The sequence below is a fragment of the Ictidomys tridecemlineatus genome, chromosome 12 (genome assembly GCF_052094955.1).
Source record: "Ictidomys tridecemlineatus isolate mIctTri1 chromosome 12, mIctTri1.hap1, whole genome shotgun sequence".
In the NCBI taxonomy this organism is placed as follows: Eukaryota; Metazoa; Chordata; class Mammalia; order Rodentia; family Sciuridae; genus Ictidomys; species Ictidomys tridecemlineatus.
Genome location: NC_135488.1, coordinates 34,292,896 through 34,362,001, shown reverse-complemented (window position 1 = coordinate 34,362,001; position 69,106 = coordinate 34,292,896). Strand labels below are relative to the sequence as shown.

The following is a 69,106-nucleotide window of genomic DNA, read 5'->3' as shown; positions in this document are numbered from 1 at the left end:
TAAAATATGTTTACAAGTGTTTTATGTTGGTATCCCATTGTGTGTTATTCCCCCCACCCCAATTCTAGAGATTGAACCCAGGGCTTTGTGCATTGCTAGGCACGCACTCTGCCACCAAACCACATCCCCAGCCCTTTTAACTTTTTATTTTGAGAAGGGTCTCGCTAAGTTGCCCAGGCTGGCCTTGACTTTGCCTTCTTCCTGCTTCAGTCTCCTGAGTCACATGGATTACAGGCGTGTGCCCCTACACACACCCCAGTTCATAGCTTTTGAAAGTTAATCCCACTGAAAGAGTCTTTCATATGTAGGTTGTTTCCTATAAGATGATTCAAAAGTGTGGCCTCAGCCTCCCTTTTCCTTAAACTTCTTCCTAGGAAGGAAAGGGGACAACTGTCATTTAAGCAGTTTAGTTAATAGTTTCATAATTCCTGGCCTTTAAAATAGGCTGAAAAAATGGGAGATTTTCCTGAAGTTTATAATGAATAGGTGTTTCCAAATTCTGTATTCTTGTTTAAGCCTGATCCTTAACATAGCAGTCCAGTCCTGCGAAGTTTTTTCCTTACGTTGCATTTCATCATTTCTAAGATATTTTAGTACCTTTGATACTGGAATTTGTCTTATAATCAGTGTTAAACTATTTCAAAGTTTAATCCATAGTGTTTTCTTTCCTGTGTACATTTATTAAGATGGGGTACATTGAGTTGTGTAGTTGTAAATTCCTTTAAAGATTATCTTAGTTAACTCTCCTAATAACCCAATGAAATAGGAAGAGAAAGTCTTATTTCCATTGTGTTCCCGAAATGCTTCAGAGGGAGGGTTTGTTTGGGAAGTTTGCTTTTGTGCCTACAGACTGGAGGAGGTGCTGGGTCCTGCACCAAGCCTTGTGTGGCTGAGCCAGCAGGTCCTCGTCCTCTACCTCAGAGTTTTCTTCAGCTGTCCTATTGATGAAGCATTTTGTCTTTTAGGTCAGAAATGTTTTCAATATGACAGCCAAAGAGGGAAGGAAGAGATCAGTCCGTGTCCTGGTGGCTGTGGGGAATGGGCAGGGAGCTGCAGGTGAGTGGGGTGACGCTGAACACAAAGAGGCCTGGCTGCCCGGCTGGAAGCCAGGGCCCTGCTGCCAGTCTCACTTTTTCTACTAATAGAGCCGCCTAGAGGTCTGGGCTCACAAACCTGGTGGTAAACCACGAAGCTTCTCAGAGAAAGAAAGAAAAGCTCTTAAGGCCTACATCTGAGGACTGGGTATTTTAAAGGGCTTAAGACACTATTGTATGGTGCATAATAGTGAAAACTTAGAACAAGTTCAATCGGGCCTGGTTACAGGATAGCTGTCCAATATAATATTCTTTTTTTTAATATTTATTTTTAGTTATAGGTGGACACAAGATCTTTATTTTTTATGTGGTGCTAGGGATCAAACCCAGTGCCTCACGCATGCCAGGCGAGTGCTCTCCCTCTGAGCCACAACCACAGGCCTCCAAAGTAATATTCTATAGCCATTAAAGAATTGTGAAAAATTACTTACACAATAAGTAATTTTGGTTAAAAATTTGTCATGTAATCATGATTTTTTTTTAAAGTCATTTATATGCAAGGAAAAAAACTAGAAGACTGTACACTGACTGATAAGTGTTCACTTGGGTTAGCAGGTTTGTCAGTCATTTAAATTTTCTTCTTTAGACTTTTAAAGTTTCCCTACTGAACATCTTGTTTTTGAAATGTGTTCACATAGAACTGAAAAACTGTTTGTTGCTTCCTTTTGAAAATTTCAAAGCAAAAGCAAAAGACATGATAGTGCTTTGCTGTAAGAGACCATGGTTAGCAGTTAGTGTTGTCTCTTTTCAAAAATATCTTTTCTGAAATTTTGTGTCCATGTTACCTCCCTTTACCTTTTTATCAAAAGCTTAGCAGAGATCTTATTATAGCCATGAATTTGCACCTTGCTCTTCTTGCTTGGTTTTGCCCTGAGAGGTCTTCTGTTAGCATAAGCAGATTTCTGGTATTGGTTTCATAGTGTTCCAGTGTGTGCATAGACATGATTTTTGACCCAATCCCTATTGTTTCCAAATTTGTATCATTTATTACAAACAACAACAATAACATTGACCTTTTTGTACATGGAGCTTGTTGAACTTTTGGAAATATAGAAATAGGAGAAATGTCTTGAAATTGCTGCCGCACTGGGTGTAAATGTCAAGTATTGCCAGATCTCCTCCTCAAAGGTTGCATCAGTTTATGTCCCTCTGTACCACCCATCCTTGCCCTGAGTAGTATCAGACTTTACTGATTGTCAGTATGATCCCTGAAACGTCTCTCCCAGTTTACACCTGTACTTTCTAAGTTAGGAGAGTGCCGACGCCATTTTGCGTGTTCATTGGCCGTTGCGCTTTCCCTTTGGACATCTGTCAGTCCAGGTGCTTTGCCTATTGTTTTAATTGGGTGGTTTTCTTGTCTTTATTGATTGGGATTAGCTTCTTGTAAGTTAAGGACATGAGCCTTTTTTGTCTTATCATCTTTTGACTTAGTTTTGAATTTTTTTCCACATCGAAGCTTTAAAATCCACAGAAGTTTTAAACCTTAACATAGCAAATTTATCAGTCCTAGGTCACTTCTGGTTTGTGTTTTGCTTAGAAAGTCTCCTTTTGAAGATTATAAGTAAGTGCACTCATATTTCCCTCTAGGACTTCCATGGTTTACTTTGTTCTGTTTAAACTAGGAACTGGAATTGAAGCCCTTTTCATCCCAGGCCTCAGATGTCTTGCCTATTTTATTTTCCTGTGTGTAATTTTAAAACAAAGTACTTTTTTCAAATTAAATAATAAATGGTGGCAGCAAATAATGGAAGCATTTCTGCAACTTGTGATAGACCTCATTTCCTAGGGTAAAGCATTTACAAATTGGAAACTATTAGGTTTATTTTTCTGGTTAATTAAAATTGAAATTCTACTGAAATCATAGTTTTACTCTATAACAATGTATTTTTCCCCTATCCCTTCTTGTCATTTTAATCTCTTTGCACAAGTGCCCCAAAACATTTGCCTTTTATAAATATAGAGCATACTTAATTTTAAAAATTGAGTATATTTCATTTTATTAGAGATTTATAAAAGGTAATGTTATGTATCTCAATGTCAAGTCTGTCCAATGCCTCAGAACAGATGAGCACATCTCTGGCTTTCTTCATGGCTGGTTGTGCAGAGCAGGTGTTCTGTGGGCAGTTGAAAGAAGGGCGTGAAATGCTGTAGAGCCCAAACTGGGAGCTGGGGAGAGGCACAGGCTGGGTCAGAGTAGCTTTCCTTTTCATAAGTTTTGCTTTTTCTTTTGAAGGTTTTGCCATTGGGAAGGCCACTGAGCGGGTGGATGCTTTCAGGAAAGTACGTGCATGTTTTTCTTTGTTAACATTTAGTAGAAGATGAAAAGCTCTGTGTTCACATGGGGGCACTGCAGGCACACAGTCACGTATCACGAAGGAATCGTCAGTGTATGTGTGATAATGATATTGTAGCTAAGTCCTTATGTTTTAAGGTGCATAGGTGGAATTTTTTATAATAAAATACTTTATAAAATAGTTTTGAAACCCAGCGAGAGATTTAGGAGAATTTGTTCCTTCCTTTCTTCAGGCAAAGAACAAAGCCATCCACTATTTGCATTACATAGAGCGGTATGAAGACCATACAAGTGAGTGTGGGTCTTTTCTTGTAAGATTTGCAGAATGCCACTGTGTCCTGGTGTGTCTGTGACATGCCCAATGGGTGTCTTTGTGTTGCTCTGACTGCATTCTTACAAATGTGCAAAATGAGGAAACAGCCTGGCCTCGGGGGGTGGCAGGAGAATGAGTGGGGTCAGCGTCTGTGTGTCCTGTGGGCTGGCTTCTTAGGGCAGCACCCAGTGCTCTGTGGCTTTTGCAGACATTAAAGCCACATGCCTGACCCTCCTGTGTCTGCTTTACCCCCCAGTATTCCATGACATCTCCTTGAGATATAAGAGGACACACACATCAAGATGAAGAAATAGCCCAGAGGTAACTGGAAAGCTCTGACTCTCTGTTGAACATAAAGCAGAGAAAGCACCACAGTCCCACCCTCCCCCCTGGGGTTGTTCGCCTCTCCTTGAACTCATCCTGAGAGTGACAGATGGAAGTCCTGAATTAGGCTGAGGAAGGCCAGGCTCCTGGGGAAGAAGCCAAGGTCGGGCTGCACAGGCCCAGGCCTGTTCCTGGAGTGGCTGAGGCATGCAGAGCAGGTGGTGGTGGTCCGGTTGGATGAGTGGGCACGTGGTTCCTCCTGGAGCCTTCACCCAGCTGGACGGTGTGTTTTCCTGCCAGTCACGTGCTGTTCCTCTACAAGTGTCGTGGTGTTAGGCTTGTTATTTGGTGCTGGGGATTAAAGCAGAGCCCCACACCTGTGAAGCACGCGCTGTCACGGAGCTCCCCCAGCCCCTCACCATTGAGTACTGTTGAACTTCTATGATCTCTATTCATTGAGGCACTGGGTGAGCAGAAATGGCCTTTCTTGTCTTGTGGACAGGCCACAGGCAGTGTTGGTTATGGGGACAGTCACACCCAGTGCACTCTTGGTGCAGAATTCTTAAACATTTGGATTTGCATTTTGCTTGCAGTTCTGTAGTAAGAACCTGTTTCATTTGACTGTAGTTTTTTAAATCTCAGGAGTTCAGGTCAGGAGCTGGGCGCAGTGGTGCACACCTGTAATCCCAGTGACACTCAGAAGGCTGAGATAGGAGGATTGCAAGTTCCAGGCCAGCCTCAGCAACTTAGTGAGGCCCTAAGCAACTGAGCTACTGCCTTGTGCCTTCCTCAGTGCTGTCAAGAGGAGGAGGAGGGCCACCTTCATCAGGGTGGCCAGAGGTGGCCTCTGAGCAGGGGCAGTGTGAGTGAGATCCTGAAGGAAGAGGAGCAGAGGGGCAGGTCTGGGAGAACGTTCCAGGCTGGTGCGTGCCCCAGGTAGTGTGCCCTCCTGCACAGGCCATGTGAGGACAGTGCAGTAAGTGGGGTCGGGCACGGGGTGTGTGTGTGTGTGTGTGTGTGTGTGTGATAATGATATTGTGGGGGGAAGATCCTGCAGATGTCTTTGTTTAATTCAGAGAGCAATGGCCAGTGAGAGGTTGTGCCCCGGAGCCTTGATTTGCTGAGGATCAAACCCAGTGCCTCACACATGCCGGGCAAGCGCTCTGCTCTATAGCCCCAGCCCTGGCTTGTGTTTTTGATGCTCTTCTGGAGGAGGGATTGCCGGTGGCCAAGAGCAGGGCACGTGGCTAGAGGGGAGGAGACCACCCCAGCACTGAAGGCCATCAGGGAGGTGAGAAAGCACTCCAGGAGCCACCAATTCAGGAGACGCTGCCACTTAGGCCAGAAGGTGTTCCCAGGAGAGGGAAGTGGTGTCGCTGCCAGGGCAGCTGAGTGGTCTAGGAGGGTGAGGACAGGCGTCTCCCTTGATGGTAACCAGGCATGGACACGGGAGCTGGCCTGGGCAGAGGGCCAAGAGTTTTCAGGCACTAAAGTTTTAATGTAAGTAACATCGTGGTTTCCCCCCCCACTACGTTTAAGGTAGATATTCTGTTTAATTTTTGTACATACCATTGAATAAATGTCGTCCTAGAAGTCACACTAGCTGGGGGTGGTGAAGCCAAAATGTCATTCCCTAAACCCAGAGCCACACGAAAGACAGCATGCTGGCAGGTGCTCAGTCCATTTCCTGTCTCCTAGGATACGGCCTGCGCTGCCACAGGGCCATCATTACCATCTGCCGGCTCATTGGCATCAAGGACATGTATGCCGAGGTCTCTGGGTCCGTCAACATGCTCAACCTCACCCGGGGCCTCTTCCATGGGCTCTCCCGCCAGGTAACCTTCCCTGGGGTTTGAGCAGGTCTGGCTATGCTGCAGACCAAGGTGCTGAGGGTCTCCTAGGGGCTCCCACGGCCACCTGCTGCAGTGACCCCAGGGCTCTGCTGCCCAACCAGAGCTAATCTTGTTTCTCAACATCACCTCACCGAGTCGTTTTGAACCAAATCTCAGGTCCCATTTTATTTCATTCGTAAATATTTCAGTGTATTTCTAAAGGATCAGAATCAGAAACCTGAGAAGTGGTTTCTGATTCTGATCCTTTAGAGGATCTAAAGGATCCGTTTACTTCTATGGTAGAGCGCTTGCTAGGAACACTTAAGGCCCAGGTTTGATCCCCAGCACTGGGGAAAAAAAAATGTCATGGTACCCTTACCATTCCTAAATATCATGACTCAGTATTATCAAGTATCGAATCTGTTCATTCAAATCTATCCATTCGTCTGATTTAAAAACTTTTTTTTTTACACAGTTTTTGATTCAATCCCATTGATTTGATTCAATCCAGTTGAGAAGATGTCAGCACTTCTAAAGTTTCTCCTGTGTCTTTTAAGTCTCTCTTGGTCTGTCCCTCTCTCTTCCCCCCTTGCTGCTGTTATGTTGAAGAAGTCAGGTGTTTTGTCCCATAGTGTTTCCAGGGTTGAGCACCCGTGGAGTCCTTGATGTCCTTTCCCCCCTGGACCTCCTGTGATTTGGTTGTTAGATCTCAGGGCTCCACCAGGTTCAGGCTTGGTGCTTGGCCCGGCAAGCACGTGCTTAGGGAGTTTGGAAGGCGAGGCCTGGCGTACCCCAGTTTGGGGTGGGAAGGTGGGCTGAGGCATCCCCCTGTGACAGCCACTGTGGTTTAACCACCCAGAATCAGCTGGCACTGCTCTTTCCCCCAAGCTCTCTGGTGGGTTCTGCACTCCCACCCCCACCCCACCCCTGTGGTGGTGCCTCTCACTCCTATAGCCACAGGGACCCTCGGAGACCTAACTGCTGTTCTCACTTTGGTCTTGCCCAGGAAACCCACCAACAGCTGGCCGACAAGAAAGGTCTCCATGTGGTGGAATTCCGGGAGGAATGTGGCCCCCTGCCCATCCTGGTCGCCTCCCCCCGGGGGGCCTTGAGGAAGGATCCTGAGCCAGAAGAGGAGGTTCCCGACATCAGGCTGGACTGGGAAGAGGTGAAGGCTGCACAGGGAATGAAGCGCTCTATTTGGTCAGGTCTCAAGAGGGCCTCCACCTGACCTTCCTGCCACCTGGCTCCCCTACTGCAACACCGTGCCTGCTGCCCTAGGCGCCTGGGACTCCCCCGTCACATCTTGCTGTGTCACCTCTTTTTTCTTTTTTGAGGTAATTTCAACCTTCTTTATTTACAAATAAATAATTCTAGTTTTGATTTATTGATCACGTGATCTGTGCCAGGCAGTGTGACAGGGACATTATGTACTGACCTCAGTTCAAGACTACTTTAAATACTCCATGAAACCAGCAAAAGCAAATGGAGCAGGGAGACAGGAAAAGACCCACCCAGGGGTAATGTGCACAGGGACATGAAGGGCTGTGGTGGCTGTGCCCGACGCCCGCTCGGGCTGACCCATCCCTGGGAGGTGACCTCCTGCCCTGTCCCTCACAGCTGCACCCACCTCCAGCAGGGCCCAGGCTGCCCTGGTGGCAGGAAGTGCCTCATTGTTCCAACTTGAACATCAAGTGCCAGCAGCAGGAACCTCTTGTCACACGCTTGACACCTCTTGTGTGGTGTCTGGAGAAATGTCTCTTCACCTCTTTTTGCCCATTTGAAAAATTGAGTTATTTGTGTTTTTATCATTGAGTTGTAAAGATGCTTTAGTATTGTGGACACAGGCCCCTGTAAGGGGTGTGACCCACCATGTTCCTCCTCCGTGGGCAGATCATCATTTCCTGTTTCTTTGAATACTTTCTCTGCCCCCATCCTCCCCCAATCCTCTGCCTACCCAGGTAGGCCCTTGTCACAGTCCCCCAGTTTATTGCCTTTAAGACAATAGAGTAGTTAAAGCACAATTAATGCCAACATTTTTTTTACACATGTAGATGTGCAATGTATGATAACAACACAGAGACCAGGCAGGAGTCCTGGAAATATGCTGTCACCTGGTTCTCTCAAGGGGTCATTTGAAGGTGGACTGGTTAAGGTAAAGATGTGCACTTAAACCCTATTGTAAAGGAGTCACTAGCGTGACACAGAGCTGTAGCTATTAAGCCAGCAAAGAGAATGAGGTGCAATCTTAAAAATAACTCATTGTGCTGTTGCAGTGGCACACACCTGTAATCCTAGCTGCTCAGGAGGCTGTGCAGGAGTTTCCCAAGTTCAAGTGCAGCCTCAGCAACTTAGCAGGACCCTGTCTCAGAAAGGGCTGGGCAAACATACAATGCTCTTGATTTGTTGATTATACATATCCTTTGATTAAAGTCCAAACATAACGAGTCTTTAGAGACATTTTGTATCAGAAAAAAATAAACTTTTCTTTTGCAAGTTGCTAGATAATGTAGAAATTTGGTACAAAAAAAACAAAATGCAAAAAAATGTGTATGTATTTATAGTGAATAGGATTGCCTGAGGCGCGTAATACTTGTTTATTTAATGTGTGCCCTTGCAGACAATTTTACATGTTTGTATGACAGGACATACATGTATGTGTGAGTGTGTGTGTGTGTGTGTGTGTGTGAGAGAGAGAGAGAGAGAGAGTGTGTGAGAGTGTGTGTGTGTGTGTGAGTGAGAGAGAGAGAGAGAGAGGGGGAGAGAGAGAGAGAGAGAGAGAGAGAGAGAGAGAGAGAGAGAGAGAGAGAGTATGTGTGTGTCTTTTATATACAAAAGAGGCTGAAATATCTATCCAGGCAGAATATGTGATCAGACCCAAGCCTGTGCAGGGAGTTGGGTGACCATTAACTTATGCTGATCTGATGGGTCACAAGTCCCAATGTGTATCACCCACACTTCAGTCAGCAACAGCAGCCAATCTCCCAACTGTAGCAGCATTAGTTAGTTTCCCTGCACACTCTGTGTTCCTGACATCACAGTGCTGTAAGTTGGTGGCCCTCGTTAAGCAAAGTCATATTTGCAAAATAGCATTATTTGTTTTTAAAGCTTTTAAAGACATGGTTTTCTTGGGGGGAAAAAAAAAGGCTTGGGACCCAGCTCAGTGGTGGATTGCTTGCATCGATGTGGGAAGCTATGGGTTCCATCCCCCGCACCACAGAACAAACTCAAAAAACCCTCAATCCAAGAGAAGGCAGAAAAAGAGGAGAAGGGGAACAAGGAACAGGCGGCCCCAAAGAGAAGCCTGGGAAGTTCAAAGCAGCCGTTCCTAGACCGCACTAAGTGCAAGCCCTCTGAACACCTGTGCACATCCTGTCAGCGCACTGTGCTGTGTTCTGTTGAGCTTAACTTTGTCCTCCTGGTGTTCCCCTTCAGGGTCTGTCCACTTCTGGCAGCAGGCTGGTCCCGTCTCCACCTCTCCCCGCAGTTCTCAAGTATTTTAATGTTCTGCCGTACAGTGCGTGCTCCCTGAGTATGGTACATCTTGGAGAACTGTCCCATCATCATTCAGGTGGTGTCCCTCTATATGATTGGCAGTTTTCCTTGCACGTAGTTAATATAGTCTGAGCTTCATACAGTGACTACTGCTTTCCTTCACTAGAGTTGGCCCCGTGTTTCCCTCTTCAACACTTCACTCTTAATCTACGGTGGTCCCCTCGTACCCACGGTTCAGCTCGCCAAGGTTTCAGGTACTTGTGGTCAACTGCAGTCCCAAACTGTTAAGTGGAAAATTCCAGAAATAAAAAAATTTCCTAAGTTTTAAATTATATTTCATTGTGTGTAATGCTATGAAGTCTCGCACTGTCCCCCTGAGGTATGAATTGTCCCTTTGTCCAGTGTGTCAACACTGTATACGCTCCCTGCCTGTTACTCACTCTTGGTAGCCATCTTGGTTATCAGATGGACTGTTGCAGTATTACTGCTGACACTCACATACCCCTGATTTTACTTAAAGCTTAAGGGGAGCGATGGTGGGAAGTTTATTGAATTATGTTAAAATTATTCTATTTTACTATTAGTTACCATTGTCAATCTCCTCCTGTGCCTAATTTATAACAGTCATAAGAATGTAGATATAGGGGGAAACAGTGTATATAGGGCTCAGTGCCATCTGCAGCTCAGGCATCCACTGGGAGTCTCGGGATGTATCCCTGGGTGGGGGTACTACTGTATATTTTAAGTGGACTTCTAGACACCAAAGGGTTGGAACCTGTTTTTTGAACCCCTCTGATAATCTCTGATAATTGGTACGTTTAGGCCCCTGACATATAATGTGATTATTGATCCAGTTGAAATAGCATCTGCTGTGCTTGGTACCGTTCTGTGTAATTGCCCTGGTTCTTTGTGCCTGTTTTTGTCTGTCTCTTCTTTTCCTGCCTTTTGATTCCATCTACTCACATTTCTCAGCACACCTGTTATACTTCTTTTTAAAAACCTTTTTTAGTGGTTGTAGTGTATACTGATAACTAACCCAGGTCCACTTTCGGATGACACTGCCGGGTCAAGACTGGTGTCAGTACCTCACAGCAACAAAGCATTCCTGGTGCTTCTGCCACCCCGCGTCACACTGTCATCTCACATGTACATATACAGTTCTCATCGAGGACATTTGTTAATTTTGTTCTGAACAAACTTATCCAAGAAAACTTAAGTTGTTATTCTTTTCTATGTAAGTCTCTTTCTGGCCGGGATCATGGTCCTTTTCTTTTAAAGGACTTCTTTTATCATTTCTTGCCAGGCAGCTTCCTGGTGACACAGTCCCTCCGTGGTGTGTCTGAGAGTCTCTATTTCTCTTCACTCTGAGGCTGAGTTTTCAGGACATGGCTGTAGGTTGGGGGGCTTTCACCTCAACACTTCTAAGTGTTTTGCTCCACGCTCTTCCTTGAATACTTTCTGAGCAGTTGGATATATTGTGTCTCTGTTCCCAGAGGCAGGGCTTCTTCCACTGGCCCCTTTAGGGTGTGTGTGTTTGATGGTGGTTCTGTTTTGGTGTTGGCTTGGCTTTCTCTTGGTGCTGCAGTTTGGATTCCTGGAGGCTGAGGCTGGGTGGAGTTGTTTTGTTGTTCCTTCTGCTTGAAGTTCTCTGAGCCACTTTGATTTGGTACTAATTTGGGAAGTTCTCCTCTTCCGTGGATTCCCATCTTGTCTACATGACACCTCTTATCTTCCCACAGTTCTTAGATGTTGGTTCTTTCTCTCCCTGTCTCCCTCCCCCTCAGCCTCTCGCCCTCTCCCTCTGCTCCTTTCCCTCTCCATCTCCCCCTCTCCCCCTCTACCTCTCCCTTCTCCTCCCCCACTCCTCTGCTTGTCTCCCTTTCTCTCTCTGTCTCCCTCTCCCTTGTTGCCCCCTCCTTGTCTCTCTCTCTTTCCCTCTCCCTCTCCATCTCCCTCTCCCTGTCTCCCTCATCTCCCTCTCCCTCTCCCTCTCCCTCTTCTCCCTCTCCCTCTCCCTATCTTGCTTTGCTTTCGTGTTTTGGAAGCTGAGACATTCTTTGCTCAGTGGAGTCCAGTATGTTAATGAGCTCATCAAAGCTCTTCCTCATTTGTGTCCCACCATTTTGTGTCTCCATCTCTTTCTGCCTTGTCCCCTCTGCTGGTGCCTGTTCTCTGTCTTTCCATGAGAGCCCTTGGCAGGTTAGTCGTGGTTGTTTGAGGGGTTCCTGGTCTGAGTGTCCCAGCATCCCTCCTGGTGGGAGTCTAGTGTCCGTGCTTGCTCCTCTCTCAGGCCTTTGCCTTTTAGTCTGCCTTGTAACTCTAGCACTGGGGAAGGGAGCTCGTGGAAATAGGCCTTGAGGAGTGTCCAGGAGTGGGAGGCAAGCTTTCTGTGGCCCCTCCAGCGGGTCCCTGTCTCCTGAGCCTGCATCCTGGGCTGGGAATGTCCCTAGTGCTTCTCCCTGTTGCCCTCTTAGGTGGAACAGCAGGACTCAGGGTGCTGGAGCTGGTTGCCTGCCTTCCCCCAGGTGACACAGGCTCTGGTGATTCCCAGTTGTTCAGACTCTGATAAAGCAGTTTCTCTAGAGGGCAGCCTTGTTAGGAACAGAATGCTCTGGCATATGTCAGAAAGGTCCAGAAACATGAGGAACCTGGAGACAGTCTCAGTGGGAACACTGAACTCCTGCAGCTGAAACCCACAAAGGTGGAGGGCCCCTGTGATCTGGCGGTGGTTCTGAGTTTTTCTTTTTTTTTTTTCTGTTTCTTTCTTTTTTCTTTTCTTTTTTTTTGGTACTGGGGGTTAAACTCAGGACATCACTCTGCAGAACAAGCTCTGCCCACTGGGTTCCCTCCCTGGAGTTTTCAATATTCAACTTGCCTACTGAGCCTCCAGAAATCCATCAATTACAACCTGCCTTTGCCAAGACTAGTATACACATTTTCATAGCAGCTTTGTTTATAGACAAGAACTGGAAACAGTGTAGATGTCTATCAGCAGGTGAGTGGATGCAGACTCCCCAGGCCCACCTTATGAGACAGTTGATCACTCAAAAATAGGAAAGGGTGAGCTATTGGCACTTAACCTTGATGATGCTCAAAATAATTATGTTGAAAGAAGCCAGATTTAAAAAAAAAAATAAAACATGCTGTATGATTCCGTTTATTGAAACTTCTAGAAAGTATATAGTAACAAAAAGCAGATCAGGGGTCACCTGGAGATGTGAGGGGGGATGGTGGAGGTGTGAAGGGATTGCAGAGAGGCAGGAGGAAACTTTTAGGGTGATAGACATGTTGTTTACATTGATTGTGGTGCCCTCACAGCTGATGCATAGTATTGGAACTCAGCAGAGTGTGCTTGAAATGTGCAGGTTGCTGCCCTTCATTGAAACTGTTTTTTGAAATTAGCTACAACCAACAGGGGACAGAGAAGCCCCCAAGTGGTCTCTTCCTTTACTGAAGACTATGATGTAGAAATTGATTGCAGAAGAAATCTCTTTCCTGTCCATGCAATGTTTTGAGCTTATCAGTGCTTAACTCCTGCGTGGCTAAATCGATCCTGCTTCAAATGCTGGGCGAGATCTTCAGGGGTGTAAGTACCACGTAGGCAACATGATGCCAAAGCGAGGTCTGTGCCCCCAGATGCAGGTCCCTTCCCTCATGCATCAATCCTTTGGGGATTCCAAGGCCTTTGGAAAGAAAGTTGAGGGGTCCTGGGAGCAAAGAGGGTTGGGGATGTGCCAAGGGATGAGTAGGAGGTGCGCACTGGGAGGAGGACACTCCACACGGGCCTCCACTGTGCACCCAGTGTTCCACGAGGCTGGTTCAGAGCCAGGGCTGCAGGCCAGGCACATCTGGGAACATTGCAGGTTCAGGGGACTCTGCCGAGCCTAGAGAAGGGGATACTGGTGCTGAGCAGCATATATCAGGGAAATCGGTCGCTCCCACCTGACTGATCCCTTTCCAGGGCAGTCTTGGGGCCCTGCTGCAGGGACACCCAGTGAGGATGCTCGAGGAAACCTTTCTGTCCAGGAACGCGGTGGGGCTGGTGAGGGCTGGGGTCCTAGGGCGAGCTGGCTGCAGCTTTTTACCTGAAGTCCCCCTGTCCCGCCCCTTGATGATCCTCCTGGAGTCGGGCCCCAAGTGACTTCTCCCTTGGAAGCCTTTGGGAGGCACCGAGGAACTGTCTGGGGCCCTGTCCCTGAGGGCCACAGGGCTTTCAGTGTTTGCTGACTTGAGTCTTGGGGAGTTTGTAAGGAGGACTCCAGCCCTCCACCTCTACCCGCAGACATCCAATGGATGGCTAAAGGCAGAATTAGAAGGGCAGCATCTCTGCCTCAATATATGGCCCATCCATCCCCTTTGCCTGAGTCACCTTGGATTTGTTACTGGACCCTGCTGGCTTCATCAGTGCCCACCAGCACAAGGAACAGGAAAAAAAAAAAAAAAAGAAAGAAAAAGGAAAAAATCAAGAACTTTGATCAAACTGGGGAGAAGCAGCCAGAAGGCTTGGAAGAAGCCCCTGACCCACAGAAGTGGTTACAGTTTATAGAAACAAAACCGAAGTGATCTACATTCGTGAATTTCCTTGGCCTGAAGAAAAGCAAAAATGGGAAAAACACAGAAAATGCCTAGGCAGATGGCCTGTGCCCAGGCCTGAGGAAGGGCAGGACCCATCTTAGCTTTCCTGGCTCCTGAGGTGGGAGTAGGGTTGCAGCCCGTCTCTATTTTCAGCAGAAGAAAGTTGCTCTTAATTCAGAATCCAGACCCCCACCCCCATGCAGTCTGTTTCATGTCCCAGGAACAAGGTCTGATTGATGTGCATCTGAGAGCCAAAGCTGGTGACACAGCTCTCCTGACAAGGCACCACCTGGCCAATCCTGGGAAGATGGACAGACCTCAACTGGTCAGGACCACCTGCTTTGGCAGCTGTGCAAAGCCCAAGCCCTTGCCCTCATTCCCCTCTCTATAAAAGCTCCAAGTCATTGTCACCCCCTGAAAACAGGCTAAGATGTGGGTCCCCTGCCTTCCCCGTGTGGCTGCACTCATAAAAGTTCCTTTCCTGCTGGGCATGGTGGTGCATGCCTGCAATCCCAGAGATTCTCGGGAGGCTGAGGCAGGAGGATCACTTGAGGTCAACCTTGGTGATTTTGTGAGACCCTCAGCAATGTAGCAAGACCCCTTCTCAAAACAAGAATAAAAAGGATTGGGGTGTGCTCAGTGGTAAGGCACCCGGGTTCAATTCCTAGTCCTTTACCTGGAGCTGAAGCTCCCTTCTTCCTTTTCTTTTGCGGGTTAAAGCTTCCCCTGTGCATTCAGTGTCATTGGACTTGGAGTTATCATTGACCCAACTCAGAAGTTCCCATCTCTGGTATCTCCACCTCCTCTTGGTACTGGGGATTGGACCAGGGGCTCTGCCACTGAGCTACATCCTCAGCCCTTTTAATTCTTTATCTTAAGACAGTGCCTCAATAAGTTGCTAAACCTGGCCTCAAACCCACAATCCTCCTGCCTCAGCCTCCTGAGTCACTCTATCACAGGTGGGTGGCACTGTGCTCGGCCTGTGGTTGCATTTGGATGCAGTCCAAGCTGCTGCAGGTTTGAGGAATGTTCTGTGGGCATCTATATAACAGTACCTGGACAGGGGTGCTTTCTGCAGGGGGCGCCAGACCCTCTCGCTGTTTTTTTCTGTGGATGTCTGCCTGGCCTGTAGTGGGTTGGTCACAGGACATTCAGGAGAGATCTAGGGCACTGGGCAGTGCCCTCCATCCAGCAGGTGACCTGGCAGGAAGAGCCCTTGCAGCAGGGAAGTGGGGTGGCACTCTGTAGGTGAAAGCACAGAGCTCTCTGATGACTAGTGACTAACACAATGTGAAGCAGAAACATCCCATGAACTTCATGTTCAAGTACAAAGCTGGCTAGGATGACTGGGTGGCATTGCAATCTCCTGAAGGTCCTTCTTGGATTCATACAAAAAGAGAGAGCGAGGGACTAAGGGGCAGGAAGGAAACACAACTTTTTCAAACACTGAGATCTGGAGTCCAGCTCCTGCCATGTAGTCAGTGAATGAATGGATAATAATTGTTTTTACGGGACCATGTGACCTGGGGCTGCTCGGCTTCCTGTGGGCCCTCAGCATCCCTATGTATAAAGCAGGGGCACAGACCAAGGGTGCTGTCAGCTTTCTGTTGCTGTGACAAAGCATCTGAGAGAATCCCCTTAAAAGGAAACAGGGTTTCTTTTGGCTCACGGCTGCATAGGTCTCAGTCCATGGCACCTTAGCCCTGTTGCTTTGGGCCTGTGACAGCACAGTAGGACATCCTGGCAGCTGGAGCACATGACAGAGGAGGCTGCTCATTTCTGATACTGGGGATATTGGGACCCAGCCCAGTCCTACCCACCCTGGGAAGAGGGTGGGTAGGACTGGGCTGGGTCCCAATATCCCCCTCAAGGTCACACCCCTAATGATCTCATTCCTTCCAGGAGGCCCCACCTACTAAAGTTTCCATTATGTCCCAAGGGCCACAGGCTGGTGACCAAGCCTTTAGCACATGGGCAATGGGGACATTTGACATCCAAACCACAATACCAAGTGATCATTAGCTGGGGGCTAACCCCTGGTCTCCGGGCCAACCCCTCCCCACAGCCCAGGCCTGGGGAGATTGACTGCATTCTGCAGGACATTCACTGCAGGCAGCTGCCTCAGCCAACAGGGAAGTCCTTAGCAGAGGCTCTTTTATTTCACGGGGGGTGGTACCAGTGATTGATCTCAGGGATGCTTGACCACTGAACCCCATCCCCAGCCCAATTTTGAATTTGATTTAGGCTCAGGGTCTCACTGATTTGCTTAGTGCCTTGCCATTGCTAAGGCTGATTTTGAAATTTTTGATCCTCCTGCCTCAGCCTCCCGAGGTGCAGGGATTCCAGGAGTGCACCACTGCGTTGGCCAAGGGGCTCCTTTTTGGCAGTGGGGTTTCCTTGGAGAGAAAGCTGACCCTGTCCTGGGGTCATCCCTGATTTGCCCACACAGCAAAGCTTTGTTACTTTTTCTTTTCTCTGGAGGGCAACTCAATTCATACCTAGTAAACATAGCCCCACAGGTTCTCTGATTAAGAATAGTGCAGAGCTGGGGGGCAGTGGTACATGCTTGTAATCCCAGACACTCTGGAGGCTGAGGCTGGAGGATGGCATGTTTGAAGCCAACCTTAGCCATTTAGTGAGGCTCTGAGCAACTCAGTGAGACTCTGTCTGTAATGAAGTATTTTAAAAAGGGCTGGGGATGTGGCTCAGTGGTAAAGCACCCCTTGGTTCAACCCCTGGTACCAAAAGAGAGAGAGAGAGAGAAGTGAAGAAATAAGGGAAATCAAAACTCAAGCTAAGATCTTAACCCTGCAAACGCAGCTGGTAGAGAAACGTGCTGACTTCAGGGCTATGAGGATTCACCTCACCAAGACTCAGGTAGCAAATGCTCTCCAAACCTGTCACCCTCAGGGCTGGGTGAGCTCTGCGGTAGAGCACTTGCCTAGCATGTGCAAGGCCCTGGGTTCAATGCCCGGTGCGGCAACAAAAAGAATTTCAAAACCCCATGTGATCTTCAGGTCCAGGGAGAGCAGTCAGAGCAGCTGTCTGCCCCTGAGACTGGGCCTGGGAGCATGCCAGGGGGCTCATCAAAGGTCCGGGGAATTGCCACCAGTGCGGCCAAGGTCACTCCTAGATGGCAAAATGAAACCTGTGAGCCACGTTTTCTGTGACTCTCAGGAATCCCTTCCACACCTCTGTCCTTAAAACAGGGAAGAGTAATAATGTCACTCAGTCCCTTTGTAGTGCTGGGACCACAGTGGTCTTTAGAGGAGATCTCATGGCTGCCCTGGGTCACCCCCTGCTTCACATCCCCTTGGTGACCAGTGGTCTCTTCCCACCTGAATGCTGTCCAGACCCGACTCCTGGGGTGCAAGCCTTCCCCTCCACCCTTTACCAGTGCTCACCAGCTGCCCTGGGGCATGGGAGGCTGTGACCCAGGCTTGGGTAGGGCTTCCCCCTTAGCCAGAGCCGTCCTGAGAGCCCCAGGCTGCAGCCCCAGCCTGGAAGTGGCTGCCTGGAACAGAGCAGGAGGTTGCTCCCTGTGGCCCCTCTGGCCCCTCTCTTCCTCCTGTGGAAGGAGCATGTGAGGAATGGCTTGTCCTTAACCCTGTGCAGAAGCTTCCAAAGAAACCGCTTCAAAGCCCTGGAGCAGGGGAGGGTTTTGAAAGGTTTGTGGAGCCATCTGAGAAGAAATGGCAGAACTTCAGAGATGAACAAGAGAGCAGGAGTTCCAAGCCTCTTTCGATGGAGTTTCTAGCAAAACAGGATGTTGGTTGCAGGAGCCAGATGCAAGCCAGGCTCAGATGACCCCATGGAGTACCATCAGGCGACCAATGGCCACTTGAAAACTGTATCGTAAAAGAGCTTCCAGTCCTGAAGCGCAAACTATGCCAGGGGCCTCCAGGCTAAATGACAGAAGCAGGCACACAATGACACATGGCCTGTGACCTCACTCATGGAGAGTATAATACAGATGTACCATAGAAGTAGAAAACATTATTGTGACCAATATTTTCATAATGATGATTGTTAGGATGGCCTTTCATGTTGGTTGTGATAATTGACAGCTGTCATTTTACAAATAATGTTGATCAAACGCTCCCTCTGGGCCATGCTCTAGGCCAGCCACTCTACCTGCCTTGCCTACCTGATCCTCACAGTGTCCCCAAGAAGCCAACACAACAAACCAGAAAGCACAATGTCCCTGCTAGCAAGTGCAGGACCTAAGTCTTGAACCCAGACACAGAGACCAACCAAATTCAATGAAATATTTACTGGAATACTGGTAGAAATCTAGGAGAAGAGGCTGTGGCCTAGAAATGGGGAGGGTTGGCTTCAATCCTCAAAACCCAAAGCTGTCAAGATGGTTCAATTGACCATCCACGTTAGAAACTACTCTCCAACGAAATATGCCCCAAACATTGTCAAAACTGAGGGACCGATTGGGAGGAAATGGCAACCCAGTAGAACAGGAGGCACGAGGAGAAACACAGATGAGCACTATGCACGGGAGGAGGTCACTGGAACACAGCTGGCAAGAAGATGAACACAGGCTCAAATGATGTGTTTTATTTATTTATTTTTTACCCAAATTAAGGATGTTGATAATATGTGCTGGGAGGGGATAGGAAGATAAGCTTTTTTCATACACTTTGGAGGCACATTTAACATTATCCATGAAACTTAAAAAATGCACGAATGCTATGCTCCCTACAACACAGAAATTCAGGTCTTGGGACGTGCCCTGGGAAGCTCCCAGAAGGAAGTTCATTTCAATGCCGTGTTAAATTATAAGACGTGTACAATGCAATGGCCATTGGCAGGAAGTCTGTGGCCACAGTGAATAAGGAGGCACGTGCTGACTGCAAGTTCTTAGGACCTGTGGGTGGAAAGAAGACCCTGGACCACATGTTTCAGCTGTGGGACACAGACACAGCCCTGAACATAGGCTGGTCCAGCGGCACTGTGCATCTCTCCAGATCCACACAGTGTGGAAACCGCAGCCATCACTTGGCTTTAGGGACAGAAGCTGAGGTGATTTTCTTTTCTGAGAGATAGGGGACCACGGGTGACTCCCTAATAGACAGATGACCAGAGCCACCTCTGGGGAGAGTCTGGGCCAGGAGGTGATGGGAGAAGAGGAATTCGATCATCTGTTTCCATTTTTCTGTGATTTGGTTCAAGTGGTAAAGCGGTGCTATTTATTAATTAATGGATCAAATAGGTTCATCATTGTTTTAGAGTACAATTAGGTGCCTTCAAACTTTAGGCTACATGGGCACATTTGAGAACGGTGCCAGCCATTCTCTCATCCTTTGGGTCATTCCCCTCCTATGTCCTGTGAGACATTTTCTATGTGAGGCTTGAAGAAGAAGAAGAAGAGAATATTCTGTAAAGAAAACCTTATGATCTGTGCATTATAAAATTGAATGGGTTCATTCAGAAATCAGAAGTTCTATTGAAAGCTCTTTGCATGAGGCAAATAAAACTTATTTTTAGGCATCCTGGTGAAGACAAGGTTTTATCTTTCTGTCTCATGTCTGTGTTTTTCTTTTTATTTGTTAGAATGAAATCCATAGGTTGGCAGACCATTCTATCAGATGTGTACCTAGATGACATTTCAATTACCCACTTTTACATGGTAGACATTTTGTACATGAACACTGCCTGTCTGCAACTTTTTTTAAAACAGGACTGGGCTCAGGAGCCCAAATACCAATGTTAGCTGGAACATGTTCTCCAGTTTGGCCTATCTGTCAGTATTCCCTGAGGTCATCTGTTCCATGAGCTTCGTTACTCCTGCTCCCTCACCAGCTTTCATAGAAACCACATGCTGTCTATGAGTCAGAGACACCAATCTCACAACATAGCATTCTTTGAGTATCCAAAGTCCCACTTTTCACTTCGCCATGCCTGACATTGTCGGTAATATTTATCGGCAAATGTGAGATTTTCAAAGATCCAATTCTATGTGCTCCTTTCTCAAAGAGCCTTAGGCAGGGCTATAGCATACATAAATATGAAGGAAAGGCCTAGTTTTTAAAATGTCATCCATCGAATAGTTGACACATGTCTGAGATATTTTTTATTTTGGAGGAGGTATTATTTAATAGGGAATTCCAACAGCTACATGATAGTGAAATGAGAAGTCTTGCATCCATTTTATTCTTTGTGATGATTTTGATGAGTAAGGATAAGATACTTCCTTGTTCCAATGAAGATGTTGCCCACTTCTGTGAATGGATGCACCGTGTCACCCACTACTTGCATATCTGCATGTTGTGCTTGACATTACCATCGTACTCGGCAGGTGGCAGAAAGTCAATACTGAAGTTCAGCTCTGGTGTTCTAGCAGCTGTGCTGCAGATCCTTGGTGTGCCACCTTGTGCAATCCATGCTGCTCTGTTCATGTTCCTATTGACGTCCTGGTGATGAGCATCATGGTCTCCTGGTCTTGAGAATGGCCAAGCATTTCTCTGTGAATGTGGAAGGTGGGCATGTGGAAGGCTTCAGGGAGGAGGGATCATTGATCATGTACTCTAATCCATGTGCCTGTTTAATGACCTGTTTTTCTTCTTGGGTTTTAAGGGAGACACTGCCCTCAAACACTTCTGTGCAGCTGGGAATGCAGGCTTCTGCTTCACCTTGAAGGAAGCATTCATGAATCCTTTCCAGAAGACATGAGAAGAGAGAGTGAGCCTCTGGTAACATGCAGGTTCCTTGCATTGCCCATGGGCTAGAGGAGAGAAGAGTTGCTTCATGAGATTTGATCCCCTTTTTCCTGAAAAGTTCCACACGGAGGTGAGTCCCCAGCATGTTTAGACATCATTTCAGACATCTTTGTTGATGGAAATGAATCACACCCCCTGATGATGTGGAAGAGCTGAAGATGGGTTTGCTATGAATTTTCTATTTCATTTCTCAGGGCCTGAGTCAAGCCAGCCATTGTGCTGTCAGCGCATGAGCTGCTGGTCAAATGTGAGGAAGTGGTCTTGCTTTATGAAAACACCATCCTGAGTCAGTGAGCCAGAGGCAGCCTGCAGTCCCTGTTTTCCTGTAAAGGCAGATTGCTGTGGATGGCCTCTGGCCTCATCATGCAGCCCTACTCAGAGTAGGGGATTGAGGGTCCAGGCAGATCCCAGTTCCTTTTGACCTTTATTGCCATTGGGCCACCCCAGGGTCCTTGGACTCTACCTGGTCTTCTGGCCTGGGTCAGGGGATGTGAGGTTTGGAATCCCCCTCTGTGGCAGGATCCCAGGCCCCCCAGCCACTTGAGGGCAGCACATCCTTCCCTAATTGTGTTAGAGGGGGAGGATTCTCCCGCCCATCCTCATCCATGCTCATCCCTCATTTTGTAGCTTCGCACCTTAGGACCTTTATTCATTGACTTACGCTAAGATGAGTCAATCAGCAGTCTCCCAAGGGTTTACATTGTGGTAATTGACACCGAACATCTGTTTTGTAATTAAACCATTTTGGAGGACACAGTTGAGTGGCATTAAGCATGTTCATGTTGGTGTATAGGCGTCACCACCATGCATCTCCAGAACTCACGTGGACGTACTCTTGCCATCAATGCGGAATTCTAGTGCCCTTGAGGCCCAGGAAAAGAACATTGTACTTTATCTTTTTATGAACCTGATAATTGAGAATCTGAGATAAGTGAAATCCTACAAAATTTGCCTTTCTCTGGACACAATCATTTTCAAGGGATGCAGTTCACCCCCACTCGTGGGCATATCAGGTCCACTGCTAACTCTGCGGGTGTTTCAATTGCACTCTCGGTGACGGTGGTGACTGTGTGCACATGAGCTGTGTGTCCAGCTCAGATCCCAGGATCTAGGGTCTTTGGTTCCACGCAGCCTATAGGTTGCCTGTTCCTCCAGGTGTCTGCAGGCCAGTGGCACGAAGGCCCTGGGCCTGGTGGTTTCTTTAGGTGAGTGCAATACGTGTCCACAGTGTGGTGGGACATGATGGACTATAAATAGAAGCAATGCCTGGATACTCCTGGGATCTCAGTAGGCTCAGCCTGTGTGCTGAGAATTGTTGTGACCTCCTAATTAATGGGGCCCCAGAATCCCAGAGAAAAGGGCAAGTCCAGAGCAGTGGAACCTCACTGTCTCTGAGAGAACTTTTGGGGTGGGGGGCCGGGATACATTGATGTGAGGACTCTGATGCAGAGTCACGTGCTTCGAATCCAGGTAGAGGTGCTCAGGAACAGCCTGGGCTGGCACGTGGGTTCCCCACCTGCACACCTGTGGAACATCTCGGGGCTCTGATTAGCACAGCAGCCTGACCACGTGAGGGCATCTGCTGTCTCTGCGTACAGTGAGCTGGGTTTTCTTCACGTCCCTCAACAATTCCACATAACACCAGCTCTGAACCCAGAGTCCTGGGCACTTAGTTGAGGCTCCATCAGCTCCCACCTCTCTCTACCTGACAGAGCCCTCCTGGCTCCCTCTGCACTCATTACATTGAAGATGAAACCCTGGAGGGTGGGACTTCCCGTCATCCAGAAGTTCCCAAACACATTCCACTGTTCCTGGAACTCAAATGGTTGGGGGGTCCACAAGCACCCTGGCATCCATGTGTGGGAACCATGGTAGTATAATCAAGAAACAGGAAGGAGAGGGGTTGGACTGATCAGTACAGATGGCAGGGCCTAGTACAGAGTGGAACGGAGAGTTCTCACCCGGGGTGATTGTTGTGATGTGCACAAATGCTCTGCTGGTGCTGGGGTGCCCGCATGGTTTCTGGGGTCTTGAAAGGCTACAGATGCCCACAGAGTGTTCTCAGATGCACAGTGGGAGGCCCGTTGCAATATGTACATGTGGAAGAAGTAGGAGACCCCCTTAGTGTGGAGGTGCCATCTAGAAGGCAGCCTCACTTCTCTGAAAAAGTTGATTGGAAAAAAAGGGTCCGTACCTGTGCCCAAAGGGCCATATATGCTCCTGGAAGTTGGTGGTGGAAATAGTTCTCCATCCATTAATCACTCCCTCACTCACTAATGTCCTTGTGTCCTTGAGAAAGGCTCTCCCTTTCCTGGTTTTCCTGAATAGAAATCCTCTTGCCTCTTGGGTGAATAGGGTTATGGCTTGTGCAGAGGGTGGTGGTTTACTGAGCATCTTAGAGACTGTCCTTTATGGAGCCTAATGATCCCAACTGGGGAATGAGGCCAGGGTCCTAACTGTGGTTAGTGTGAGGACACCATGGGTTCAGAGAGGGAAAGAAGGACAAGGGAAACTCAGATGTCCCTTCATGGCCCCTGGAGTTAGAGGACTTACCCCTTTGCACCTGGGATCAGGAGACCTCATTTCCTCGAGGACACGCACACTCAGACGTTAATCTTGAGTGTGGGTTCCTTTCTGGGGTCCAGGGCTGTTGTTAGCCACCAGGAATGACAGTGCTCTCCATGCTGAGTGGAGCCAGTTTTTGCCAGGAAAGAGCCCGTGGTCACGCCTTGTGCAAAGCACCCCACGCCAGGGGCTCCCATCCCTACATTCCTGTCCTGAAAGGAAACCACTCAGAGGCAAGGTGGGTCCAACCACCTCCCATGTGTTCACTCATCACTGTGTTCCAGCATCACCCCAGTTCACAGTCCTGATGGGATTGGATGTGGCTCAGAATGTCACCTTCATGAGCTCTACCCTGCCACGGCTGCAGTTCTGCAGTGGGAGAAACTCAAAACCTCAAAACACATGCACATGAAAGAAAAGAGCAAGAGCCAGAGCCCAAACAGGGCCACATGTGGCAAGGACAGCTGGAGTGCCTAGGTTGGGACTCAGAATGATGTCAGTGGGGTGGCATTGCTGCTGACACCAGCATGATAACAGAGAGCCAGCCCTGCTCATTTTGCGGAGCAGTGTGTTGGGGAAGGCAGAAGAAATTGAGAGGCAGGATTGAGTTTGGCCCTAGGAGGAGGTTGGGTAAAAGGCCAGTGTGAGTTGGAGGGCCTGGGCAGATAGAGAGAGGCCAGGGCACACCCCAAAGCCTGGAGACTGCACTTGATGTCCAGGGTTGTGAAACACCACCTCCCCTCTTACTCACAACTGAGAGAAACGGGCATTGATGAGTTCCGTTTGTGTGCGGCTGCATCCAAGGTGGCTCGGCTAGGCACCTCTGTTTCCTTGACTCAGGAGGCTGGGAGTCCAGGCTCCACTGAGGCTGGGCTGGGAGGATCGGACTCTGAGTTTATGCCTGTGTTCCTGGTAGGATCCATGTTGGCTGAGCCTCAGTGTTTTTGCAATGAGAGGATGGGTGACTGTCATGTCTTTATCACAGGACACACTTGCTAAATGGATTTGTTTGCTCTGGGGAGGAAAGAGAGAGAGGGGAGTGGTGCTGGAGACAGGGATGCAGACAGGGGTCATGGACTTGGCATAACTCAGTCTTGAAGGTGATATCCCATCACCTGTACCCACTTCAATTCCCATGAATGCAGAGGCTGAGCCCCCTTGAGGTGAGGGGTGAACCGGTTCTGGGCAGCAGGATGCTGTGGTACCTCGGAGTCTCTGTGAGACCCCAACACTAGACACACTTGGCCCTTTTGAAATCTTAGGAGAAGCCTTGGGAAGTTGTATGGCAGAGGGGAGCAGCCTCTGCATCTCAGTCCCCTCCAACTTGCCATGGTGTAGAGAGGGAACTGCAGCCACGATGGGACGGACATTGGCCACGTCCCTGTGTGGGACACAGGCCTGATTGAGTTGGGGTGCATTCTTTGTCTCTGCCCTTCTTGTGATTGTCCCATCTCTACATTTGTGCTTTAGCCACCTGTGAGTCCCATCTCTGGTTTCAGAGAGAATAGAGGGTGTTATGGGCCAATAGACACAATAAACCCTAGAGATTAGATGCTACCCTACTTTCCAGAAAAGACTGGGCACACCATGAGTTGCACAATGATGGGACCAGGGTCCAAAAGCTGCTGAGAGGGAAGGACTGGTTGTGAATGCATTTTTGAAGGCTCCAAGCTGGAACTCTAGTGGCACCAAGCAGGGCAGATGCTGGTGGGGATGTTTGGGTAGTTGTTGGTGAACACCTGCGCACCTGAGATGTTTAGGCATGGAGGAGAAATCAGCAGCTCATAGGGCTTTTGAAAGTGGTCTTATGTGAAAAGAGGCTCAGGTATGGGCACAGGAAATGACATCATTGCCTTGACAATGGATCAAACAGAACATGGAACCCTGGTATCCAGGCACCCACTTAACTGACCAAGCCATCCGAGCTCATTTGGTTGGAGAAACTGGAGGGAGAAGGATGTTCTCCTGTGGTTGCAAACAATGCCGAGCCTCAGGCTCCCAGGAATCTCAGGGGGGCCAACTAGCCCTTTTGTGGATGCACTGGGTGAGGCTTCATCTTAGACGCCAGAGCCTCTGGCGATTGTCGCAGAGGAGCTCAAGAGTAACAGTGAGTAGCACAGGGCAGGTGAGCCCAGCAGGCCCTCTAGTCTGATCCCTGATGAATGGCCCAGGACTCCTATTCTGACTGTGTGTGTGTGGGTGTGTGTGGGTGTGTGTTTGTACTGATGGGAACTGTCCCATTGTGCTTTGACTCTAGTGTATTGGCACAAGTCATTTTTCTGTTTGTCACCATTTCCATTTTAAACCAACATTCTTGGTCCCAACCCAGGGTGAAAATGATGAGAACACGGAGGAGCCCTTCAGGGTACAGAGCCTTGAACCTTACAGGCAGGACCAGCTTAGGAATGAGCTCCTGCCTGTCATTTGTGGGAGGAACCTACATTGCAGCGGCAACATGGGGTTAATCTCCTGGGATTCCATCCCCACCCATCAGGTGCTGGATCTCTTGTTCCCAAGGTAAGCACCAGACCACCAAGCCCAAGTGTGTAGCCCCCTCATGCCTGGGTCTTGGGGCTGCCATGTACCTCTCAGGGACCCAAAGGTTTGTGATACCTAATGAGATAGAGGACCACACTCATAGTGGAATGTCAGTCCCGAATGGGACGAGTCCTGGAGGTGCCTGCCACAGCCTTGCAAGGGGAGTGAACTCCGCTCTCAGGCAGAGAAACCATCCTGACTCCAGCTGATCCACAGAGGTCCGTGGAGCAGTCCCCACACACTGGGCACCACAGCTCAATGGTGTGCACTGAGCTCATTCCCAGGTGGACTCAGCGAGGCCAGGTGGTCTTTCTGGTGTGATATTGGCTTTGTGAAGAACGTAGATCTGTGCCAGAGGCGTCTCAAAACTCAGGCCTTGGGAAAAGCACTTTTGGGTTAATAAAGACATGTTAATTTCCATAGTGGGACAGAGCATCCTAGCTGGGACATAGCTGGACAGGGGCTTTGGACATGGCGGCTCCCACACCCAGAGATATGTGGGAATCAGCAGTTTGGGCTCATTCACTGATGAACATGGAGAAAGCACCCACTGTGTGAAGACACGTTTCCAGTCACATTTCATAATTCATTGAAAAATAGGGTGCAAATGACTGCCATTGTGTCCCTTTTCATGGGGGTCAGCCTCAAACCGCAGGTGCCATGAGTACATATCCTACATGTGACTGCATCCCTGACTCCATGGGGCATAAGTGCACGTTGTCCTCTTCAGTGACTATGGTGGACCCCTGGACCAACTTCAACATGGAATGGGCTTGGGGTCAAGAGGGTGGGCTCCTGTTTCCAGAATAGGGACCTGCAAGGTGATTTGACTTGGGAAGGCTGAGGAAAGACTGCTCTCCCCAGTGTAGGGTCAGAGGTTTTCTCTGGAGGCCGTGGTGAAGGCAAGGCCAGGGTTTTGCTGACTCCACACCTTCCTCCCCACAGTGCCTCACCTTCCTTCCTGGGGACCTGGGTGAACCTCTACTCCGAGGCTTCCCATCAGCCTCCAGGCTTTCTGAGTCTGCAGCAGCTGCTATCCATGTGGCTCCTGCTGGGAGGCTTGAACCTGGAACACCAAGCACACCACCTCCTGGCCGCAATTGAAGATGGCAAATCAAGCCAGGCAAAGCCTGAGAGCCAGGCGGACTGTGGTGAGTACCTAAGGGTATATGAGGAAAGGTCCGACTGTTGTCCCACTGCAGGGAGTCTGTATGCCTGGTGTTGGGCTGGAAATTAGGACAAGCCTTTGTCCATTCAGGAAGTGACCCCAGTCTGCAAAGAGGTCCTGTGTGGGCCAAGGGCCTGAGTTCTTCCTGGCAGCAGAGGTATTGTCTGTCTGTGGGAAGGTCAGGGCAAGGCAGTCATGTTGGCATCTTTTCTCCTCTAGCTACAAGCTCAGTTCCTGTCACGGCTCCTCAGCCAACCCCAGAGCCAGAGCCTTCTCCCAGGGAAGGGGCAGAGCCGGAGTCCAGGACATCAGGGGTCTCTACTCGGTCCTCCCCAAGGCCCCAATATAACAAGCGGATGAGAGGCAGGTGCCTCATTCACGTCTACCTGGAAAAGGAAAGGACAACACAGTATAGGAGCATCCTGGTGAGTCTTCGAGCAGGGGAGTCTCCTGGGAGCCCACAGTGGGGAAGACCGAGTCCACAGCAAACACTTTGGACTAGGCCTGTCTTCTTGAACTGGAGCTTCTGGAAGGTCAGGAAGGAGAGCAGAAAGTGAGGAAGAGAGAGGCGGGAGAGCAGCAGCATGCCAGGTCTGGGTGCGAGTGGGCCTGCGTGTTTTGGGATGTGCAGGTCAGAAGTGCAGGAGTGAGTGCTGGGTTCAGAGGAGGTCAGAGAAATATCGAGGGTACAGGCCATCCTCTACTGACCTTGGTATTGAGGAGGAGTATATTGAACCGTGGAGGTTGAAGCACAGGAGTTGGCAGTCATTTTCTTGTGTGTGGGAGGGGATATGTTGCTGGTTGAAGGGAAGGGAGCCATTGTAGAATGATTAGGGTGGGTAGGTGTGGGTCACAGAGAACTGGGGGCCTTGGAGGGGCCCATTAGTGTCCTAGTTTGCATGTATGTGAATAGAGATTTAGCGGCTCTCTCTGCAGAATTTTCCTGGGTGTGTAGTATCCATCATGAGACTCTGGTGTCCACCTCCAGGGGAGCTATGTTGAACCACTGCACCTGCTGGGTCCGAACCTCCTGACACCCTAGCAAGCACTGACACTCTCGAGCCCAGCAGCTTCCATGCCTATCATTAAAGAGTCCTAGTGTGTGTTGTGCCCTGGCTGTCAGGACCAAAGCACCTAGGGTTTGTGCCTGGTCCACACAAAAATGCAGCTGCATCCCAGACCAGAGCAGGGATATGGAAGTGCACTGGACCATTCCTCCCATCTTGATGGGACTAGAGTGTGTCTGTACAAAGTCTTTTGGTCCTTATTCCCTTGTCCCTGTAGGGCATAGCAGGTTGAAGCAAACTCTTGTACCAAGATTGGACTAGAGGCTCATAGGAAGACCCCCACATGATCACATGAAGGCCTCAGGTAGCAGGGTATCAAGATGGTGCCCTTGTGTTGAGAGCTCACTTGTCTCTGATTGTCCTTGAGCACTGTCCTCTGGGTAGCTACTCCCAAATTCCCTCTCTGATGAGCTTTCTCCAACCCTGCTCAGGTGACCTGCCAGGACAGGGCTCCAGTCATCATCCGCAGGGCCTTAGATGCACACTTGCTCCAGCAGGAGGACCCAGAAAACTACGAGCTTCTGCAAATTCTCTCGAACCATCAGAGTAAGTGGAACCATCAGAGGGTAGGGAGCAGTGAGTCACAGTGGGCTCACGATAACTGGGAGCCAGAACACAGTGTGCATTGACCCAGTGCCCAGGATGAGTATGGTGGGACTTGTGCATAAAACAAAGTGTAATGATGGGGCATAAATCTGCAGGTTCTTCATGTTCCCCAGGGGCTGTGGACCTGCCTATCATGTGTTCTTTCCTTGGCCTGAGGAGGCATTGCAAAGCTATTATCCACAAGGGGCCAAGAAGAGAGGCTTCTTTGTCTTGTGTCAAAGAAGACAGACAACCACAGGGTGCCTACTTTGGTGGCCTTTCCTGACCTAGATGAGTACATGAGAAAAGCAGTTCAATGAAGAATCATTTCTGGCTTCCAATCTTTCTATTCATTGCAAACTGAGTTTACTTAGGACCAGAGGCCATTTCTAGAGAGAAGAGTGTGGTAGAATAGAACCCTTCACAGCTTGTAAACTCTTCTTGGAGAGAGAGAGAGAGAGAGAGAGAGAGAGAGAGAGAGAGAGAGAGAGAGAGAGAGAGAGAGAGAGAGAAGAAGAAGAAGAGAGGAGGAGGAGGACGAGGAGGAGGAGGACGAGGAGGAGGAGGACAAGGATGAGGAGGACGAGGAGAAGGAGGACATGGAGGAGGAGAAGGAGAAGTAGAAAAATGAAAATAAGTTGAAGGAGGAGACCATGAATAAGAAGGTCAAGATGACTTTAAGAAGAAGCATGAGGAGAAGATGAAGAAGAACAAGAACAAGAAGGAGAAACACAAGCCGAACAAGAAGTATAACAATAAATTGATTAAAAATGTGAATGAGAATTAGACTCATGAGGAGAAAATGCAGAAGTGGGGAACTCAAGAGAAATATATATCTCTGGATGGCACAGCCCTGCTGTGGACATCCTCCACCTACGCTCAACACACCTCCAAACCATACCCCTCCAATTAGTGTAGCCCTGTATGAGTGGATGAATCCACTGGCAAGGTGGAGGCACCCACCATCAAGTGCTTTTCCATAAACCGACCTGTGATCATTGCTGCAGTGGGGAGAAAAATTTGAACACATGAGTCTTTGGGGACCAATCCAGATACAAACTCTAGCTGTTTGTCTTTGGTGGGTCCAACGTGAACTAAGAAGGTCTGGGGTACAAGGGGCTATTTCCTTGAAAGGTGTTCCTGTAGGGGACCTCCTGTGCATAGAGGGTCCTCAGGGAGGAATCAGTGGGGAGTCTTTGGTGCAACAGTAGCTGGATTCGGGGGCTCTCAGGTCTGTGTGTGAGACCTGAGCTGGCAGAGGCTCTCAGTTGTGGGGGATGTTGGGTAGTGTATTACTTGAGTGTCACCTACCACGCCTCTGCCCCTGCCTCTCCAGAGCTGAGGATCCCTGCTGATGGAAACGTATATTACGCCCTGGATGGCAGAGTGGATTATAACTTTCTTCTTCAGGAAACAGCTGCCAGCAAGTTGTTTAAAGTCAAGCCAAAGGAGGTAAACAGCCACCTTCTTCAGTCTTTACTCCTGGTTCCACTCCACATCTTCCAAGGGGACAAGAACCTCAGGTTCTGGATGGATGTTTTAGAATGCCCACAGAGCCAACTGCCAGGCTGGGTGGGGTGCAGGTGCTGGGCTTTGCTGATGTTGTCATCCCCCACAGTTCTTGGAGCCTTCTGTGGCAGTGGCATCCAGGATCCCAGCAGCTGTGAGCAGCAGCTCTGCGGTGGCTGCAGGACCATTGCCCCAGGCCACCCAAACCAATGAGTGGTGCGTGAGAAAAGTCACCAGTAGCAGCTCCTCACTGCTTCACTCCAGCGAGCAGGTGGAAGACAGCCGCTTTGTCCACGTCCTCCTAGAGGGACAGAGCCTGAGGGAGACAAAGCGCATCCTGGTAAGCCCGACAGCAGGGCTGCCTCCTGGGTGTCCCCACAGTGGAAGGCAGGAGACACAGCTAACCCTGGGGCTGTGGTGGGAAATTAAGAAGAGAGAGGTCAGTCTTAAGGGCTTGACCTGAGTGGGGAGAGCCTCAGCATGCCCAGCTGCAGCGGTGAGTGGGCCTGTGTATTGTGGGTTTGGCAGGCCAGAAGTGCAGACGGAAGTGCTGTGGACAGATGAAGGCAGAGATATGTCCAGGGTGCAGGCTGCAGTGCCTAGAACTTGGTATTCTCAATGAGTGAGGTTGGAGCAGCGGAGCTGGCAGTGACTTGTCACATGTGTAGGAGGGGGTGTGTTCCTGGTGGCAGGGAAGAGAACCTCCTTAGCATGACTAGGTGTGAAAATTTGGGGTCGGGATCACCTGGGGGGTCATGCCAAACTTCGGAATGTCAGTCTTTGCATGTATGTAAATACGGAGCTAAAGGGGTTCTTGGCAGAATTTCTATGGATGTGCAGTAGACACGCTAATGCTGCAGGTGTCCAGCTGCAGAGGAGACATGTTCAGTGACTGCCAGTGCTGAGTCAAGTACATCATTAGAACCAGACCCGCACCGAGCTTCCAGAGCCCAGGGCCTCTCCAGGCTATCATGAAGCACTCAAGTGCACACTCTTGTATCTGAGTCTGTTTTGTGTAGTGGCAGTCAGGACCAAAATTTTCAGTGCATCTGCCTCTTCCACCCACAAAGGCAGCCTGCATCCCAGAGCACACTTGGTGCGCAGATCCCTGGCCCATTGCTGTCATCTCAGTGAGATGAGAGTGTGTCTGTGCATAGGCAGTTTGGTCCTTTGACCTGAGTGGAATGTGGCTCCCCAGGGGGAGGGGAGATGGCAGGTACAGGCAGATATTTGTACCAGGATTGTTCTAGTAGCACGTTGCAAGAACCCAGGTGGTATATGGAGGCCACACTCAGGTAGCAGGATAACAAGATTGTGCCCTTGTATATGTAGCTAACATTTCTCCTGAATGTTTGACCACAGTCTTCTGGGTAGCTCCTCTAAAAGCCATTCTCTGATGACATTTGTCCCACCCTGATCTAGGTGACGTGTCAGGAGAGGGTGACAAGCCTCATCCGCAGGGCCTTGGACCAAAATTTGTTGCAGCATGAGGATGTGGACAACTTTGAGCTGCTGAGAATGATGTCTCTGCATGACAGTAAGTAGGACAATCAGACAGTGGGGAGACATGATCCACAGTGGGCTCAGGATAACTCACAGCCAAGAGAAAGTGGGCCTTGGCCCTAAAATAGCCAGAGTGTGGTGGGCCTGGTGCAGGAAACCAAGTGCAGTGATGGGCGTGTCCAGTGTGGACGAGTTCAATGAGGCCCCAGGCGGCTGCTGGACCTCTCTAAATGTGTTCTCCCCTGGACCTGGTCTGGCAATGCAAAGCTAATATCGATGAGGGCAAGGCAGAGAGAGGCTCAGTCTATCATCAGTTTGGTTTATGGCTCACTGATAAGGATGCCTTCAAATGAAGAGGAGCAGAGCATGGGTCCTGATTGGATCAGCATTGCTATGGACGGAAGCCGCACAGGTCCCAATCCATGGCCAGGATATGAGAAGTCCTGCCTACTCAAGAATGTCAGGATTGCAGCAACTGGGAACAGGACTCAGTGAAGAGGAAGTCAAGGCCAGGGGACAGCCTGTTTGGGTTCTTTTTGGAACAATTCCAAGTCCTCTGTGCCTGGGTGCCCATCTCCTGAAGATATCAGAATGGCCAGGTTATTATTCCTTCCAGCAACAAAGAAGGGCATCTGAAGAACAGAGGCCACAATGCTGAGCTGTCCACAATGCCAGTGCTCTTTCCTTTCTTGTGAGCCCGACACTCCTAGCCTCCACCATCCCAGCCTGTCCACAGTAGAACCCACCATCTGTCGAGCACGTAAGTGAGTTTTCCCATTTTCACACACTGCCTCATTTGAGTTGGCTCTGTCTCACACATGAGGAAGACTGAGGTGCAAGGAGCTGGGCAAGGGGCAGTGTCTGCGAATCTCAGGGACTTGGGAGGCAGTGCAGGGGGAAGGGGATTTCCAAACAGCCTCAGAAACTTAGGGAGACCCTGTACCCAAGTCAAAAGGCCTGGGAATGGTCTCAGTGCTTAAGTGCCTCTGGCTTTATCCCTAGTAAAAAAATAAGCCAGTCAAAAGGAATTACCAAACCGAGAATCTACAAAGGTGATTTCAGAAACAGACTTTCAACCCAAGCATCAGTTGAGAGCAGGCTCCAGACCAGGGGAGGTTTGTGTGTAACAGACGTCAAAAGGGAGGACTACGGGGGGCCTGGAACCCACTAGGTGTGATGGCATCTATGCCTTATGGCAGGAGGGTGGCAGTGATGCTGGCCCTCTCCTAGAGTTTGGAAACCTTGTTTTCATTGGGGAAGCTTTATGGAGGTGGAATCTATTTTAGCAATCCTGGTCCAGATGAGGTGCTGACTACCACAGGTAGAAGCCTATCCAGAATGCGGTGTCTGTTATTCAGTCTTTCCTGACTGTGACAATGACAAAGAAAGGAAGTCACTTGTCTTTGGTCTTGGTTTCACTCCTGGCCATTGATTGAGAACTGATTTCATCTTGGACTACTGAACAGAGGCTGCATCTGGGCAGAAGAGTGTGATAGATTTGAACTCCTCAGGACGCCCCACCATTGCCAGAGAAAGAAGGAGAAGGAGGAGGAGGAGAAAGAGACACTCCTGAGTGGGGAGAGGATCACACGATAAAGAGCAGGAGGCAGAAGAAGAAAAAGAAGGAGGTGAACAGAAGGAAGGGTGGAGGGAGATACACAAGAAGAAGAACAAGAAGGAATCATGTAAGAACAGGAAAAAGACCCAGAAAGAACTACAAGAAGATGCAGGACAGAAAGAAGAGCCAGAAGTAGAACAAGAACCAGAATAAAAGTACCAAGCAGACAGCTCCTGATGAGAAACAAGGGGAAGGAGAGCGATCCTAGAAAACAATAGAGTTCTCCAGGGCACCACCCTGCTCAAGTCCTCCCATGTCCACGCCCAACACACCTCTGATGGATACCACCTCCCCTCCGTGTATTCATCCATGAGTGGATTCATCCAGGGCAAGGGGATGAATTCCCCCACCATCCAACGCTTCCCTGAATGCCCATGTGTGAGCATGGCTGCCCTGGGGAGAAAGGCCTAAGCACAGGAGCCTTTGCCAATCCTGATGCAGATCCTGGCAGTGTCCCTTTGGCAGATCCAACCTGCACTGAGAAGTTCTGGGCCCAAGGTGCTGTTTCCATTGCCAGGTGCTCTTTTGGTTTAGAATCCTGTACATCATCTTCTCCAGGGAAGAATCACTGAGGGAGTCTTTGGTGGCACTGTAGCTGGATAGGAGGGCTCTCAATTCTGGTGCAGGCTCGCCCTGGCGGAGACTCTCAGGGGTTGTGGGTGTTTTGTGGTCTAATCCTTGAGTGCCACCTAACAATTCTCTCCACTTTGCTCTGCAGAAATCAAGGTCCCTGACCACTCACTGATGTATCTGTCCATGAATCCACAAATCAAATATTATTTCATCGTGAGGAAACGCCGCGAGGTCAAGGGAAAGGAGGTAAACACCTACCTTATTCAAGCTGTACTTGTGCTGCCATTCCACTCCCACCTGGGGAAATGAGAAGCCTGAGCACCTGGACATATGTGCTAGAAGCCCATAGAGCCAACTGACAGGCTGGGGTGGCTTTCTGTTTCTGGGTTTGCTGATGTTCCATCCCCCACAGTTCTCAGAATCAACCTGCAAGTCCTCCAGGCCGCTTTCCCACAAGCAGGTGGGAGACACCTGCTTAATTCGTGTCCACTTAGAAACACAAAGTCCAAAGATGGCCAAGACTGTTTTGGTAAGCCTGGGAGCAGGGGTGTCCCCTGGTGCTTACACCTGGGTGGGGAGCAGACACTGGTCCAATACCATGAACTACTCATGCCCTCTTGAATTTGGAGCTTCTGGATGATCAGGAGGATAGATGGGAATCAAGAAGGAAGAGGTCAGTGTGAAGGGCTGGAGCTGAGATGAGGGAGAGCAGCAGCTTGTCCACCGCCATGTCTGAGGGAGTCTGTGTGTCAGGTGGCAGCATGCAGTCCAGAAGGGCAGAGGCAGGTATGGGTGACAGATGAGAACAGGCCAGGACCTAGGTTGCAGGTTCCTCTGTATGGGATGCTGGCCTCTATGGAGCAGGACACCAGTATGAGGTTCTGCATGTTCCTTGAACAAGGAGCTGAGAGGGTCTCTCTGCAGAGTCAGTATGGATGTGGAGCAAGCACACTAAATGTCCAGGTAACCCAATGTTTACCCTTGGCGGAACAGGTGCCCTCGTACACCCCAGCCAGCACTGAGCCTCTGGAGGCCAGGAGCTCTCATGGCTCTCTTTCGTCACTCCTGTGTGTGGTCACGTTCCTGGGTCTGATTTGGGCCCTGGCAATCCAGACCAAAGCCTCTAGGTTTTGTGCCTAGGCCATTCCCAATGCCGCCTGCATCCTCGGGCAGACCTAGGATCTTGGAGGCTATTGTCCCATTCCTCCCAACTTGTGGGATGAGATTGCATCTGTATGCAGGTAGTGGGGTCCTTTCACTTGGAGAGGAGTGCAGCTCCACAAAGAGCAATGGCAGGTCCAGGAAGTCCTATGTACAAGGATTGGGCTAGTAGCTTATGGGAAGAGCCCACGCGATGAGCAGGAGGTCAGCCTCAGGTAGTAGGGTCATGGATGTTGCCCTTGTATTTAGAGTGGAGGTGCCTCCAGAATGCCCCTGCCCACTGTCCTTGAGTAGTCACTTCAAGGCCCATTTCCTGAAGGCCTGTCTTCCATGCTGCTCCAGGTGACCTGCCACGATCGGGCTCCTGTCGTCATCCGCAGGGCCCTCGAGCTACACTTGCTTACTCAGGAGAAGCCGGAGGAATATGAGCTGGGCCAAATCATCTCTCACCGTCAGAGTAAGTGGGACAATCAGATGACAGAGAGCAAGGGTCAGGATGTGGACTCAGGTCGACTCTTAGCACCAAAGAGCATTCTCTGACCCCCAAGAACACTCTAACAGGGTGTGTTGGGCTCGTGCACAAAGCCAACTGCACTTCTGCTGGTGTAAGCTCTCCAGGTGTTTTGGTATACCCCAGTGGCTAGTGCGGCTCCCCACCAGGTGCCCTGCCCAGGACATGAAGACGCATGCAAAGCTGACATCATTGAGGAGTGAGGAGGAAAGCCTCTTTCCAGGAGCAGTATGGTTCTGTGGTCTGAGATAGGAGTGGTTTCAGAGGAACATGGGAATGCATGGGCTAAAGATGGAACTGGCATTTTGTGGACTGAAGCAGTAGGATTAAAAGCCTTCTGTGTGACCAGAAAACCACTGCCTGGGCAGAGCATTGCCAAGATTCTAGCAAGCAGTAACAGGATGAAATTGGGAAGAAAACACAGCCTGGGAGACAGCTTGAATCATCTGTTTTTGCATCAATTCCATGGTCTTCCGCACCTGAGTCCACTAGCCAAGGAGTGATCCCAATAGCCAGGTTATGATCCCTAACTAGAGTCAGATGAGGGCTTCCTGAGCACGTAGCCACAGAGCTCATCTGATAATAATGTCAGCGCTTTTTCATTGGTTGGTTGGTTGGCTTTTGTGAGCCAAACACCTCAGCAGCCATTATCCCAGCCTATGTACGCTGAAGACCACCATCCCAATGAGTTCTAGGATCACTTGTCTCCTATCTTAACCTTCTGTTAGGTTAGTAGAGTCTATGGAAGAGGAAGTCTGTCTGGGGCCTTGGTAGCCTAAGAAATTCATAGCAGAGATCCCCACATCCAACCCAGAAGGGATAGAGAACAGGCTCTAGGTTAGAGGAGGGCGACAGGAAAGAGGTGTTCAGAGGAAGAAGAAGCTGGCTGTTGTATTCCCCCACTCGGGGTCATGGCACCACTGGGCCATACACCATGTCGGAGGGAAGCAGTCCCTTTGCTGGTCTTTGGAATCATTGTTCTCAGGAGGGCAGCATTTGGAATGTGGCCTCCATTCTCAGAAGCCTGGTTCACATGGAAGCAGGCTCCACCAACGCAGAAGCGTGGCTCTAATGTGGTATCCGTGCTGGTCAGCCTGTCCTCACCGTGGCCATACTTGAGAATCCTAGGCCTTTTCTCTGGGTTTCACAACTTTCTCTTTGGTTGTGCACTGAGGCTGTCCATAAAGCTCTAGTGTGTGGCAGTGGAGAGCTCCTCAGCCCTTGCCACAAAGGCATAGACTGGGAGAGAGAGAACAAGGCTGGGAGAGAGGGAGAGAGAGAAAGACGGAGAGGAGAAGGAGGACCTCTACTTGGAGAATGAGGATTCAGTGGAGCCAACAGGGACAAGGTACTGTTGCCCAGGGCGCACTCCTGTTTAGGTCTTCCTCCAAGCATGCTCCACCTTTCTTCCAGTCCCTCCCACCTCCCAGTAGTGTATTCATCTTGAATGAGAATTTCATGTTGACATCAGAGCACTCACCATCCAATGCTTCCTTCCAAACCCACCTGTGAAGATGGCTCATGTGGGGTCTGAATCTTCGGCACTTTTGTGGGAGATTTCAGATGCAAACCCTAGTGGTGTGCTTTGGCAGACGCAAGAGGACCTGGGATGTTTTGGAGTCCAAAGCCTTTGGTAGGAACAGACATTAGGTCTGTTGAAGTGCTCTGCCTAGTTCTTCCTCAGGGAGGACTGTGGAGGCTGTCTTGTTGGTATTGGTGCTGAATTGGAGAGCTCTCAGGTGTGTGGCTCAGTTCGTTTCTGGCACAGGCTCTCAGATGTTGGGGTGTCCCAGGGAGCACCTCCTGAGCCACCTTATTTTGTACACCCCTCTCTCCCCAGAGCTGAGGATTCCAGCGCAGGCCAACGTATTTTACGCAAAGAACCCTCACACGAAACCCAACTTCGTGCTGAGGAAAAGGAGCCTCTCCCAAAAGAATGATGAGTGGATCCAGCCTCAACCTCCCTCTCGTCCTGCAAAGAAGGCTCCAGCCCTCCTGAGGATGCTTGCAAAACCATTCTGCTGCTGTGTGCCTGGGCGGGGCTGAGGCAGCCCAGGAATATTTACATTGATTACTATTTGCTTCAAAGTTTGAATCTATAGTTTGCCATTGTCTTTGACCTTGTTTAGTAACACAGTTGTTACTCTATCCTGTATTTGTTGTTCCCATTAATATATTATTATTTTAAAATATATATGTTTTTGTTACCTGATCTACTGTGATGATTTGTTACCTGATCTACTGTGATGGTTTTTGATCCAAATTGTGCATTTGATGATAATGAATGCCATGCATTTAGGAACCTGTAGACTCTAGACAATGAATGAATGTCTACTGTTGCATGGACTGGTCTGCAGAGTCCTGTAGCATTTGAGCTTGTGTGAGGGCTTCATAGGGCTTGCAAAAAGTCCAGGTCAGATGGTCCTGCATGAAGCTTAGCTCCTAGTGGTCTCCTCTACAGCATAAGGGCCAAGGAGAGACCCACTTCCACACAGAAGATGGGAAGCTACCTTATGAAGGTGATCGTAGGTGTGGGACCCTCTTGCTAGGACCCTTTTTCTATTGGGCCAAAACTGTGCTCTGAATGTGATTGCTGAGAAGAGCTTGGAATTTCCTGATTGAAACAGTTCATGCAAGCTGCTTCCACTTGCAGGAACAAAGTGTGTTCTCGTTGAGCACTTTGGGGTGTCCCAGGTTGCACTAGAGTGTGTCAGAAGCACTTGTAATGATTGGCATTCACGGTTTCACATTGAAGCCTCTGTGCCATCTGTCAACCACTGATGGCTGCAAGTGGGTACCCTGCCTTTCAATGAGTTTTCTGAAAAAGTAGGAGTTTTGAAGAACTGATCTTCTCAGCATTCCCCTTGCCTCCCCAAGTTGGGTGATGTCAATTATACAGGCTTCCTTGGGAGCACACATTTTATATTGAGCTGGAATTGGACTCTGGATGCGATTGCTGAAAATAGCTGGGGAATGGGAGAATGGAAGCTGTTTGCTGCAAGCAGTTTCAATTTGCTTTGTTGATTAACTTTGTTGTAAGTGAGCACATGCTATTTTTTTTTTCCTGTGGACCTAGAAGAATTCAAAACTGCTTCTTACAGGTGACAGGCATGCTTACACATTGAAGCCTCTGTGCCATTGATAAAAAAAAAAACAGTTCACTCATGTGGGCACCTGCACTTCAAGTGAATGTTGTAAATGAGTGTGACAAATGGATGTCAGTGAGACTTTGGAGAACTGATCTTCTCAGCTGGTCCTCTTTTTCACTGCACGTTGGTGATGCTAGATTCAAGAGATCTCTTTCTGGCACCCTTTGTGTTTCATGCCTGAACTGTGCTCTGAAAGTTCTTGAGGAGAACAGCTTAGAAGTGCAGAAGTGAAGCTGTTTGTTGAAGCAGCTTCAAGTGGCACAAGCTAACTTGTTCTCAGTGAGCACATGGGGATTTTCCCTGGTTGAAGCAGTGTGAATGAGAATGGCTTCTCAGAGCTGGTAGGCATGTTTGCATTTGGCAAACTTTGCCATCTGTCACCCAGAGTTCCTTGCATGAAACCTACATTTCCAGTGTTTTCAGAAAGGTGTGATGAGTGGGTTTCCATGGAATTTTGTGGAATTGATCTTTTCAGGCAGTCCTCATTGCCTTCTCAAAATTGTTGATCCTGGTGCAAGGGCTCTCTTGTCAGCCAACATTGTATTTTGGGCCTGACCTCGGCTCTGAATGTACTTGCTGTACTTCCCATCTTTCCTCTCTCTGGTCCACTCCTCAGATCCCATCCTCCTTTCAATAGGGCCTCATCCAAGAAGCCTCCCCATGTGCCTCCCACTTGATTTCAACTTCTCCAGTGCACTTATTGTCTAAGCAGGGATTCCCAGGAGAGAGGGCTCTCCATTCTGCACACTGAAATTTCTCAGCAGGGAGGACTCCTCCATGCTTGGATGGCGGGGCTGCAATCACCTGGAAGGTGGAAATAGGAGGCTGGTGGTGTTCCTAGCCAGGATGCTGGTGATTGCAGTGCATTTAATCTATGGCCCTCAAGGAGGTTTATGCTGCAGATTTGTGTACTTCTGCATCTGTATGCACACAGTTCTTCATGTGGGGAAAAAAGCAATGTTCTCAAAGTTTGCTTTATATTATACTCAACTGGTAATTTACAAACCCCAGTGTCCCATCTTAGCCCAGAGCCATTCCATCAGCCCAGGGCCAGTGGGTGGTCCAGCGGTCAGTACTATGCACAGCTCCCAGGTGGCTCCAGTGTGTAGCTGAATTTGAGAGCCAGTGTACTGTAGGATTTGCTCTTGAGGTTAGAATTCATTGACTTCCTCTTATGTCATTTCACTGGTTCAGGATATTCCTTGTCTCATGGACTATTCTGTGAAATCTTCAAGTTAGCCATCTCTGGTCATTTCTTCCATTTGATGGCACCTGGTTCAACAGCTTGTTGTTGGGTGGGGTCGGTCATGGGCAGTCCTGGGTCACAGAGAGGGACAGGAAGACCCTAATGTGGAATGGTGGTGTAGAGAGTAAGGGTGGGGCCAGAGCCCACACTGTGGTTAGGGTAGGGAAGGGATCTGAAGAGACTACCTTGAAAGCGAGCTCTGGCTGCAGTTAACCAGGAATCAGGGCCTGGAAATGGAAGCCATGACAGGGCTTCTGACTAGAAAGGACACATCTTTCTGGGCTCAGTTGGAGGTCCATCGAGGCAGAGGAAAAGAGAGAGGATGCAGGAGAGGGGGATGGTCTAGATCACAGAGCAGCTCCGTCATCATATCTTAGAGAATGGATTTTTTTCTTCCAGTTGTTGGTAAATGCTAATTCCTTCACGTGTTACATTCACATCCACCTCGTCCATTGGAAAGGCTGCTCAACCACCACAGGCAGTGGTATCTTGGTGGATGTGTGCATTCTAAAAGGAGGTGAGGTTGGCGCCAATAGAGTGTGTGGGCGCTCAGGCATTGGCAAGCTTGCTTTGGAGAGTGAATCCTCTAAATGTTATTGGGCTGTTTTTGAAAGATCGTGTGGTTTGGCTAGACCTAGAATGCTTCCACACAATTTAGCATGGTGTATATTTTAGAGAGCATGATCACTGAGGGGCAGGTTGCTGGTGTGAAGCCGTGAGCATTAACATCTATCAAGTTTCTCACCTGGAGTTGGCTACCTACAACTGGTGACAGTGTTTTGCTCCTACGGAGCAATACTGAACAAGTCTCTGGGCCAGTAATCCATTGCTGAACTCCATCACTAACAAAAAGTCCCTGAGTGAAGGTGAGGACCAGAAGAGCCCGGGAACCACCTGACAGCAGCCCTGAAGTCCTGACCTCTGGCACATCATATGCAAACTCAACTGGGTATCAACCTCTTCCTGGGCTCATTAGAACTGTGTGCTTCAACTTTCAGAAACAAATGCAGAATGACAGAATCTTCTCTGAGGACACTTTTCTAAGTCTTGTTTGCAGCACGTGTTCTAAGTCTTATTTGCAGCATGTCTTCACTGGAATGAGTAGTCATTTGGCATTCTGTTGTACTTAAAATTTCATGAGATTCTGTCGCTCCCACCTGACAGATCCCTTTCCAGAACAATCTTGGGGCCCTGCTGCAGGGACACCCAGTGAGGATGCTCGAGGAAACCTTTCTGTCCAGGAAAGCGGTGGGGCTGGTGAGGGCTGGGGTCCTAGGGCGAGCTGGCTGCGGCTTTTTACCTGAAGTCCCCCTGTCCCGCCCCTTGATGATCCTCCTGGAGTCGGGCCCCAAGTGACTTCTCCCTTGGCAGCCTTTGGGAGGCACCGAGGAACTGTCTGGTGCCCTGTCCCTGAGGGCGACAGGGCTTTCAGTGTTTGCTGACTTGAGTTGTAAGGATTTTGTAAGGAGGACTCCAGCCCTCCACCTCTACCCGCAGACATCCAATGGATGGCTAAAGGCAGAATTAGAAGGGCAGCATCTCTGCCTCAATATATGGCCCATCCATCCCCTTTGCCTGAGTCACCTTGGATTTGTTACTGGACCCTGCTGGCTGCATCAGTGCCCACCAGCACAAGGAACAGGCAAAAAAAAGAAATAAAAAGGAAAAAATGAAGAACTTTGATCAAACTGGGGAGAAGCAGCCAGAAGGCTTGGAAGAAGCCCCTGACCCACAGAAGTGGTTACAGTTTATAGAAACAAAACCCAAGTGATCTACATCCGTGAATTTCCTTGGCCTGAAGAAAAGCAAAAATGGGAAAAACACAGAAAATGCCTAGGCAGATGGCCTGTGCCCAGGCTTGAGGAAGGGCGGGACCCATCTTAGCTTTCCTGGCTCCTGAGGTGGGCGTGGGGTTGCAGCCCGTCTCTATTTTCAGCAGAAGAAAGTTGCTCTTAATTCAGAATCCAGACCCCCACCCCCATGCAGTCTGTTTCATGTCCCAGGAACAAGGTCTGATTGATGTGCATCTGAGAGCCAAAGCAGGTGACACAGCTCTCCTGACAAGGCACCACCTGGCCAATCCAGGGAAGATGGACAGACCTCAACTGGTCAGGACCACCTGCTTTGGCAGCTGTGCAAAGCCCAAGCCCTTGCCCTCATTCCCCTCTCTATAAAAGCTCCAAGTCATTGTCACCCCCTGAAGACAGGCTAAGATGTGGGTCCCCGGCCTTCCCCGTGTGGCTGCACTGATAAAAGTTCCTTTCTTGCTGGGCATGGTGGTGCATGCCTGTAATCCCAGAGATTCTCGGGAGGCTGAGGCAGGAGGATCACTTGAGGTCAACCTTGGTGATTTTGTGAGACCCTCAGCAACGTAGCAAGACCCCTTCTCAAAACAAGAATAAAAAGGATTGGGGTGTACTCAGTGGTAAGGCACCCGGGTTCAATTCCTAGTCCTTTACCTGGAGCTGAAGCTCCCTGCCTCCTTTTCTTTTGCGGGTTAAAGCTTCCCCTGTGCATTCAGTCTCATTGGGCTTGGAGTTACCATTGACCCAACTCATAAGTTCCCATCTCTGGTATCTCCACCTCCTCTTGGTACTGGGGATTGGACCAGGGGCTCTGCCACTGAGCTACATCCTCAGCCCTTTTAATTCTTTATCTTAAGACAGTGCCTCAATAAGTTGCTAAACCTGGCCTCAAACCCACAATCCTCCTGCCTCAGCCTCCTGAGTCACTCTATCACAGGTGGGTGGCACTGTGCTCGGCCTGTGGTTGCATTTGGATGCAGTCCAAGCTGCTGCAGGTTTGATTAATGTTCTGTGGGCATCTATATAACAGTACCTGAAGGGGGCGCCAGACCCTCTCGCTGTTTTTTTCTGTGGATGTCTGCCTGGCCTGCAGTGGGTTGGTCACAGGACATTCAGGAGAGATCTAGGGCACTGGGCAGTGCCCTCCATCCAGCAGGTGACCTGGCAGGAAGAGCCCTTGCAGCAGGGAAGTGGGGTGGCACTCTGTAGGTGAAAGCACAGAGCTCTCTGATGACTAGTGACTAACACAATGTGAAGCAGAAACATCCCATGAATTTCATGTTCAAGTACAAATCTGGCTAGGATGACTGGATGGCATTGCAATCTCCTGAAGGTCCTTCTTGGATTCATACAAAAAGAGAGAGCGAGGGACTAAGGGGCAGGAAGGAAACACAACTTTTTCAAACACTGAGATCTGGAGTCCAGCTCCTGCCATGTAGTCAGTGAATGAATAGATAATAATTGTTTTTATGGGACCATGTGACCTGGGGCTGCTCGGCTTCCTGTGGGCCCTCAGCATCCCTATGTATAAAGCAGGGGCACAGACCAAGGGTGCTGTCAGCTTTCTGTTGCTGTGACAAAGCATCTGAGAGAATCCCCTTAAAAGGAAACAGGGTTTCTTTTGGCTCATGGCTGCATAGGTCTCAGTCCATGGCACCTTAGCCCTGTTGCTTTGGGCCTGTGACAGCACAGTAGGACATCCTGGCAGCTGGAGCACATGACAGAGGAGGCTGCTCATCTCTGGGTAACTGGGAAGAGGGTGGGTAGGACTGGGCTGGGTCCCAATATCCCCCTCAAGGTCACACCCCTAATGATCTCATTCCTTCCAGGAGGCCCCACCTACTAAAGTTTCCATTATGTCCCAAGGGCCACAGGCTGGTGACCAAGCCTTTAGCACATGGGCAATGGGGACATTTGACATCCAAACCACAATACCAAGTGATCATTAGCTGGGGGCTAACCCCCGGTCTCCGGGCCAACCCCTCCCCACAGGCCAGGCCTGGGGAGATTGACTGCATTCTGCAGGACACCCACTGTAGGCAGCTGCCTCAGCCAACATGGAAGTCCTTAGCAGAGGCTCTTTTATTTCACGGGGGGTGGTACCAGTGATTGATCTCAGGGATTCTTGACCACTGAACCCCATCCCCAGCCCAATTTTGAATTTGATTTAGGCTCAGGGTCTCACTGATTTGCTTAGTGCCTTGCCATTGCTAAGGCTGATTTTGAAATTTTTGATCCTCCTGCCTCAGCCTCCCGAGGTGCAGGGATTCCAGGAGTGCACCACTGCGTTGGCCAAGGGGCTCCTTTTGGGCAGTGGGGTTTCCTTGGAGAGAAAGCTGACCCTGTCCTGGGGTCATCCCTGATTTGCCCACACAGCAGTGCTTTGTTACTTTTTCTTTTCTCTGGAGGGCAACTCAATTCATACCTAGTAAACATAGCCCCACAGGTTCTCTGATTAAGAATAGTGCAGAGCTGGGGGGCAGTGGTACATGCCTGTAATCCCAGACACTCTGGAGGCTGAGGCTGGAGGATGGCATGTTTGAAGCCAACCTTAGCCATTTAGTGAGGCTCTGAGCAACTCAGTGAGACTCTGTCTGTAATGAAGTATTTTAAAAAGGGCTGGGGATGTGGCTCAGTGGTAAAGCACCCCTTGGTTCAACCCCTGGTACCAAAAGAGAGAGAGAGAGAGAAGTGAAGAAATAAGGGAAAACAAAACTCAAGCTAAGATCTTAACCCTGCAAACGCAGCTGGTAGAGAAACGTGCTGACTTCAGGGCTATGAGGATTCACCTCACCAAGACTCAGGTAGCAAATGCTCTCCAAACCTGTCACCCTCAGGGCTGGGTGAGCTCCGCGGTAGAGCACTTGCCTAGCATGTGCAAGGCCCTGGGTTCAATGCCCAGTGCGGCAACAAAAAGAATTTCAAAACCCCATGTGATCCTCAGGTCCAGGGAGAGCAGTCAGAGCAGCTGTCTGCCCCTGAGACTGGGCCTGGGAGGACTCACTGGGAGGATGCCAGGGGGCTCATCAAAGGTCCGGGGAATTGCCACCAGTGCGGCCAAGGTCACTCCTAGATGGCAAAATGAAACCTGTGAGCCACGTTTTCTGTGACTCTCAGGAATCCCTTCCACACCTCTGTCCTTAAAACAGGGAAGAGTAATAATGTCACTCAGTCCCTTTGTAGTGCTGGGACCACAGTGGTCTTTAGAGGAGATCTCATGGCTGCCCTGGGTCACCCCCTGCTTCACATCCCCTTGGTGACCAGTGGTCTCTTCCCACCTGAATGCTGTCCAGACCCGACTCCTGGGGTGCAAGCCTTCCCCTCCACCCTTTACCAGTGCTCACCAGCTGCCCTGGGGCATGGGAGGCTGTGACCCAGGCTTGGGTAGGGCTTCCCCCTTAGCCAGAGCCGTCCTGAGAGCCCCAGGCTGCAGCCCCAGCCTGGAAGTGGCTGCCTGGAACAGAGCAGGAGGTTGCTCCCTGTGGCCCCTCTGGCCCCTCTCTTCCTCCTGTGGAAGGAGCATGTGAGGAATGGCTTGTCCTTAACCCTGTGCAGAAGCTTCCAAAGAAACCGCTTCAAAGCCCTGGAGCAGGGGAGGGTTTTGAAAGGTTTGTGGAGCCATCTGAGAAGAAATGGCAGAACTTCAGAGATGAACAAGAGAGCAGGAGTTCCAAGCCTCTTTCGATGGAGTTTCTAGCAAAACAGGATGTTGGTTGCAGGAGCCAGATGCAAGCCAGGCTCAGATGACCCCATGGAGTACCATCAGGCGACCAATGGCCACTTGAAAACTGTATCGTAAAAGAGCTTCCAGTCCTGAAGCGCAAACTATGCCAGGGGCCTCCAGGCTAAATGACAGAAGCAGGCACACAATGACACATGGCCTGTGACCTCACTCATGGAGAGTATAATACAGATGTACCATAGAAGTAGAAAACATTATTGTGACCAATATTTTCATAATGATGATTGTTAGGATGGCCTTTCATGTTGGTTGTGATAATTGACAGCTGTCATTTTACAAATAATGTTGATCAAACGCTCCCTCTGGGCCATGCTCTAGGCCAGCCACTCTACCTGCCTTGCCTACCTGATCCTCACAGTGTCCCCAAGAAGCCAACACAACAAACCAGAAAGCACAATGTCCCTGCTAGCAAGTGCAGGACCTAAGTCTTGAACCCAGACACAGAGACCAACCAAATTCAATGAAATATTTACTGGAATACTGGTAGAAATCTAGGAGAAGAGGCTGTGGCCTAGAAATGGGGAGGGTTGGCTTCAATCCTCAAAACCCAAAGCTGTCAAGATGGTTCAATTGACCATCCACGTTAGAAACTACTCTCCAACGAAATATGCCCCAAACATTGTCAAAACAGAGGGACCGATTGGGAGGAAATGGCAACCCAGTAGAACAGGAGGCACGAGGAGAAACACAGATGAGCACTATGCACGGGAGGAGGTCACTGGAACACAGCTGGCAAGAAGATGAACACAGGCTCAAATGATGTGTTTTATTTATTTATTTTTTACCCAAATTAAGGATGTTGATAATATGTGCTGGGAGGGGATAGGAAGATAAGCTTTTTTCATACACTTTGGAGGCACATTTAACATTATCCATGAAACTTAAAAAATGCACGAATGCTATGCTCCCTACAACACAGAAATTCAGGTCTTGGGACGTGCCCTGGGAAGCTCCCAGAAGGAAGTTCATTTCAATGCCGTGTTAAATTATAAGACGTGTACAATGCAATGGCCATTGGCAGGAAGTCTGTGGCCACAGTGAATAAGGAGGCACGTGCTGACTGCAAGTTCTTAGGACCTGTGGGTGGAAAGAAGACCCTGGACCACATGTTTCAGCTGTGGGACACAGACACAGCCCTGAACATAGGCTGGTCCAGCGGCACTGTGCATCTCTCCAGATCCACACGGTGTGGAAACCGCAGCCATCACTTGGCTTTAGGGACAGTAGCTGAGGTGATTTTCTTTTCTGAGAGATAGGGGACCACGGGTGACTCCCTAATAGACAGATGACCAGAGCCACCTCTGGGGAGAGTCTGGGCCAGGAGGTGATGGGAGAAGAGGAATTCGATCATCTGTTTCCATTTTTCTGTGATTTGGTTCAAGTGGTAAAGCCCTGCTATTTATTAATTAATGGATCAAATAGGTTCATCATTGTTTTAGAGTACAATTAGGTGCCTTCAAACTTTAGGCTACATGGGCACATTTGAGAACGGTTCCAGCCATTCTCTCATCCTTTGGGTCATTCCCCTCCTATGTCCTGTGAGACATTTTCTATGTGAGGCTTGAAGAAGAAGAAGAAGAGAATATTCTGTAAAGAAAACCTTATGATCTGTGCATTATAAAATTGAATGGGTTCATTCAGAAATCAGAAGTTCTATTGAAAGCTCTTTGCATGAGGCAAATAAAACTTATTTTTAGGCATCCTGGTGAAGACAAGGTTTTATCTTTTTGTCTCATGTCTGTGTTTTTCTTTTTATTTGTTAGAATGAAATCCATAGGTTGGCAGACCATTCTATCAGATGTGTACCTAGATGACATTTCAATTACCCACTTTTACATGGTAGACATTTTGTACATGAACACTGCCTGTCTGCAACTCTTTTTAAAACAGGACTGGGCTCAGGAGCCCAAATACCAATGTTAGCTGGAACATGTTCTCCAGTTTGGCCTATCTGTCAGTATTCCCTGAGGTCATCTGTTCCATGAGCTTCGTTACTCCTGCTCCCTCACCAGCTTTCATAGAAACCACATGCTGTCTATGAGTCAGAGACACCAATCTCACAACATAGCATTCTTTGAGTATCCAAAGTCCCACTTTTCACTTCGCCATGCCTGACATTGTCGGTAATATTTACCGGCAAATGTGAGATTTTCAAAGATCCAATTCTATGTGCTCCTTTCTCAAAGAGCCTTAGGCAGGGCTATAGCATACATAAATATGAAGGAAAGGCCTAGTTTTTAAAATGTCATCCATCGAATAGTTGACACATATCTGAGATATTTTTTATTTTGGAGGAGGTATTATTTAATAGGGAAATCCAACAGCTACATGATAGTGAAATGAGAAGTCTTGCATCCATTTTATTCTTTGTGATGATTTTGATGAGTAAGGATAAGATACTTCCTTGTTCCAATGTAGATGTTGCCCAGTTCTGTGAATGGATGCACCGTGTCACCCACTACTTGCATATCTGCATGTTGTGCTTGACATTACCATCGTACTCGGCAGGTGGCAGAAAGTCAATACTGAAGTTCAGCTCTGGTGTTCTAGCAGCTGTGCTGCAGATCCTTGGTGTGCCACCTTGTGCAATCCATGCTGCTCTGTTCATGTTCCTATTGACTTCCTGGTGATGAGCATCATGGTCTCCTGGTCTTGAGAATGGCCAAGCATTTCTCTGTGAATGTGGAAGGTGGGCATGTGGAAGGCTTCAGGGAGGAGGGATCATTGATCATGTACTCTAATCCATGTGCCTGTTTAATGACCTGTTTTTCTTCTTGGGTTTTAAGGGAGACACTGCCCTCAAACACTTCTGTGCAGCTGGGAATGCAGGCTTCTGCTTCACCTTGAAGGAAGCATTCATGAATCCTTTCCAGAAGACATGAGAAGAGAGAGTGAGCCTCTGGTAACATGCAGGTTCCTTGCATTGCCCATGGGCTAGAGGAGAGAAGAGTTGCTTCATGAGATTTGATCCCCTTTTTCCTGAAAAGTTCCACACGGAGGTGAGTCCCCAGCATGTTTAGACATCATTTCAGACATCTTTGTTGATGGAAATGAATCACACCCCCTGATGATGTGGAAGAGCTGAAGATGGGTTTGCTATGAATTTTCTATTTCATTTCTCAGGGCCTGAGTCAAGCCAGCCGTTGTGCTGTCAGCGCATGAGCTGCTGGTCAAATGTGAGGAAGTGGTCTTGCTTTATGAAAACACCATCCTGAGTCAGTGAGCCAGAGGCAGCCTGCAGTCCCTGTTTTCCTGTAAAGGCAGATTGCTGTGGATGGCCTCTGGCCTCATAATGCAGCCCTGCTCAGAGTAGGGGATTGAGGGTCCAGGCAGATCCCAGTTCCTTTTGACCTTTATTGCCATTGGGCCACCCCAGGGTCCTTGGACTCTACCTGGTCTTCTGGCCTGGGTCAGGGGATGTGAGGTTTGGAATCCCCCTCTGTGGCAGGATCCCAGGCCCCCAAGCCACTTGAGGGCAGCACATCCTTCCCTAATTGTGTTAGAGGGGGAGGATTCTCCCGCCCATCCTCATCCATGCTCATCCCTCATTTTGTAGCTTCGCACCTTAGGACCTTTATTCATTGACTTACGCTAAGATGAGTCAATCAGCAGTCTCCCAAGGGTTTACATTGTGGTAATTGACACCGAACATCTGTTTTGTAATTAAACCATTTTGGAGGACACAGTTGAGTGGCATTAAGCATGTTCATGTTGGTGTATAGGCGTCACCACCATGCATCTCCAGAAGTCACGTGGACATACTCTTGCCATCAATGCAGAATTCTAGTGCCCTTGAGGCCCAGGAAAAGAACATTGTACTTTATCTTTTTATGAACCTGATAATTGAGAATCTGAGATAAGTGAAATCCTACAAAATTTGCCTTTCTCTGGACACGATCATTTTCAAGGGATGCAGTTCACCCCCACTCTTGGGCATATCAGGTCCACTGCTAACTCTGCGGGTGTTTCAATTGCACTCTCGGTGACAGTGGTGACTGTGTGCACATGAGCTGTGTTTCCAGCTGGGATCCCAGGATCTAGGGTCTTTGGTTCCACGCAGCCTATAGGTTGCCTGTTCCTCCAGGTGTCTGCAGGCCAGTGGCACGAAGGCCCTGGGCCTGGTGGTTTCTTTAGGTGAGTGCAATACGTGTCCACAGTGTCGTGGGACATGATGGACTATAAATAGAAGCAATGCCTGGATACTCCTGGGATCTCAGTAGGCTCAGCCTGTGTGCTGAGAATTGTTGTGACCTCCTAATTAATGGAACCCCAGAATCCCAGAGAAAAGGGCAAGTCCAGAGCAGTGGAACCTCACTGTCTCTGAGAGAACTTTTGGGGTGGGGGGCCGGGATACATTGATGTGAGGACGCTGATGCAGAGTCACGTGCTCCGAATCCAGGTAGAGGTGCTCAGGAACAGCCTGGGCTGGCACGTGGGTTCCCCACCTGCACACCTGTGGAACATCTCGGGGCTCTGATTAGCACAGCAGCCTGACCACGTGAGGGCATCTGCTGTCTCTGCGTACAGTGAGCTGGGTTTTCTTCACGTCCCTCAACAATTCCACATAACACCAGCTCTGAACCCAGAGTCCTGGGCACTTAGTTGAGGCTCCATCAGCTCCCACCTCTCTCTACCTGACAGAGCCCTCCTGGCTCCCTCTGCACTCATTACATTGAAGATGAAACCCTGGAGGGTGGGACTTCCCGTCATCCAGAAGTTCCCAAACACATTCCACTGTTCCTGGAACTCAAATGGTTGGGGGGGCCACAAGCACCCTGGCATCCATGTGTGGGAACCATGGTAGTATAATCAAGAAACAGGAAGGAGAGGGGTTGGACTGATCAGTACAGATGGCAGGGCCTAGTACAGAGTGGAACGGAGAGTTCTCACCCGGGGTGATTGTTGTGATGTGCACAAATGCTCTGCTGGTGCTGGGGTGCCCGCATGGTTTCTGGGGTCTTGAAAGGCTACAGATGCCCACAGAGTGTTCTCAGATGCACAGTGGGAGGCCCGTTGCAATATGTACATGTGGAAGAAGTAGGAGACCCCCTTAGTGTGGAGGTGCCATCTAGAAGGCAGCCTCACTTCTCTGAAAAAGTTGATTGGAAAAAAAGGGTCCGTACCTGTGCCCAAAGGGCCATATATGCTCCTGGAAGTTGGTGGTGGAAATAGTTCTCCATCCATTAATCACTCCCTCACTCACTAATGTCCTTGTGTCCTTGAGAAAGGCTCTCCCTGTCCTGGTTTTCCTGAATAGAAATCCTCTTGCCTCTTGGGTGAATAGGGTTATGGGTTGTGCAGAGGGTGGTGGTTTACTGAGCATCTTAGAGACTGTCCTTTATGGAGCCTAATGATCCCAACTGGGGAATGAGGCCAGGGTCCTAACTGTGGTTAGTGTGAGGACACCATGGGTTCAGAGAGGGAAAGAAGGACAAGGGAATCTCAGATGTCCCTTCATGGCCCCTGGAGTTAGAGGACTTACCCCTTTGCACCTGGGATCAGGAGACCTCATTTCCTCGAGGACACGCACACTCAGACGTTAATCTTGAGTGTGGGTTCCTTTCTGGGGTCCAGGGCTGTTGTTAGCCACCAGGAATGACAGTGCTCTCCATGCTGAGTGGAGCCAGTTTTTGCCAGGAAAGAGCCCGTGGTCACGCCTTGTGCAAAGCACCCCACACCAGGGGCTCCCATCCCTACATTCCTGTCCTGAAAAGAAACCACTCAGAGGCAAGGTGGGTCCAACCACCTCCCATGTGTTCACTCATCACTGTGTTACAGCATCACCCCAGTTCACAGTCCTGATGGGATTGGATGTGGCTCAGAATGTCACCTTCATGAGCTCTACCCTGCCACAGCTGCAGTTCTGCAGTGGGAGAAACTCAAAACCTCAAAACACATGCACATGAAAGAAAAGAGCAAGAGCCAGAGCCCAAACAGGGCCACATGTGGCAAGGACAGCTGGAGTGCCTAGGTTGGGACTCAGAATTATGTCAGTGGGGTGGCATTGCTGCTGACACCAGCATGATAACAGAGAGCCAGCCCTGCTCATTTTGCGGAGCAGTGTGTTGGGGAAGGCAGAAGAAATTGAGAGGCAGGATTGAGTTTGGCCCTAGGAGGAGGTTGGGTAAAAGGCCAGTGTGAGTTGGAGGGCCTGGGCAGATAGAGAGAGGCCAGGGCACACCCCAAAGCCTGGAGACTGCACTTGATGTCCAGGGTTGTGAAACACCACCTCCCCTCTTACTCACAACTGAGAGCAAGGGGCATTGATGAGTTCAGTTTGTGTGTGGCTGCATCCAAGGTGGCTCGGCTAGGCACCTCTGTTTCCTTGACTCAGGAGGCTGGGAGTCCAGGCTCCACTGAGGCTGGGCTGGGAGGATCGGACTCTGAGTTTATGCCTGTGTTCCTGGTAGGATCCATGTTGGCTGAGCCTCAGTGTTTTTGCAATGAGAGGATGGGTGACTGTCATGTCTTTATCACAGGACACACTTGCTAAATGGATTTGTTTGCTCTGGGGAGGAAAGAGAGAGAAGGGAGTGGTGCTGGAGACAGGGATGCAGACAGGGGTCATAGACTTGGCATAACTCAGTCTTGGAGGTGATATCCCATCACCTGTACCCACTTCAATTCCCATGAATGCAGAGGCTGAGCCCCCTTGAGGTGAGGGGTGAACCGGTTCTGGGCAGCAGGATGCTGTGGTACCTCGGAGTCTCTGTGAGACCCCAACACTAGACACACTTGGCCCTTTTGAAATCTTAGGAGAAGCCTTGGGAAGTTGTATGGCAGAGGGGAGCAGCCTCTGCATCTCAGTCCCCTCCAACTTGCCATGGTGTAGAGAGGGAACTGCAGCCACGATGGGACGGACATTGGCCACGTCCCTGTGTGGGACACAGGCCTGATTGAGTTGGGGTGCATTCTTTGTCTCTGCCCTTCTTGTGATTGTCCCATCTCTACATTTGTGCTTTAGCCACCTGTGAGTCCCATCTCTGGTTTCAGAGAGAATAGAGGGTGTTATGGGCCAATAGACACAATAAACCCTAGAGATTAGATGCTACCCTACTTTCCAGAAAAGACTGGGCACACCATGAGTTGCACAATGATGGGACCAGGGTCCAAAAGCTGCTGAGAGGGAAGGACTGGTTGTGAATGCATTTTTGAAGGCTCCAAGCTGGAACTCTAGTGGCACCAAGCAGGGCAGATGCTGGTGGGGATGTTTGGGTAGTTGTTGGTGAACACCTGCGCACCTGAGATGTTTAGGCATGGAGGAGAAATCAGCAGCTCATAGGGCTTTTGAAAGTGGTCTTATGTGAAAAGAGGCTCAGGTATGGGCACAGGAAATGACATCATTGCCTTGACAATGGATCAAACAGAACATGGAACCCTGGTATCCAGGCACCCACTTAACTGACCAAGCCATCCGAGCTCATTTGGTTGGAGAAACTGGAGGGAGAAGGATGTTCTCCTGTGGTTGCAAACAATGCCGAGCCTCAGGCTCCCAGGAATCTCAGGGGGGCCAACTAGCCCTTTTGTGGATGCACTGGGTGAGGCTTCATCTTAGACGCCAGAGCCTCTGGCGATTGTCGCAGAGGAGCTCAAGAGTAACAGTGAGTAGCACAGGGCAGGTGAGCCCAGCAGGCCCTCTAGTCTGATCCCTGATGAATGGCCCAGGACTCCTATTCTGACTGTGTGTGTGTGTGTGTGTGTGTGTGTGTGTGTGTGTGTGTGTGGGTGTGTGTTTGTACTGATGGGAACTGTCCCATTGTGCTTTGACTCTAGTGTATTGGCACAAGTCATTTTTCTGTTTGTCACCATTTCCATTTTAAACCAACATTCTTGGTCCCAACACAGGGTGAAAATGATGAGAACACGGAGGAGCCCTTCAGGGTACAGAGCCTTGAACCTTACAGGCAGGACCAGCTTAGGAATGAGCTCCTGCCTGTCATTTGTGGGAGGAACCTACATTGCAGCGGCAACATGGGGTTAATCTCCTGGGATTCCATCCCCACCCATCAGGTGCTGGATCTCTTGTTCCCAAGGTAAGCACCAGACCACCAAGCCCAAGTGTGTAGCCCCCTCATGCCTGGGTCTTGGGGCTGCCATGTACCTCTCAGGGACCCAAAGGTTTGTGATACCTAATGAGATAGAGGACCACACTCATAGTGGAATGTCAGTCCCGAATGGGACGAGTCCTGGAGGTGCCTGCCACAGCCTTGCAAGGGGAGTGAACTCCGCTCTCAGGCAGAGAAACCATCCTGACTCCAGCTGATCCACAGAGGTCCGTGGAGCAGTCCCCACACACTAGGCACCACAGCTCAATGGTGTGCACTGAGCTCATTCCCAGGTGGACTCAGCGAGGCCAGGTGGTCTTTCTGGTGTGATATTGGCTTTGTGAAGAACGTAGATCTGTGCCAGAGGCGTCTCAAAACTCAGGCCTTGGGAAAAGCACTTTTGGGTTAATAAAGACATGTTAATTTCCATAGTGGGACAGAGCATCCTAGCTGGGACATAGCTGGACAGGGGCTTTGGACATGGTGGCTCCCACACCCAGAGATATGTGGGAATCAGCAGTTTGGGCTCATTCACTGATGAACATGGAGAAAGCACCCACTGTGTGAAGACACGTTTCCAGTCACATTTCATAATTCATTGAAAAATAGGGTGCAAATGACTGCCATTGTGTCCCTTTTCATGGGGGTCAGCCTCAAACCGCAGGTGCCATGAGTACATATCCTACATGTGACTGCATCCCTGACTCCATGGGGCATAAGTGCACGTTGTTTTCTTCAGTGACTATGGTGGACCCCTGGACCAACTTCAACATGGAATGGGCTTGGGGTCAAGAGGGTGGGCTCCTGTTTCCAGAATAGGGACCTGCAAGGTGATTTGACTTGGGAAGGCTGAGGAAAGACTGCTCTCCCCAGTGTAGGGTCAGAGGTTTTCTCTGGAGGCCGTGGTGAAGGCAAGGCCAGGGTTTTGCTGACTCCACACCTTCCTCCCCACAGTGCCTCACCTTCCTTCCTGGGGACCTGGGTGAACCTCTACTCCGAGGCTTCCCATCAGCCTCCAGGCTTTCTGAGTCTGCAGCAGCTGCTATCCATGTGGCTCCTGCTGGGAGGCTTGAACCTGGAACACCAAGCACACCACCTCCTGGCCGCAATTGAAGATGGCAAATCAAGCCAGGCAAAGCCTGAGAGCCAGGCGGACTGTGGTGAGTACCTAAGGGTATATGAGGAAAGGTCCGACTGTTGTCCCACTGCAGGGAGTCTGTATGCCTGGTGTTGGGCTGGAAATTAGGACAAGCCTTTGTCCATTCAGGAAGTGACCCCAGTCTGCAAAGAGGTCCTGTGTGGGCCAAGGGCCTGAGTTCTTCCTGGCAGCAGAGGTATTGTCTGTCTGTGGGAAGGTCAGGGCAAGGCAGTCATGTTGGCATCTTTTCTCCTCTAGCTACAAGCTCAGTTCCTGTCACGGCTCCTCAGCCAACCCCAGAGCCAGAGCCTTCTCCCAGGGAAGGGGCAGAGCCGGAGTCCAGGACATCAGGGGTCTCTACTCGGTCCTCCCCAAGGCCCCAATATAACAAGCGGATGAGAGGCAGGTGCCTCATTCACGTCTACCTGGAAAAGGAAAGGACAACACAGTATAGGAGCATCCTGGTGAGTCTTCGAGCAGGGGAGTCTCCTGGGAGCCCACAGTGGGGAAGACGAAGTCCACAGCAAACACTTTGGACTAGGCCTGTCTTCTTGAACTGGAGCTTCTGGAAGGTCAGGAAGGAGAGCAGAAAGTGAGGAAGAGAGAGGCGGGAGAGCAGCAGCATGCCAGGTCTGGGTGCGAGTGGGCCTGCGTGTTTTGGGATGTGCAGGTCAGAAGTGCAGGAGTGAGTGCTGGGTTCAGAGGAGGTCAGAGAAATATCGAGGGTACAGGCCATCCTCTACTGACCTTGGTATTGAGGAGGAGTATATTGAACCGTGGAGGTTGAAGCACAGGAGTTGGCAGTCATTTTCTTGTGTGTGGGAGGGGATATGTTGCTGGTTGAAGGGAAGGGAGCCATTGTAGAATGATTAGGGTGGGTAGGTGTGGGTCACAGAGAACTGGGGGCCTTGGAGGGCCCCATTAGTGTCCTAGTTTGCATGTATGTGAATAGAGATTTAGCGGCTCTCTCTGCAGAATTTTCCTGCGTGTGGAGTATCCATCATGAGACTCTGGTGTCCACCTCCAGGGGAGCTATGTTGAACCACTGCACCTGTTGGGTCCGAACCTCCTGACACCCTAGCAAGCACTGACACTCTCGAGCCCAGCAGCTTCCATGCCTATCATTAAAGAGTCCTAGTGTGTGTTGTGCCCTGGCTGTCAGGACCAAAGCACCTAGGGTTTGTGCCTGGTCCATACAAAAATGCAGCTGCATCCCAGACCAGAGCAGGGATATGGAAGTGCACTGGACCATTCCTCCCATCTTGATGGGACTAGAGTGTGTCTGTACAAAGTCTTTTGGTCCTTATTCCCTTGTCCCTGTAGGGCATAGCAGGTTGAAGCAAACTCTTGTACTAAGATTGGACTAGAGGCTCATAGGAAGACCCCCACATGATCACATGAAGGCCTCAGGTAGCAGGGTATCAAGATGGTGCCCTTGTGTTGAGAGCTCACTTGTCTCTGATTGTCCTTGAGCACTGTCCTCTGGGTAGCTACTCCCAAATTCCCTCTCTGATGAGCTTTCTCCAACCCTGCTCAGGTGACCTGCCAGGACAGGGCTCCAGTCATCATCCGCAGGGCCTTAGATGCACACTTGCTCCAGCAGGAGGACCCAGAAAACTACGAGCTTCTGCAAATTCTCTCGAACCATCAGAGTAAGTGGAACCATCAGAGGGTAGGGAGCAGTGAGTCACAGTGGGCTCACGATAACTGGGAGCCAGAACACAGTGTGCATTGACCCAGTGCCCAGGATGAGTATGGTGGGACTTGTGCATAAAACAAAGTGTAATGATGGGGCATAAATCTGCAGGTTCTTCATGTTCCCCAGGGGCTGTGGACCTGCCTATCATGTGTTCTTTCCTTGGCCTGAGGAGGCATTGCAAAGCTATTATCCACAAGGGGCCAAGAAGAGAGGCTTCTTTGTCTTGTGTCAAAGAAGACAGACAACCACAGGGTGCCTACTTTGGTGGCCTTTCCTGACCTAGATGAGTACATGAGAAAAGCAGTTCAATGAAGAATCATTTCTGGCTTCCAATCTTTCTATTCATTGCAAACTGAGTTTACTTAGGACCAGAGGCCATTTCTAGAGAGAAGAGTGTGGTAGAATAGAACCCTTCACAGCTTGTAAACTCTTCTTGGAGAGAGAGAGAGAGAGAGAGAGAGAGAGAGAGAGAGAGAGAGAGAGAGAGAGAGAGAGAGAGAGAGAGAGAAAGAAGAAGAAGAAAGAGGAGGAGGAGGACGAGGAGGAGGAGGACAAGGATGAGGAGGACGAGGAGAAGGAGGACATGGAGGAGGAGAAGGAGAAGTAGAAAAATGAAAATAAGTTGAAGGAGGAGACCATGAATAAGAAGGTCAAGATGACTTTAAGAAGAAGCATGAGGAGAAGATGAAGAAGAACAAGAACAAGAAGGAGAAACACAAGCCGAACAAGAAGTATAACAATAAATTGATTAAAAATGTGAATGAGAATTAGACTCATGAGGAGAAAATGCAGAAGTGGGGAACTCAAGAGAAATATATATCTCTGGATGGCACAGCCCTGCTGTGGACATCCTCCACCTACGCTCAACACACCTCCAAACCATACCCCTCCAATTAGTGTAGCCCTGTATGAGTGGATGAATCCACTGGCAAGGTGGAGGCACCCACCATCAAGTGCTTTTCCATAAACCGACCTGTGATCATTGCTGCAGTGGGGAGAAAAATTTGAACACATGAGTCTTTGGGGACCAATCCAGATACAAACTCTAGCTGTTTGTCTTTGGTGGGTCCAACGTGAACTAAGAAGGTCTGGGGTACAAGGGGCTATTTCCTTGAAAGGTGTTCCTGTAGGGGACCTCCTGTGCATAGAGGGTCCTCAGGGAGGAATCAGTGGGGAGTCTTTGGTGCAACAGTAGCTGGATTCGGGGGCTCTCAGGTCTGTGTGTGAGACCTGAGCTGGCAGAGGCTCTCAGTTGTGGGGGATGTTGGGTAGTGTATTACTTGAGTGTCACCTACCACGCCTCTGCCCCTGCCTCTCCAGAGCTGAGGATCCCTGCTGATGGAAACGTATATTACGCCCTGGATGGCAGAGTGGATTATAACTTTCTTCTTCAGGAAACAGCTGCCAGCAAGTTGTTTAAAGTCAAGCCAAAGGAGGTAAACAGCCACCTTCTTCAGTCTTTACTCCTGGTGCCACTCCACATCCTCCAAGGGGACAAGAACCTCAGGTTCTGGATGGATGTTGTAGAATGCCCACAGAGCCAACTGCCAGGCTGGGTGGGGTGCAGGTGCTGGGCTTTGCTGATGTTGTCATCCCCCACAGTTCTTGGAGCCTTCTGTGGCAGTGGCATCCAGGATCCCAGCAGCTGTGAGCAGCAGCTCTGCGGTGGCTGCAGGACCATTGCCCCAGGCCACCCAAACCAATGAGTGGTGCGTGAGAAAAGTCACCAGTAGCAGCTCCTCACTGCTTCACTCCAGCGACCAGGTGGAAGACAGCCGCTTTGTCCACGTCCTCCTAGAGGGACAGAGCCTGAGGGAGACAAAGCGCATCCTGGTAAGCCCGACAGCAGGGCTGCCTCCTGGGTGTCCCCACAGTGGAAGGCAGGAGACACAGCTAACCCTGGGGCTGTGGTGGGAAATTAAGAAGAGAGAGGTCAGTCTTAAGGGCTTGACCTGAGTGGGGAGAGCCTCAGCATGCCCAGCTGCAGCGGTGAGTGGGCCTGTGTATTGTGGGTTTGGCAGGCCAGAAGTGCAGACGGAAGTGCTGTGGACAGATGAAGGCAGAGATATGTCCAGGGTGCAGGCTGCAGTGCCTAGAACTTGGTATTCTCAATGAGTGAGGTTGGAGCAGCGGAGCTGGCAGTGACTTGTCACATGTGTAGGAGGGGGTGTGTTCCTGGTGGCAGGGAAGAGAACCTCCTTAGCATGACTAGGTGTGAAAATTTGGGGTCGGGATCACCTGGGGGGTCATGCCAAACTTCGGAATGTCAGTCTTTGCATGTATGTAAATACGGAGCTAAAGGGGTTCTTGGCAGAATTTCTATGGATGTGCAGTAGACACGCTAATGCTGCAGGTGTCCAGCTGCAGAGGAGACATGTTCAGTGACTGCCAGTGCTGAGTCAAGTACATCATTAGAACCAGACCCGCACCGAGCTTCCAGAGCCCAGGGCCTCTCCAGGCTATCATGAAGCACTCAAGTGCACACTCTTGTATCTGAGTCTGTTTTGTGTAGTGGCAGTCAGGACCAAAATTTTCAGTGCATCTGCCTCTTCCACCCACAAAGGCAGCCTGCATCCCAGAGCACACTTGGTGCGCAGATCCCTGGCCCATTGCTGTCATCTCAGTGAGATGAGAGTGTGTCTGTGCATAGGCAGTTTGGTCCTTTGACCTGAGTGGAATGTGGCTCCCCAGGGGGAGGGGAGATGGCAGGTACAGGCAGATATTTGTACCAGGATTGTTCTAGTAGCACGTTGCAAGAACCCAGGCGGTATATGGAGGCCACACTCAGGTAGCAGGATAACAAGATTGTGCCCTTGTATATGTAGCTAACATTTCTCCTGAATGTTTGACCACAGTCTTCTGGGTAGCTCCTCTAAAAGCCATTCTCTGATGACATTTGTCCCACCCTGATCTAGGTGACGTGTCAGGAGAGGGTGACAAGCCTCATCCGCAGGGCCTTGGACCAAAATTTGTTGCAGCATGAGGATGTGGACAACTTTGAGCTGCTGAGAATGATGTCTCTGCATGACAGTAAGTAGGACAATCAGACAGTGGGGAGACATGATCCACAGTGGGCTCAGGATAACTCACAGCCAAGAGAAAGTGGGCCTTGGCCCTAAAATAGCCAGAGTGTGGTGGGCCTGGTGCAGGAAACCAAGTGCAGTGATGGGCGTGTCCAGTGTGGACGAGTTCAATGAGGCCCCAGGCGGCTGCTGGACCTCTCTAAATGTGTTCTCCCCTGGACCTGGTCTGGCAATGCAAAGCTAATATCGATGAGGGCAAGGCAGAGAGAGGCTCAATCTATCATCAGTTTGGTTTATGGCTCACTGATAAGGATGCCTTCAAATGAAGAGGAGCAGAGCATGGGTCCTGATTGGATCAGCATTGCTATGGACGGAAGCCGCACAGGTCCCAATCCATGGCCAGGATATGAGAAGTCCTGCCTACTCAAGAATGTCAGGATTGCAGCAACTGGGAACAGGACTCAGTGAAGAGGAAGTCAAGGCCAGGGGACAGCCTGTTTGGGTTCTTTTTGGAACAATTCCAAGTCCTCTGTGCCTGGGTGCCCATCTCCTGAAGATATCAGAATGGCCAGGTTATTATTCCTTCCAGCAACAAAGAAGGGCATCTGAAGAACAGAGGCCACAATGCTGAGCTGTCCACAATGCCAGTGCTCTTTCCTTTCTTGTGAGCCCGACACTCCTAGCCTCCACCATCCCAGCCTGTCCACAGTAGAACCCACCATCTGTCGAGCACGTAAGTGAGTTTTCCCATTTTCACACACTGCCTCATTTGAGTTGGCTCTGTCTCACACATGAGGAAGACTGAGGTGCAAGGAGCTGGGCAAGGGGCAGTGTCTGCGAATCTCAGGGACTTGGGAGGCAGTGCAGGGGGAAGGGGATTTCCAAACAGCCTCAGAAACTTAGGGAGACCCTGTACCCAAGTCAAAAGGCCTGGGAATGGTCTCAGTGCTTAAGTGCCTCTGGCTTTATCCCTAGTAAAAAAATAAGCCAGTCAAAAGGAATTACCAAACCGAGAATCTACAAAGGTGATTTCAGAAACAGACTTTCAACCCAAGCATCAGTTGAGAGCAGGCTCCAGACCAGGGGAGGTTTGTGTGTAACAGATGTCAAAAGGGAGGACTACGGGGGGCCTGGAACCCACTAGGTGTGATGGCATCTATGCCTTATGGCAGGAGGGTGGCAGTGATGCTGGCCCTCTCCTAGATTTTGGAAACCTTGTTTTCATTGGGGAAGCTTTATGGAGGTGGAATCTATTTTAGCAATCCTGGTCCAGATGAGGTGCTGACTACCACAGGTAGAAGCCTATCCAGAATGCGGTGTCTGTTATTCAGTCTTTCCTGACTGTGACAATGACAAAGAAAGGAAGTCACTTGTCTTTGGTCTTGGTTTCACTCCTGGCCATTGATTGAGAACTGATTTCATCTTGGACTACTGAACAGAGGCTGCATCTGGGCAGAAGAGTGTGATAGATTTGAACTCCTCAGGACGCCCCACCATTGCCAGAGAAAGAAGGAGAAGGAGGAGGAGGAGAAAGAGACACTCCTGAGTGGGGAGAGGATCACACGATAAAGAGCAGGAGGCAGAAGAAGAAAAAGAAGGAGGTGAACAGAAGGAAGGGTGGAGGGAGATACACAAGAAGAAGAACAAGAAGGAATCATGTAAGAACAGGAAAAAGACCCAGAAAGAACTACAAGAAGATGCAGGACAGAAAGAAGAGCCAGAAGTAGAACAAGAACCAGAATAAAAGTACCAAGCAGACAGCTCCTGATGAGAAACAAGGGGAAGGAGAGCGATCCTAGAAAACAATAGAGTTCTCCAGGGCACCACCCTGCTCAAGTCCTCCCATGTCCATGCCCAACACACCTCTGATGGATACCACCTCCCCTCCGTGTATTCATCCATGAGTGGATTCATCCAGGGCAAGGGGATGAATTCCCCCACCATCCAACACTTCCCTGAATGCCCATGTGTGAGCATGGCTGCCCTGGGGAGAAAGGCCTAAGCACAGGAGCCTTTGCCAATCCTGATGCAGATCCTGGCAGTGTCCCTTTGGCAGATCCAACCTGCACTGAGAAGTTCTGGGCCCAAGGTGCTGTTTCCATTGCCAGGTGCTCTTTTGGTTTAGAATCCTGTACATCATCTTCTCCAGGGAAGAATCACTGAGGGAGTCTTTGGTGGCACTGTAGCTGGATAGGAGGGCTCTCAATTCTGGTGCAGGCTCGCCCTAGCGGAGACTCTCAGGGGTTGTGGGTGTTTTGTGGTCTAATCCTTGAGTGCCACCTAACAATTCTCTCCACTTTGCTCTGCAGAAATCAAGGTCCCTGACCACTCACTGATGTATCTGTCCATGAATCCACAAATCAAATATTATTTCATCGTGAGGAAACGCCGCGAGGTCAAGGGAAAGGAGGTAAACACCTACCTTATTCAAGCTGTACTTGTGCTGCCATTCCACTCCCACCTGGGGAAATGAGAAGCCTGAGCACCTGGACATATGTGCTAGAAGCCCATAGAGCCAACTGACAGGCTGGGGTGGCTTTCTGTTTCTGGGTTTGCTGATGTTCCATCCCCCACAGTTCTCAGAATCAACCTGCAAGTCCTCCAGGCCGCTTTCCCACAAGCAGGTGGGAGACACCTGCTTAATTCGTGTCCACTTAGAAACACAAAGTCCAAAGATGGCCAAGACTGTTTTGGTAAGCCTGGGAGCAGGGGTGTCCCCTGGTGCTTACACCTGGGTGGGGAGCAGACACTGGTCCAATACCATGAACTACTCATGCCCTCTTGAATTTGGAGCTTCTGGATGATCAGGAGGATAGATGGGAATCAAGAAGGAAGAGGTCAGTGTGAAGGGCTGGAGCTGAGATGAGGGAGAGCAGCAGCTTGTCCACCGCCATGTCTGAGGGAGTCTGTGTGTCAGGTGGCAGCATGCAGTCCAGAAGGGCAGAGGCAGGTATGAGTGACAGATGAGAACAGGCCAGGACCTAGGTTGCAGGTTCCTCTGTATGGGATGCTGGCCTCTATGGAGCAGGACACCAGTATGAGGTTCTGCATGTTCCTTGAACAAGGAGCTGAGAGGGTCTCTCTGCAGAGTCAGTATGGATGTGGAGCAAGCACACTAAATGTCCAGGTAACCCAATGTTTACCCTTGGCGGAACAGGTGCCCTCGTACACCCCAGCCAGCACTGAGCCTCTGGAGGCCAGGAGCTCTCATGGCTCTCTTTCGTCACTCCTGTGTGTGGTCATGTTCCTGGGTCTGATTTGGGCCCTGGCAATCCAGACCAAAGCCTCTAGGTTTTGTGCCTAGGCCATTCCCAATGCCGCCTGCATCCTCGGGCAGACCTAGGATCTTGGAGGCTATTGTCCCATTCCTCCCAACTTGTGGGATGAGATTGCATCTGTATGCAGGTAGTGGGGTCCTTTCACTTGGAGAGGAGTGCAGCTCCACAAAGAGCAATGGCAGGTCCAGGAAGTCCTATGTACAAGGATTGGGCTAGTAGCCTATGGGAAGAGCCCACGCGATGAGCAGGAGGTCAGCCTCAGGTTGTAGGGTCATGGATGTTGCCCTTGTATTTAGAGTGGAGGTGCCTCCAGAATGCCCCTGCCCACTGTCCTTGAGTAGTCACTTCAAGGCCCATTTCCTGAAGGCCTGTCTCCCATGCTGCTCCAGGTGACCTGCCACGATCGGGCTCCTGTCGTCATCCGCAGGGCCCTCGAGCTACACTTGCTTACTCAGGAGAAGCCGGAGGAATATGAGCTGGGCCAAATCATCTCTCACCGTCAGAGTAAGTGGGACAATCAGATGACAGAGAGCAAGGGTCAGGATGTGGACTCAGGTCAACTCTTAGCACCAAAGAGCAGTCTCTGACCCCCAAGAACACTCCAACAGGGTGTGTTGGGCTCGTGCACAAAGCCAACTGCACTTCTGCTGGTGTAAGCTCTCCAGGTGTTTTGGTATACCCCAGTGGCTAGTGCGGCTCCCCACCAGGTGCCCTGCCCAGGACATGAAGACGCATGCAAAGCTGACATCATTGAGGAGTGAGGAGGAAAGCCTCTTTCCAGGAGCAGTATGGTTCTGTGGTCTGAGATAGGAGTGGTTTCAGAGGAACATGGGAATGCATGGGCTAAAGATGGAACTGGCATTTTGTGGACTGAAGCAGTAGGATTAAAAGCCTTCTGTGTGACCAGAAAACCACTGCCTGGGCAGAGCATTGCCAAGATTCTAGCAAGCAGTAACAGGATGAAATTGGGAAGAAAACACAGCCTGGGAGACAGCTTGAATCATCTGTTTTTGCATCAATTCCATGGTCTTCCGCACCTGAGTCCACTAGCCAAGGAGTGATCCCAATAGCCAGGTTATGATCCCTAACTAGAGTCAGATGAGGGCTTCCTGAGCACGTAGCCACAGAGCTCATCTGATAATAATGTCAGCGCTTTTTCATTGGTTGGTTGGTTGGCTTTTGTGAGCCAAACACCTCAGCAGCCATTATCCCAGCCTATGTACGCTGAAGACCACCATCCCAATGAGTTCTAGGATCACTTGTCTCCTATCTTAACCTTCTGTTAGGTTAGTAGAGTCTATGGAAGAGGAAGTCTGTCTGAGGCCTTGGTAGCCTAAGAAATTCATAGCAGAGATCCCCACATCCAACCCAGAAGGGATGGAGAACAGGCTCTAGGTTAGAGGAGGGCAACAGGAAAGAGGTGTTCAGAGGAAGGAGAAGCTGGCTGTTGTATTCCCCCACTCGGGATCATGGCACCACTGGGCCATACACCATGTTGGAGGGAAGCAGGCCCTTTGCTGGTCTTTGGAATCATTGTTCTCAGGAGGGCAGCATTTGGAATGTGGCCTCCATTCTCAGAAGCCTGGTTCACATGGAAGCAGGCTCCACCAACGCAGAAGCGTGGATCTAATGTGGTATCCGTGCAGGTCAGCCTGTCCTCACCGTGGCCATACTTGAGGAATCCTAGGCCTTTTCTCTGGGTTTCACAACTTTCTCTTTGGTTGTGCACTGAGGCTGTCCATAAAGCTCTAGTGTGTGGCAGTGGAGAGCTTCTCAGCCCTTGCCACAAAGGCATAGACTGGGAGAGAGAGAACAAGGCTGGGAGAGAGGGAGAGAGAGAAAGACGGAGAGGAGAAGGAAGACCTCTACTTGGAGAATGAGGATTCAGTGGAGCCAATAGGGACAAGGTACGGGTGCCCAGGGCGCACTCCTGTTTACATCTTCCACCAAGCATGCTCAACCTTTCTTCCAGTCCCTCCCACCTCCCAATAGTGTATTCATCTTGAATGAGAATTGCATGTTGACATCAGAGCACTCACCATCCAATGCTTCCTTCCAAACCCACCTGTGAAGATGGCTCATGTGGGGTCTGAATCTTCGGCACTTTTGTGGGAGATTTCAGATGCAAACCCTAGTGGTGTGCTTTGGCAGATGCAAGAGTCCTGGGATGTTTTGGAGTCCAAAGCCTTTGGTAGGAACAGACATTAGGTCTGTTGAAGTGCTCTGCCTAGTTCTTCCTCAGGGAGGACTGTGGAGGCTGTCTTGTTGGTATTGGTACTGAATTGGAGAGCTCTCAGGTGTGTGGCTCAGTTCGTTTCTGGCACAGGCTCTCAGATGTTGGGGTGTCCCAGGGAGCACCTCCTGAGCCACCTTATTTTGTACACCCCTCTCTCCCCAGAGCTGAGGATTCCAGCGCAGGCCAACGTATTTTACGCAAAGAACCCTCACACGAAACCCAACTTCGTGCTGAGGAAAAGGAGCCTCTCCCAAAAGAATGATGAGTGGATCCAGCCTCAACCTCCCTCTCGTCCTGCAAAGAAGAAGGCTGCAGCCCTCCTGAGGATGCTTGCAAAACCATTCTGCTGCTGTGTGCCTGGGCGGGGCTGAGGCAGCCCAGGAATATTTACATTGATTACTATTTGCTTCAAAGTTTGAATCTATAGTTTGCCATTGTCTTTGACCTTGTTTAGTAACACAGTTGTTACTCTATCCTGTATTTGTTGTTCCCATTAATATATTATTATTTGAAAATATATATGTTTTTGTTACCTGATCTATTGTGATGATTTGTCACCTGATCTACTGTGATGGTTTTTGATCAAAATTGTGCATTTGATGATAATGAATGCCATGCATTTAGGAACCTGTAGACTCTAGACAATGAATGAATGTCTACTGTTGCATGGACTGGTCTGCAGAGTCCTGTAGCATTTAAGCTTGTGTGAGGGCTTCATAGGGCTTGCAAAAAGTCCGGGTCAGATGGTCCTGCATGAAGCTTAGCTCCTAGTGGTCTCCTCTACAGCATAAGGGCCAAGGAGAAACCCACTTCCACACAGAAGATGGGAAGCTACCTTATGAAGGTGATCGTAGGTGTGGGACCCTCTTGCTAGGACCCTTTTTCTATTGGGCCAAAACTGTGCTCTGAATGTGATTGCTGAGAAGAGCTTGGAATTTCCTGATTGAAACAGTTCATGCACGCTGCTTCCACTTGCAGGAACAAAGTGTGTTCTAGTTGAGCACTTTGGGGTGTCCCAGGTTGCACTAGAGTGTGTCAGAAGCACTTGTAATGATTGGCATTCACGGTTTCACATTGAAGCCTCTGTGCCATCTGTCAACCACTGATGGCTGCAAGTGGGTACCCTGCCTTTCAATGAGTTTTCTGAAAAAGTAGGAGTTTTGAAGAACTGATCTTCTCAGCATTCCCCTTGCCTCCCCAAGTTGGGTGATGTCAATTATACAGGCTTCCTTGGGAGCACACATTTTATATTGAGCTGGAATTGGACTCTGGATGCGATTGCTGAAAATAGCTGGGGAATGGGAGAATGGAAGCTGTTTGCTGCAAGCAGTTTCAATTTGCTTTGTTGATTAACTTTGTTGTAAGTGAGCACATGCTATTTTTTTTTCCTGTGGACCTAGAAGAATTCAAAACTGCTTCTTACAGGTGACAGGCATGCTTACACATTGAAGCCTCTGTGCCATTGATAAAAAAAAAAACAGTTCACTCATGTGGGCACCTGCACTTCAAGTGAATGTTGTAAATGAGTGTGACAAATGGATGTCAGTGAGACTTTGGAGAACTGATCTTCTCAGCTGGTCCTCTTTTTCACTGCACGTTGGTGATGCTAGATTCAAGAGATCTCTTTCTGGCACCCTTTGTGTTTCATGCCTGAACTGTGCTCTGAAAGTTCTTGAGGAGAACAGCTTAGAAGTGCAGAAGTGAAGCTGTTTGTTGAAGCAGCTTCAAGTGGCACAAGCTAACTTGTTCTCAGTGAGCACATGGGGATTTTCCCTGGTTGAAGCAGTGTGAATGAGAATGGCTTCTCAGAGCTGGTAGGCATGTTTGCATTTGGCAAACTTTGCCATCTGTCACCCAGAGTTCCTTGCATGAAACCTACATTTCCAGTGTTTTCAGAAAGGTGTGATGAGTGGGTTTCCATGGAATTTTGTGGAATTGATCTTTTCAGGCAGTCCTCATTGCCTTCTCAAAATTGTTGATCCTGGTGCAAGGGCTCTCTTGTCAGCCAACATTGTATTTTGGGCCTGACCTCGGCTCTGAATGTACTTGCTGTACTTCCCATCTTTCCTCTCTCTGGTCCACTCCTCAGATCCCATCCTCCTTTCAATAGGGCCTCATCCAAGAAGCCTCCCCATGTGCCTCCCACTTGATTTCAACTTCTCCAGTGCACTTATTGTCTAAGCAGGGATTCCCAGGAGAGAGGGCTCTCCATTCTGCACACTGAAATTTCTCAGCAGGGAGGACTCCTCCATGCTTGGATGGCGGGGCTGCAATCACCTGGAAGGTGGAAATAGGAGGCTGGTGGTGTTCCTAGCCAGGATGCTGGTGATTGCAGTGCATTTAATCTATGGCCCTCAAGGAGGTTTATGCTGCAGATTTGTGTACTTCTGCATCTGTATGCACACAGTTCTTCATGTGGGGAAAAAAGCAATGTTCTCAAAGTTTGCTTTATATTATACTCAACTGGTAATTTACAAACCCCAGTGTCCCATCTTAGCCCAGAGCCATTCCATCAGCCCAGGGCCAGTGGGTGGTCCAGCGGTCAGTACTATGCACAGCTCCCAGGTGGCTCCAGTGTGTAGCTGAATTTGAGAGCCAGTGTACTGTAGGATTTGCTCTTGAGGTTAGAATTCATTGACTTCCTCTTATGTCATTTCACTGGTTCAGGATATTCCTTGTCTCATGGACTATTCTGTGAAATCTTCAAGTTAGCCATCTCTGGTCATTTCTTCCATTTGATGGCACCTGGTTCAACAGCTTGTTGTTGGGTGGGGTCGGTCATGGGCAGTCCTGGGTCACAGAGAGGGACAGGAAGACCCTAATGTGGAATGGTGGTGTAGAGAGTAAGGGTGGGGCCAGAGCCCACACTGTGGTTAGGGTAGGGAAGGGATCTGAAGAGAGTACCTTGAAAGCGAGCTCTGGCTGCAGTTAACCAGGAATCAGGGCCTGGAAATGGAAGCCATGACAGGGCTTCTGACTAGAAAGGACACATCTTTCTGGGCTCAGTTGGAGGTCCATCGAGGCAGAGGAAAAGAGAGAGGATGCAGGAGAGGGGGATGGTCTAGATCACAGAGCAGCTCCGTCATCATATCTTAGAGAATGGATTTTTTTCTTCCAGTTGTTGGTAAATGCTAATTCATTCACGTGTTACATTCACATCCACCTCGTCCATTGGAAAGGCTGCTCAACCACCACAGGCAGTGGTATCTTGGTGGATGTGTGCATTCTAAAAGGAGGTGAGGTTGGCGCCAATAGAGTGTGTGGGCGCTCAGGCATTGGCAAGCTTGCTTTGGAGAGTGAATCCTCTAAATGTTATTGGGCTGTTTTTGAAAGATCGTGTGGTTTGGCTAGACCTAGAATGCTTCCACACAATTTAGCATGGTGTATATTTTAGAGAGCATGATCACTGAGGGGCAGGTTGCTGGTGTGAAGCCGTGAGCATTAACATCTATCAAGTTTCTCACCTGGAGTTGGCTACCTACAACTGGTGACAGTGTTTTGCTCCTACGGAGCAATACTGAACAAGTCTCTGGGCCAGTAATCCATTGCTGAACTCCATCACTAACAAAAAGTCCCTGAGTGAAGGTGAGGACCAGAAGAGCCCGGGAACCACCTGACAGCAGCCCTGAAGTCCTGACCTCTGGCACATCATATGCAAACTCAACTGGGTATCAACCTCTTCCTGGGCTCATTAGAACTGTGTGCTTCAACTTTCAGAAACAAATGCAGAATGACAGAATCTTCTCTGAGGACACTTTTCTAAGTCTTGTTTGCAGCACGTGTTCTAAGTCTTATTTGCAGCATGTCTTCACTGGAATGAGTAGTCATTTGGCATTCTGTTGTACTTAAAATTTCATGAGATTCTGTCGCTCCCACCTGACAGATCCCTTTCCAGAACAATCTTGGGGCCCTGCTGCAGGGACACCCAGTGAGGATGCTCGAGGAAACCTTTCTGTCCAGGAAAGCGGTGGGGCTGGTGAGGGCTGGGGTCCTAGGGCGAGCTGGCTGCGGCTTTTTACCTGAAGTCCCCCTGTCCCGCCCCTTGATGATCCTCCTGGAGTCGGGCCCCAAGTGACTTCTCCCTTGGCAGCCTTTGGGAGGCACCGAGGAACTGTCTGGTGCCCTGTCCCTGAGGGCGACAGGGCTTTCAGTGTTTGCTGACTTGAGTTGTAAGGATTTTGTAAGGAGGACTCCAGCCCTCCACCTCTACCCACAGACATCCAATGGATGGCTAAAGGCAGAATTAGAAGGGCAGCATCTCTGCCTCAATATATGGCCCATCCATCCCCT

At 49.6% G+C, this 69,106-nt stretch overlaps 2 protein-coding genes and 1 pseudogene across 6 annotated transcripts in view; all 3 read left to right on the top strand.

Annotated features, from left to right (window-relative positions):
* LOC144369214 (small ribosomal subunit protein uS5m-like) overlaps positions 1–7,239 on the top strand; it is a 21,249-nt pseudogene extending 14,010 nt beyond the window's left edge. Inside the window, exons 7-12 of the transcript XR_013428698.1 lie at positions 966–1,056; positions 3,328–3,374; positions 3,621–3,678; positions 3,957–4,021; positions 5,723–5,859; positions 6,863–7,239. The product of XR_013428698.1 is annotated as a small ribosomal subunit protein uS5m-like (transcript). The remainder of the gene's footprint in view (positions 1–965; positions 1,057–3,327; positions 3,375–3,620; positions 3,679–3,956; positions 4,022–5,722; positions 5,860–6,862) is intronic.
* Positions 7,240–14,600: 7,361 nt separating this feature from the next.
* Positions 14,601–37,667, top strand: LOC144369212 (uncharacterized). Of its 3 annotated transcripts, XM_078028403.1 has the most exons (14): positions 14,669–14,716; positions 14,806–14,885; positions 20,515–20,727; positions 25,552–25,739; positions 26,706–26,911; positions 27,148–27,353; positions 28,427–28,541; positions 29,917–30,032; positions 30,199–30,429; positions 31,512–31,626; positions 33,929–34,029; positions 34,196–34,312; positions 35,287–35,401; positions 37,296–37,667. In XM_078028403.1, exons 3-14 carry the CDS (start codon positions 20,686–20,688, stop codon positions 37,499–37,501), a joined length of 1,758 nt encoding a protein of 585 aa, XP_077884529.1. In that variant the 5' UTR covers positions 14,669–14,716; positions 14,806–14,885; positions 20,515–20,685; the 3' UTR covers positions 37,502–37,667. The 3 variants fall into 3 exon arrangements, with proteins under 3 accessions (XP_077884528.1, XP_077884529.1, XP_077884527.1); XM_078028402.1 differs by having other exon boundaries at positions 14,601–14,885; XM_078028401.1 differs by lacking the exons at positions 14,669–14,716; positions 14,806–14,885 and adding an exon at positions 20,266–20,417.
* Positions 37,668–48,222: 10,555 nt separating this feature from the next.
* Positions 48,223–65,353, top strand: LOC144369211 (uncharacterized). 2 transcript variants are annotated; one of them, XM_078028399.1, is made up of 12 exons: positions 48,223–48,396; positions 53,243–53,430; positions 54,397–54,602; positions 54,839–55,044; positions 56,118–56,232; positions 57,600–57,715; positions 57,882–58,112; positions 59,195–59,309; positions 61,612–61,712; positions 61,879–61,995; positions 62,970–63,084; positions 64,979–65,353. In XM_078028399.1, exons 1-12 carry the CDS (start codon positions 48,355–48,357, stop codon positions 65,185–65,187), a joined length of 1,761 nt encoding a protein of 586 aa, XP_077884525.1. In that variant the 5' UTR covers positions 48,223–48,354; the 3' UTR covers positions 65,188–65,353. The 2 variants fall into 2 exon arrangements, with proteins under 2 accessions (XP_077884525.1, XP_077884526.1); XM_078028400.1 differs by lacking the exon at positions 61,879–61,995 and having other exon boundaries at positions 48,224–48,396.
* Positions 65,354–69,106: the final 3,753 nt, after the last annotated feature.

Excerpts from the sequence above, each read along its gene's own strand:
- LOC144369211 (XM_078028399.1), top strand. The coding sequence starts at position 48,355 with ATGAGATTTGATCCCCTTTTTCCTGAAAAGTTCCACACGGAG. Across the intron at positions 54,603-54,838 it reads TGAGAGCCAGGCGGACTGTG|CTACAAGCTCAGTTCCTGTC; the intron begins GTGAGTACCTAA and ends TTTCTCCTCTAG. Across the intron at positions 58,113-59,194 it reads GGGAGACAAAGCGCATCCTG|GTGACGTGTCAGGAGAGGGT; the intron begins GTAAGCCCGACA and ends ACCCTGATCTAG.
- LOC144369212 (XM_078028402.1), top strand. The coding sequence starts at position 20,686 with ATGAGATTTGATCCCCTTTTTCCTGAAAAGTTCCACACGGAG. Across the intron at positions 25,740-26,705 it reads CTGGATCTCTTGTTCCCAAG|TGCCTCACCTTCCTTCCTGG; the intron begins GTAAGCACCAGA and ends TCCTCCCCACAG. Across the intron at positions 31,627-33,928 it reads AATGATGTCTCTGCATGACA|AAATCAAGGTCCCTGACCAC; the intron begins GTAAGTAGGACA and ends TTTGCTCTGCAG.